The 72089-nt window shown below is 34.1% G+C and overlaps 3 protein-coding genes and 1 pseudogene across 8 annotated transcripts; 1 reads left to right on the top strand and 3 right to left on the bottom strand.

The window, feature by feature from the left end:
* Nucleotides 1-21236: 21236 nt before the first annotated feature.
* On the bottom strand, nt 21237-22938 carry LOC147392101 (transcription factor MYB15-like). Its single transcript, XM_086417413.1, has 3 exons — nt 22745-22938; nt 22367-22496; nt 21237-22240 (listed from the first exon to the last, which is right to left on the bottom strand). The coding sequence occupies exons 1-3, from the start codon at nt 22878-22880 to the stop codon at nt 21769-21771; spliced, it is 738 nt and encodes a 245-aa protein (XP_086273539.1). The 5' UTR covers nt 22881-22938; the 3' UTR covers nt 21237-21768.
* Nucleotides 22939-33628: 10690 nt separating this feature from the next.
* On the top strand, nt 33629-34961 carry LOC147392100 (transcription factor MYB4-like). 2 transcript variants are annotated; one of them, XM_086459217.1, is made up of 3 exons: nt 33629-33828; nt 34059-34188; nt 34343-34961. In XM_086459217.1, the coding sequence occupies exons 1-3, from the start codon at nt 33693-33695 to the stop codon at nt 34722-34724; spliced, it is 648 nt and encodes a 215-aa protein (XP_086315343.1). In that variant the 5' UTR covers nt 33629-33692; the 3' UTR covers nt 34725-34961. The 2 variants fall into 2 exon arrangements, with proteins under 2 accessions (XP_086315343.1, XP_086315344.1); XM_086459218.1 differs by having other exon boundaries at nt 34059-34181; nt 34343-34544.
* Nucleotides 34962-41772: 6811 nt separating this feature from the next.
* On the bottom strand, nt 41773-42770 carry LOC147392099 (transcription factor MYB15 pseudogene; annotated as a pseudogene).
* A 7860-nt stretch (nt 42771-50630) lies between these two features.
* LOC147392098 (ubiquitin carboxyl-terminal hydrolase 14-like) lies at nt 50631-70460 on the bottom strand. 5 transcript variants are annotated; one of them, XM_086458769.1, is made up of 19 exons: nt 70125-70459; nt 69825-69996; nt 68359-68471; nt 67956-68271; nt 66120-66214; nt 64114-64247; nt 62863-62917; nt 62736-62777; nt 58481-58679; nt 58340-58397; nt 58137-58262; nt 57562-57656; nt 57344-57433; nt 56579-56776; nt 52089-52124; nt 51920-51985; nt 51699-51814; nt 51433-51613; nt 50631-51034 (listed from the first exon to the last, which is right to left on the bottom strand). In XM_086458769.1, the coding sequence occupies exons 1-19, from the start codon at nt 70230-70232 to the stop codon at nt 50856-50858; spliced, it is 2379 nt and encodes a 792-aa protein (XP_086314895.1). In that variant the 5' UTR covers nt 70233-70459; the 3' UTR covers nt 50631-50855. The 5 variants fall into 5 exon arrangements, with proteins under 5 accessions (XP_086314895.1, XP_086314897.1, XP_086314896.1 ...); XM_086458771.1 differs by having other exon boundaries at nt 50632-51034; nt 56618-56776; XM_086458770.1 differs by having other exon boundaries at nt 50632-51034; nt 58137-58259.
* Nucleotides 70461-72089: the final 1629 nt, after the last annotated feature.

The raw sequence follows: 72089 nt of genomic DNA, 5'->3' as shown, positions 1-72089 counted from the left end.
CCTCTCATGCATTTTTAGTAATAAAAAATTGGAAAGAGAAAATTTTTTATCATTAAAGAGTCGAAATTTTCTCTCTCCAATCAAGATCACGATCATGATCTTAATCAAGATCGTGATCTTGATTAGAGAGAGAAAATTATTTTCGACGGTTAAAAGGTCGAAAATGGTTCCCATCTATAATTTTTTTTAAATTTGATTCTTTTTGCAAATTAATTATTATTTTTTATTTTTTTAATAAATTTCCCAATAAATAAAATAAAGAACACCGTTCAATTCTCTTGAGGAATTGAAGAAATCTCCTTAGTTACAAAAAATTCCCCTCTATATGAGTTCGAGACGAATAAAAAAATCTACAGTTCTATTAGTTTCTTGTTAATGAAACTCAAGCTCTATTAGCCTCTCGTTAAAGAAACTCAAAGGCACACAAGTGAAACTTTTCCGCCAATAATCCAATTTCTTTGATTATCTCCTCAAGTTTCCATGAAGTTGTAATCTCCCCCTTTATAATTCTAATGGAGTATAAAGAATCCGAACAAATGATACCTCGAGCAACACCTTTCATTCTAGCAAGCATTAGAATTTCAAAAATTGTTATTAAGTCAATCTTTATGATGTCTCATCCCAAAAAACCCTACCCTTCTCTTTTCGATGAAAATGATCCATCTGTATTTATATAGGTTCAAATTCAATCTAAAAGCAATGAGATTGAGTATGGATCAAATCAAATCTGATTTGATATACAAAATATATTTACTATAATATACATATTAATATATTATAAAGTCGGGCATGGTTGATAATAACCGATTGGATATAGGTTATCAAATTGAATCTTTGTTGAAACCCAAATCTTCAATCTAGATATAAATTTTTTGGATCGGATTTTGGAATTGATCTGATCCATTGACAGCCTTTCAGTCTATTGTTGGAGAAATTTAATAGACCATAATTACAATAAATATGGCTTGGGTACACATTTAAGATGTAAGTAGAAGTCTAGATGCTGCCTTGAAAAGCCCATTTCACATTCCATAATAGTAAAAAATGCTTATATTGCCACACCTACTCTTTCTTATAACACAGCAATTAATGAAATTATAATCAAGAAAAACAAGGTACACGCAATGGTAGAAGACATTAATGTATCTAAGGTGAGGTCAGAGATGAAGGACACAAGTATCATTTAATGAAAGCTAAGAAGACCCATTTAGAGAGGCAGTAGTAATAGAAGTTGTTTTACAAAGGGAGTGTGGGGAAGGAAGGAAGAAGAGGCTTGAGTTCAGAGCAGAGCAGTGACATTTAAGTTTGTAGGGTCCTTCCTTTGGAAGAGAGTCACAAGGATTTAGTGAGTGTGGAATAGGAAATGTGGTTATTTAATGAGTGTGGGCCTCATCTGTAAACCACTTTCTCAGCTCCGTACCTTGGTTGAGCTGTTAATGCTTAGTTTGCTCTTTAACTCTTCCCAACACACCAAGGAAGACTGTACAACCCCCCACACCCCACACCTTTATTATTTTTTGGATCCATATCATTGTGGTCTCGAGATCGAACTTTATTTCTAGTTCAATTCTTTCTCTACTTCCCTTGTATGATCCATATTTTAAAGCTTCTCAAGTCCGTTCAATATTGGGATGAGTTGACGCAACTCAATTAGATTTCGAGGTGACTCTACTCCATGAATCCTCAGGTAATTAACTTGTCAACTTAATCCAATCAACTTGAAATGCATCGAGCCTAGAGTTTATGTTGTTCACTCGTAAAATTGGGATAAATAACAAAGACGATGATAACGCATGACATCATCAGATGATACAAAGTCTTGGAGTGAATTTTTTCCTCATAGACTCTTCAATGCGTGCCACGTCAAGCATAACAAGAGTATACACACGGGTTCTTGTGATTAGTGGATCCCTAATGTCTGTGAGCAGCAATTTATTTTTCCAAGCCTTGAATTGCAACATACTAAGAATGTCATTATTGGCAATCTTTTTATTTTATTTTTAATGGGTTTAAAATACATTAATCACCAACATATGGTATCCGAGAAGGTATTATTTAAGAACTTATTTTGATATCTTAGATAGGGTAAATCCTCAATGTTCCTCCAATTGGTAAGATTACTGAAAATATTTGTGAATATGGTCAATGCTAACTATATATGTAGTGATTTCAAATCCAAAGATTAGGTCATTGGAGGTCGGGGAGGAGGGAAAGCAGTTTAATTATCCTTACCGTCACTCTATAGATAATCGTACATGAGATTTTCACCTCATACAGCTCCTCGATGATGGTCTTTATCTCCTTGCCTTTATGCCTCCTTTTGTCTTTTCAATCCAAAACATCTATAAATAATTTTGTTTTCTTTGCATTGCGTCAATGATGAGCTAATAAGAATTCGTCATCCATAGGGTTTCAAATAAGCCTAGTTGGGCCGGGTTGGGCGTTTTTACAAGTTAAGTTTGTTGTACAGAGTCCCATTGAGCTCTGAGGCCTATTATTTGCAAACAACCGACCCCCAAAACTGATATGGAGCTCTTTTGGACCCACTGAACTTAATGAACTGGCACTCCTAAAGAAAATCTATCTTCCTAAAATATCAGCCTGATTGGTGATTTATATATTGTTGGGTGAAAATGTGGAATAAATAAAACGAACAACGAGTAAGAAATTAAATACAAACGAAATGGAGAAAAAAAAAACCAGAAGATATGTTCGGCAAGATGCCTACGTCCACAAGAAGTGATGATTAATCCACTATCTTCAACAGGATTTTTGCAAAGTTTATCAGAAACCCTAGTTTCCTATTACACCCATTTACCACTCTCTCTATGGCGGGGCTCTTTCTTATACATTAAGAATGAACCTTAAAAACACCCTTTATATATTTAGGGTTACAAAGAGCAGAAAATGAGTCGGATCAAAACCCAAACCAAATGGGTCCAAATTTTTAGGGTCAAATGGGTCGTTAATGGATCATTAAGAATCCGGGTTGAATTCATGAAAATTCTCCAACATATATATGGGACGTGGGGGATATATTCCTAATGGATTTTTGAACATTCTCATAGGTGGGTTTCAAGGCCCATGATGAACAAGATGCTCAAAAACGACGATTAGAGATTAAAGAAGGTTACTTGGTGGTTACTAGCTAAGTGTGATTGTTAGCACTTATCACAAGAATGGATTCATTAATGCCATTACATCATATTACCTTTCACAACATGTTGCTACAACAATAACAAAGCAAGAAAACACAGAGTATTGTATAAAATCCTTTGTTATTTTGAGGTGATTCTATATTGATTTATAGTACAATAGTGAGAATGATTTGAGAGAGATTTTCTCTCAATTACAAAATATAGTTATATTCCAAGGCTAATTAATAATTTAATTATAGATGATTGGTATATTCTAAGGATTTTCTAGTGCCTAAAGAATTAGTTAACTAAGGTAACTTAGTCATCTTAACACAAAGCATTATCCCAAATATTTGAGGTCAACGAAATGAATCATGTTCGTCTATTCCACTCTATTCAAAGACAAATCTTTTGTTATTGAGAGTGAACCATTTACAAGTGATGCTCAAGTAATGGAATTTCCCTTTATTGAATGATGAAATCTTATTAAAAAAACAATAGGCCTTTATCTTTTTCCAGTTCCCCTGTATTTTTTCTTTTATCAGTTTTTTTACCATTTCATTATCAATACTTAACCCAACATTTTCCTCTAAGTCTTTGCCTAATGCCAAAATGCTAACTAGGAGCCCAACAAACTTGGGCCTACTCAGTGAGAAATACAAGCCCAACTGTTTCAGGTCAGGGTACACCTTGGACTCACTTAATAAATGGGCAGTGTTTGGGCTTGGCTGTAAAAAGAAAAAATAAAAATAAAAAATCTGAGGCATTAGCTCTTGTCCCTTGTGTTGGTTTCCAAACTTCTTACAGATGCTTGCTCTGTTTTTAGCATAGGTGAGCCCTAAACCCGAAAGAGTAAGGTTAACCTGCCTAACTTAGTAAGATTTCAAATGTTACTAAGGGTCATTGGGCCTACATCGTTTTCCACATGGGCAATCTAACAGCACAAACCTCTAGATTTCATGGAAAAACACAAATCTTATTATAAAATAAAATTTGGGTTCCATCCAAGGTTTTGATAATGGAAGGCCACGGAACTCCCAAATTTAAAATTAAAATTCAACAGTGAAAAATATGTTTTGTTATTATTATTATTATTATTATTATTATTATTATTATTTTTTGTAATGTTCTTAAAATTTTATGATATCTCCATCATGGATTTCAATCCTAAACCTTCGACCCTAAATGCTATTTAAGTTACGCAAACTCCACAAATATTCAATTCGTAGCCATAGTCTGATTGGAAAATTATACAGTTAGATTTGACCAATATTGGCTTAAAGCAGACCATTGGCCTATCTATAAATCCCACAATGAACAATAATCTTCCAACTAATTGCACCCTCAACATCTCTGTCTTATCCAAATATTGAGTTTATGGATCTAATTTCATAATTCAACTTCATTTATTGCCAGTTTCATCAGTCCATGTGTCCTTTATCAAGTTTTCTTTTCCCCAATTACACTACTGTTTCATCTGTGGCAGCATACATATTGGCCCCTGACCTGTCAAACATCTTTTATTCCCAAAATAATAGGTAGAGAAATCATACTAATGGCCTATGGATCTTAATGGACTACAAACCTTATTGAAGATCTACTTCACCCACTATTACGCAGCTAAGCATCACAGCTGGAGGACACAATACAGTTGGAGGACAGCTAGGAAGCTTCAAGAAGTTTTCTGTTAATTTGTTTAACTTGTAAACAGTTCTGTAATAACGTCTTTTTAGTTAGTTGGTTAGATCAAAACAGTTAGATTGTTAGAAGGTTAGTTATTCTGTTTTGACTCAACAAAACAGTGTGTGAATGTGTGTATATATAAAGGGTATGAAGGAAAGAAATAATATACTTTTGATTCTCACAAATCAATTCTCTCCAAAATCTGTTTCTCTCATTTCTTTTCCGCATTTTATTCAACTCTTGTCATGGTATCAGAGCAATTCTGATCTCATTTTTTTTTTCTTCATCATTCATCTACGAAATTCTTCAACATTCGTTTATGGCCACTGAAACACATCACATTCCATCTTCTTCAGCTTCATTGAATGAAGATTCCAATAATCCTTATTATCTTCACAATGGAGATAATCCAGGATTAGTTCTTGTCTCTCAGACTTTAGATGGAGACAATTACGCTACATGGAGCAGATCTATGCTTATGGCGATGACTGCTAAGAATAAGCTTGGTTTTCTGGATGGCACCTTCCTCAAACCAACTGATGAATCCAGTTCTGCCTATCGTGCATGGATTCGCTGCAACACCATGGTTATCTCATGGTTTCTAAATTCATTTTCGAAAGAAATTGCTTCAAGTGTAATATACATTGATACTGCTGCTGCGATTTGGACTGATCTGAAGGAAAGATTCTCACAGAAGAATGGTCCTCGCATTTTCCAACTTCAGAAATCGGTTTCCACATTATCTCAAGAGAATCTCTCTGTTGGTACGTATTTTACTAAACTCAAGGCGTTTTGGGATGAACTCTCTACCTACAGGCCTATTCCTCCATGTACTTGTGGTTCTATGAAAACAATTCATGAGTATTTTCAACATGAATATGTTTTTCAGTTCTTAATGGGTTTAAATGATACCTACTCTCATATTCGTGGCCAAATACTGTTGGTTGATCCTCTTCCAAGTATCAATCGTGCATTTTCTCTAGTTCTTCAAGAAGAAAGGCAGAGAGAAGCATCCTCATCCATTGGTTATTTTACTCACAATTCTGCTGCTCTTGTGAGTAAATCTGTGATCTCTCAACCAATCAATCGTTTTGGAAAGCCTCAATTTCCTAGGAAAGAAAACAAGATCTGTAGCCATTGTGGTTTAACTGGACACATGGTTGATAAGTGTTACAAACTCCATGGATATCCTCCTGGATACAGATTTACAAAGAACAAAAGAGTTTCTCCTTCTGCAAATCATGTGGATGCATCACCACATGTTGCTCATTTTCCTGAACTTTCAATTTCAAGGGAGCAATATCACCAACTTATGGCATTTGTCAAGTCTGATGGCACTGCTGATCCTCAGCCTTCTACCAATCAAGTTTGCAGTTCTGTTGATAATCAAGATCGCTTATTCTCTCAAATGACAGGTAAATGTCTTAAATACCTTCATTCGAATCAATCTCACTCTGTTTTCTTCTCTGCTCAAGCATTTAACATTGCTTCTCAATCAAAATTTCTCATCAATAATTCGTGGATTATTGATTCTGGTGCTACTGACCATATGGTTAGTTCCATTACTCTTCTTACTACAATTACAGCTTCCATTTCCAAACAAGTTGCCCTTCCAAATGGCAAATTTGCCTTAGCAACTCACATTGGCACTGTTAGAATTTCTGCAACTCTAATTCTTACAGATGTCTTGTGTGTACCTACTTTTTCTTTCAATCTTATATCTGCTAGCAAAATCATTAGAAAACTTCGTTGTTGCCTAATATTTCTTGATGATTTTTGTTTCATACAGAATCTGGCACGATGGCAGACGATTGGACTGGGTGAAGCTAAGAATGGTTTATATTACTTGAAACTTTCATCAACCAGTTCACACATTCCTTCTGCTTTAACTGCTTCTTCTTCAATAAAGACTGTCTCAAATGATCTCTGGCACTATCGACTAGGGCATTTATCATCTTCTAGACTTAGTCTATTGCATTCCTTGTTTCCTGAAATTTCTGTAAACTTCAATAATGTTTGTACAGTCTGTCCTTTAGCTAAGCAACGACGGTTGCCATTTCCTGTTAGCAAATCTGTTTACAATTCAGTGTTTGAATTGATTCACTGTGATATTTGGGGACCGTTCTCTGTAAATTCTAATAATGGTTCTAGGTATTTCCTTACCATTGTTGATACTCATAGTCGTTACACTTGGGTTTTCTTGATGAAAAATAAATCACAGACTCGTCCTCTTGTTCAGTTTTTCTTTAACTTTGTTGAAACTCAATTTCAATCTAAGATAAAAAACATTCGGACTGATAATGGAATTGAATTTTCTATGCCTGATTTTTATGCTTCTAAGGGGACCTTTCATCAATGTAGTTGTGTTGAGACACCTCAACAGAACTCCATTGTTGAAAGGAAGAACCAACATTTATTAACTGTGGCTCGTGCTTTACGTTTCCAAGCTAATCTTCCTTTACAATTTTGGGGTGAATGCATTTTGACTGCCACACATTTGATTAACCGCATTCCTACACCAATTCTTTCAAACAAATCTCCATATGAGATCTTGTTTTCTAAATCACCAGATTTTTCACACTTAAGAGTTTTTGGTAGCCTATGTTATGCATCTACTCTTAGTCATGCTCGTAGAAAGTTTGCTTCTAGAGCAAAACCATGTATTTTCTTAGGATATCCATCAGGTGTTAAAGGATATATTCTATATGACATGCATAGTAAATCTCTTTTTATTTCAAGAGATGTCATTTTTCATGAATCTATTTTTCCCTACAAATGTCATATAACAGAATCTAATTCTGATGGTTGCTTAGTTCTTCCTAATTCATGTTCAGATACACAATCTTCAGATTTACCTTCATTTACTGTTGAACCAGTTATTCCATCAATTGTTGAGTCTGTTCCTATTTCTCATCATGAGACTCCAAATATTCCACCCACCGATATTGATATAAGCTCATCAGATAACATTCCTTCTAATAATATCCTTCCTACTCGACAGTCTACACGATCTAAAAGACCTCCTAGTTATTTGAAAGATTTTCACTGTAATTTGATCAATTCATCTCACTCCAGTTCAACCTTGTCATCAGCCAATGCTGTTTCATCATCAGGTAATTCCTATCCTTTATCTTCTGTTTTGAATTATAATCGTTTGTCATCATCTCATAAGCATTTCAGTTTATCTGTTTCTGCCAATTTTGAGCCTCAATTCTATCATCAAGCCGTTGTTTATCCTCATTGGAGAGAAGCTATGCAAAATGAGATTGATGCACTTGAACAAAATCAAACTTGGAAAGTTGTTGATCTACCTCCTGGTAAAAAGCCTATAGGCTGCAAATGGGTATACAAGATCAAATATAGGGCTGATGGGGAGATTGAAAGATACAAGGCTAGGCTTGTAGCTAAGGGATTCACACAGTGTGAGGGACTAGATTACCATGAGACGTTTTCTCCAGTAGCAAAAATGACTACTGTTCGTATGTTGATTGCTATTGCTGCTGCTAAAGGTTGGTGTTTACAGCAATTAGATGTTAACAATGCCTTTTTACACGGTAATCTTGATGAGGAAGTGTTTATGTCATTACCACTTGGTTTTGGTTCCAAAGAGAAGAACAAAGTGTGTAGGTTAACCAAGTCACTATATGGTCTAAAGCAAGCTAGTAGACAATGGTTTTCACGTTTTTCTACTACACTTATTGCTCATGGTTTTGAACAATCAAAATCAGATTACTCACTTTTCATTAAGAGTGAAGGAGATATCTACATAGCTTTATTGGTATATGTAGATGATATTATTATTGCAAGTAATAATAATGCTGCTGTCACCAACTTATCATCCTTTTTGAATTCACAATTTCGCCTCAAGGATTTGGGTCAAGCAAAATTTTTTCTGGGTTTAGAAATTGCTAGAAATACAAATGGCATTTCTGTATCTCAACGAAAATATACATTGGAAATATTAGAAGACAGTGGTTTACTTGCTACCAAACCGGCTTCTTTTCCTATGGAATCCAATTTGAAGTTATCAAGAGAAGAAGGTAATCTACTCTCTGATCCAACTCAATACAGAAGACTAATTGGTCGTCTTATTTATTTAACAATTACAAGACCAGATATAGCTTATGCTATTCAGATATTGAGTCAATTCATGGATGCTCCAAGGCAACCACATTTAGATGCTGCCCACCGTGTTCTTCGGTATCTAAAGACTAATCCTGGTCAGGGACTTTTTTATCCATCTCAATCTGATTTTAGATTGAAAGCTTTTTGTGATAGTGATTGGGCGGGATGTCCTGATTCAAGAAGGTCTGTCACTGGTTTTTGTGTTTTCTTGGGGGAGTCCCTTATATCTTGGAAATCCAAGAAGCAGCATACAGTTTCAAGGTCTTCTGCCGAAGCTGAATACAGATCCATGGCTTCCACTTCTTGTGAATTAACATGGCTATTTGCTTTACTCAAAGATTTTAAGGTGTTTGATAATCAGCCAGCTCTTCTCTTTTGTGATAGCAAAGCAGCTTTGCATATAGCAGCTAATCCTGTCTTCCACGAACGAACCAAACACATCGAGATAGATTGTCATCTCATTCGAGATAAAATTTTGCAAGGATTAATTCGTACTATGCATATTGACACTGAGCATCAAATTGCTGATATTTTTACAAAACCACTTGGCAAAGCACCTTTTGAGTATCTCATTTCCAAGATGAATCTATTAAACATATATTCATCTTGAGGGGGGGTATTACGCAGCTAAGCATCACAGCTGGAGGACACAATACAGTTGGAGGACAGCTAGGAAGCTTCAAGAAGTTTTCTGTTAATTTGTTTAACTTGTAAACAGTTCTGTAATAACATCTTTTTAGTTAGTTGGTTAGATCAAAACAGTTAGATTGTTAGAAGGTTAGTTATTCTGTTTTGACTCAACAAAACAGTGTGTGAATGTGTGTATATATAAAGGGTATGAAGGAAAGAAATAATATATTTTTGATTCTCACAAATCAATTCTCTCCAAAATCTGTTTCTCTCATTTCTTTTCCGCATTTTATTCAACTCTTGTCACCCACTCCAAGCATAGTCTAAATTGACATAGTTTTGATGTCTCAAATGCAAAAGTATCCATTGAATCAGATTCGCTCCTTTTGATAAATTCCTTGAAAGGAGGTTCTTGCCCTTGGCACCTTCAGCCTTGTCTAAGGAAAATTAGAGGTTTTCTCTCTTGTATCACTTGGGAAGTCCACCACGTCTTGCGTGCATTAGCACAATTCAGCATCCAGAGTTGTACTACAACTGATTCTGCAAGTGTTTTATCTTTTCCTCTCATTGGAAAGAAGTGCTATTGGGGGGTGATCAATTGGGTCTGCCAGTTTTTCTCAAGTTGTAAATTAAGGGACTCGTCCCTGTTGTTCTTTTTAATACAATACTCTGCTTATTTAGGAAAAATAAAAATTGAAAAAGTTCTAGAGTCAGTGTTCTCATAAGCAATCAGACGTTTGGGTTGAAATTAACTCTCATTATCATATCAACTTTCAAGAATTGAACTTCAAAATTTTCATTCTTAAAAATACAATTTTGTGAAAAAAAAAAAATACCCTTTATTATTTGATTTGAGACTTTATGACCTACATATGCAGGGGTGCAAATTGGTATAGCTGGGCCGGGCTTGGTCAGGTCAACACACTAATGGGTCGGGCTTGCTTGCAAAATTAAAGCCCAAACTTGACCTGTGACTTGGTATGGGCTGGCAGGCTTGGTTGACGCTGATCAAAATTGACATTGATTTTCACATTGTTGATGTGGATGTATGTATGGAATCATAAATGATTTCATCAAGAAGATAGGAGTGAAAAGCATCTATGTCTATGTGTGCACCTCCACATCAGCATTGTGATAATTGATGTCAATTTTAATGTTACTCCGACGCCATGACTCATTTTTTTATAATTGAAAAATATTAGTGAATAGAATAGCATCACATTTTTATTTAGAATTTAAATTAAGTATAGCAATTTATGAGTACATCAAATAAATTGATTAATGATTAATAACTTTAGTACATCAAATATTTTATTAGGTGTGAAGAATTGCATCACAATAAACTGACTGTCAGAGATTTATCGATGTAGGGTTTGTCCTTAATTTCTCTCCTTTTTTTTTTTTCTTCTTTTGTTTGTATTTCTAATGAGTGGGGCCGATTGAGATTCATTTTTGAGTAGGTTGTAGGTCCAACTTCTTGCATTTCTCTTTGCATGAACCATTTCTAACTTAAGGGAATATAAGATCCATGTATTTAGCCGGTCAATCGATAAATCAATTTGGTCCTTGCGATTTTTCATTTTTGAAATTTTTTCCTTCCAACTATTTTCTATAGCTTAGTTGCTATTATTGTGGTATTGTACCGAAAACAATAAAAAAGAAGAGAAAGTGCAAATTATTCTCCTTATGCATTATTTCAAGATTTGTGAAAGTTTGTCTGTGGGATTAATAGAGTATTACTACAATGCATCTTATCTAATACACTTTTTTGGATTGCAATTTCACAGGCCAATACTACATTCATGCTTACTATTGTAAAGAGAGACAATCGTTGTAATCCACTTTCTCTTATAATGCCAAACCAACCTGATTTCAATCCCTCCATTCTTCCCCAACTGTGAAAATTGGGAATGAAGAGCAAAGCCTACGTTCCAGCAGAAAAGTGCAACTGTACTACAATTCCCACAGCTCTACTGGCATCCATTTGTTGAAACAATAGTCCATGCGGTCATCGTTGATGTAGGACAAGTAGCAGAAGAATTCATGGAGCTCTTGGATGGCCAAAAGTCCAAGTAGAAGGAGACACTAGTAGAAATCATCGACTCGTGTGGGTTCATGGAACTGGACGAGCCCAGGAGTTGAATCATCCAAGGAGTCAGAATCACGGTCCGTCAGTTCCACCACATTTCTACCGTTTAGTCTATCTATTTTCAAGCTTAGTTTGTTTTTGCTATTTTTAGTATTTTCTTATTTTTGGTCATGTTCGTGTTTTAGTAGGAATGAAACTTTTTTCCTATAAAAAGGACTGTAACTGCAATGCAAAGACATCTTCGACTTAATGAAATTTCTCTTTAAGAGTTCTCTTTTATGGTGTATTTCAAATTTTCTCATTTTTTTCAAATTGCGCCCATTGTTATAAAAATTATGGAGGATATTTTCCGTTGGGTACCGAGGGGTGACACATGGTATTTAGGGATTCAGATTAAACATAGATCCAAGCCAACTTGTCCAATGGTAAGTTAGGCAGCTCGGTCGTAAACCAAATATGGGTTTGGATTTCGATTAGTTGGGAGAATATTGGGTTAAAGACATATGGTAGGACAGTTCAATTAGTCGGAACTCCTAAAAATCAAAGATGTGGCAAAGCCAAATGTAGAAGTTTTCTAATATAGGAAAAATCCCCAAATAAAATGAATGAATAAAAACAAAATCTGAATTAGACACATTCTTAATCAAAACAAACTATTAGAATAAATAATGGCACAATTGGAAAGATGATCAAAAGGGATCCTAGAGTTTTACATTTATAAATACATGAATATAAACATTAAAAGGTATGCGATTCTCTCCCTCTAAACTTTAGATTACTTTTTGTATTAAGATTCTGATTTGGGTGTCGGAGAGGTGGTGTTGTAAACACACCCAAAGAAATGAGGAGTGGAAATCGAGGCACAACAAGTGGAGATCATGAGATATTATTGCAAATCTCTAGGCAATGCAAGTTTTTGCATTTACAAAAATCAAATGGATACAAGGTTTCTATAAAATTCTCTTGCGCGAATGAATCTCCCACTATAAATGGCGTGGTCCAAAAATTTGTATTGGGTTCTATAAGTGTTTATGTTGAAATACTATTCCAATTTGTGACCTTGTCTTCCAAGTTATAATTGATTTCATACAGGATGAGGAGGTTCTGAGCTTGAGCTTTCCAAATTTGGGTGTGTTGGGCCACTTGCAATAATCAATCTTAAGGCTGATTTATAAAAATTAGGATAAGAGTAATTTTTCATCAAACATTTTGGTGGACCCTTCGAGTGCAGATCTAAAGATAACCATGGCTAGAATTTATTAATTAATTTGATTTTCAATCAAAATGCTCAAGGTAAATACACCTGATATTCTGTATCAGTTTTCCAACCCTTAAGTTGTGGTGATTGAGTAATTCAGTCAATGTTTTTTCTTCTTCTAAGTAAAAAAAGATTTATTTATATAGATAAATAAAATATGAAATAGAGAGACTCATTGATATCTTTACATTACAATTTTGGGCTCCAAATTTGACTATCCAATGAATTAATTTTCTGACTAATTCAGCCGCGCTTCCATTTCTAATACGCTTACCAATAGAGTGGATCTAAACTGACTTCCCTCAACACTGCACTCAATACTAAGTTGACATGGCAGTACATATGAGAATCATAGATTTTTTATAGAAAGAAAAAAATCTATGATTTTCTATAAATTACCACGCCAGCATATTATCAAAGGAAGTCAGTTCAACATTTTCTTCAGTACTATTGTAAAGGACATTGAATTTTAAACATAATGAGCAAGGATCATGATATGTATGGACCTTTGTACATGATATTCACGTTGAGCCTTACAAATAAGACTCATTTTACTCATATCACATCACTCAGAAGATAAACTTCACCATATACTCACTAGCCATTGAAGTCAGAAAGTATACAGTAAGGGTATGTTTGATTGCACATGGAAAATATGGTGGAAAATGACATTTTTCAAGTGTTTAATTGCACATGAAAATGGAAATTCATTTTCCACCCCAATCAAAAAGTCCACCAAAACATAGATTTCACTTTCCCACCCATATTTTCTATCCCCAATTCTTCTCCACTCATATCTTCTTCTTTTTTACCACCACCACCACCATTACACTAACCTCGCCGTCGTCTCCGTCTTCGTCATCGTCATCTCTGGTCACCTTCTCTCTCTCTCTCTCTCACCTTCTTCGCCACCACCATCATCACCATGTTCTCCCCCCATTTTCCTCATCATCTTCTTCCTCCCTTACCTCCGTCGCCACCATCACTACCACGTTCTCCCATCTTTTTCCTCACTTACCTCCACCGTCGCTGTCGTTGCCACCATGGTCGTTGCCTCCACCGCCATCTCCTCCGTCGCCATCACCCTCACCGTCGCTACTACCACCGCCGCCACATCCTCCCCCCTCCCTCTTCCTCCTCATCTTTTTTTTTCTCATATTTTTTTTTATGATTTTATCCAAGTAAAATCAAACAATGGAATCTGATTTTCCAACCCTACCTATTTTCCACAACTATTTTTCCATTGATTTCAAATTTCATGGAAAGTCACTTTCCATGCAATCAAACATACCCTAAGACTGTTGACTCCTCTAAATTTGCATCATAAACTTCAAGATTTGTCTTGAGTTGTCATTTTCTCACACCCCCTCTGACACACGCCCCTGTACATTTCTTTCCGTGACATGAGTTAGAATTATACACCACTGTACATCCCAATAAATATGTGTGTAATTGTGTATCGCGAGAAAAAAAATCTACAATCTTAACACATGTCACGTTAGGGGTGGTAAGAAAATCATCATTCTTGTCTTCTGCTAGATTCTATAATTATTCAAGAGGAAAACACTAGCCCTATTCCTTGGTTGAGATTTTCTTATTAAACAAATCGATGAAATGGTAAACCAACTAGTGTTGGCCATTGTGATCAAGGCCTCTTTTAAAAAAGGGAGAGGTCTTGAAATACTAAGGATTTTCAAGATTAATGTAAATTTAAAATTTTTTGTATTAATTCATAAAAGACAAATATAAAATTATATTATTCATAGAAAGCAGCACAGATCTCTAGGAAATGTGTTTTGAAAACCTGACTGATGATCCGACCGCTTGTATTAACCAATTTTTGGCATAAAAGTTGCATATGAAATATAAATCACTAATTTTTTACCATGGATGCAGGAACACAAATTTTGGTCTGGTAGAACAACCAGTTTGTGCGGTTGAACCTTCAGTTTAAACAACCGTCGGTTCTACACCATTTATCGATTTCTCATGAATTGAATCAACATTTTTAAAATTTTCAGTCGAACCTGCTTCAGCCATTGATCCAGTCCAATTTTCAAAACACTGGTTTTTATCTTAACTTAACCATCTATTTGATGGAGAGCCTTAACTATGATTGGGAGTAGAAAAGTCCAACCCAAGCATATAGTAAAATCCCAGGAGTTGCTATTGGCAGCCCAAATTTTATTTATTACACCCTAAGTTCTTAAATTATTTATCAAAACCCAATTAAAGATTAAAAGTTAAAACACATTCTTTAAACATTACAAAGATTTGGCTCAAATTATACTCTCAACATTATAATACTCATTCAAACAATTTGAGTAGAGTTGTTTACAATTATGATTAGGCTCGTGTAAATTCCCAAACCTCAACAAAAATATATAAAAAAAAGAAATCTAGCAAAAAAAAAAAAATGCAAGAGATCTCAACCATTCACTTATTTTCTTTACTTTTAATTGGGTGTAATAAGTAAAAGTTGGAGTGCTAATAGCAACTCTCAAAATCACACCACATGTCCAAGGGATAGTGGGATGATTAAATGGATACACAATCTTGACTATGTAAACACAAAATCTGATAATCGAAAATTATTCTCGATAAATATTATTGAGATATGTGTTATTAGATGCTCGTAAAATCCCAATCTTTGGATGTTTTGCTTACATGATCAGGATCATTTGTTATTTCACGAGTCAAAGTAGCCTGATCCATACATACATACAGTCTTGTGTTAAATTATCAGCTTATAGTATAGTAGCCGTATTCTTTCGTTGGGTCTGCAAAAATATTTATTTTCAAATTAACGAGTCCCACCTCAAAATTTAGAGAGTGATGGCTCTTGATGTAAATTTTTTGGCTTTTCAACTACAGGGGTGGAATATGTTGTGAATCGCATACACATGTCAAATACAATCTAAACCGTGCATCACATGTACATATTTTATTCAACATTGGTCGACTATTAAGCATCCAGAAAGATAGAAAGATAGAAATATGAAGTCAACGTCAACGTCAAGTCAAAAATAAGACCCACACCTCAGAATTCACATTGTTCTTTGTGGTCACTACTTTCTATAGGGATTGTTTTGACAAAAGTGAATTAGAAGAAACAATTAAGGAAAGCAAAGTGGGAACTATGTTTCTCGTGCTTTTGACCGTCTTATCATATTCTACTCTCTCTCATCAAGTTGATCGAGGTCAACGTCAGTATACAACCCCTTCTTTCTAAAGAAGACTCAAATAAGTATTGTGGAGGACTGCACTGCGAGTTGGGACCCTCCCACAGTTCCACTAGATGGTTTTCGAGACACACCATGTACATATCACGAGAATTATTTATGAACTGTTGGAAGGTTGGGAAGTCCGTCCCATTTCCATGCATATTAGGGTCCAAGGGTGGGGCTAGGATTTTCTAATAGTGGGGGCAAACTATGGTTAGTTGTATAGTTGAAGAACTTGAAGATAGATGGTTTTAGGGAGCAATTCAAAGGTTTTTAGTTAGACGTTGAAGAATAACATATTTAGGTCATTTCCAATTAGTAGATGAGAAAATCTGATCAAGAGACAATGCATTGTCAAAAAATTGAGGGGGGGGGGGGGGGGGGGGGGGGGGGGGGGGCAAATGGGGAGAGTGGTGAGGGAGTGAGGACAAATGGGACATGTAATTAGTTTGATGGTTTGGAGCATTACATACATTGTTTTCCTCCCTGAAGACATGTTTGATATCCCATTCAATATATTTCAGCAATACCCAACTTCTTGCAATTAGATGCTTAAGAACCAAAGGGAAGTTCCACTAGTCAATCCCTTTTACCAATAGTTCGGAGTCTGTTTCAATTTGTATGTAATCACACAATTTTTAAACATTTATCCAATTGTATTAAAAAAGACTTGGTTTTTAATCACAGACTTTCTCAGCTTCCCCACAGGTGTTTCCAAGCTTAGGAGGTAAAAGGCTTCAATTCTATGGTTAAAATAACCTATTTAAAAGGTTCACCAAGGGATGAATCAAGAATTTATAGGATAAAAGAAATGCCATGTGGCATGCAAAGAACTCGTGACATTCACTTGCAATCTAACTATAGGGAGTGTAGGAGCAGCATTGTACTTATTTTAAGGGTCTTCAACAGATCTATGTAGTATGTACTTGTTGGCCATATATTACTATAATCAGCTGTATTATTATATCTTAGAGCATCTTCAATGATAATGTTATAATTGTCTCGTTTAATTTCAATTTTTTGAAATAATAAAGTGAAAAAAAATGCCATATTTGACACGTGACTCCTCAATACTTCACCTAAAAAAATGCTATTGGTTTATTTTTTATGATAATTTAGTAAAAAAAATTAAAAAATAATTATTTTTATATTTTGGATGACAATTTGACAAAAAGATTAATTCAAAATTTTGAGATTGTCTAAATATAACACTGCTTTTAGTATATTCCATTTTTGAGAGACAATATGACACTTGCCTTAAAGAGCTTTAATGGGAGACAATTCCAAATTCACCAAAATTTAAGACGTCATTGGGGATGCTCTTAGATTTTGATTAGATTAATAGTACTTAGGGTAGTTAGGATAACTATAAAACTACCTTATACTTATATATCCATATTTTTTTTATTTGATGTAACCTCCTGGAAATAGTTTATATAAAAAAGAAAAAAGAAATATAGGATAAAGGTGTTACAAGGGGCAAGCCCCTAATTTACATGATTCAAATCCCCAGAAGTCCATTTATCATCCACTAACTTTCTTCAGGCTACAAAGAGTAACTCATCCATTGATCAAGAAAAATTAAATTACAGGTAAATCTTGTATCAATCGAGTTAGAAGCTAGAGCACGGCAACTGAATTTCCTTTACAGAATTGATAGCAAGCAATCTCTCTAATACAGAAAAAGACTTGACTTGCACAACCTTTGAAATTGCCTTATTATGAGAAATTCAAATATAACCCATATTGCAATCGAAAGGAATTGATTTGAGGAGATTACCCAATAAAGAAGCCGCCTTAAACCTTTCCAATATAAAAGCGAAGGACGTTAAAATGTGGAGTTTTACGGGGGGATTGAAAGTATTCTCCTTGTAAAGTGGAGTTTTATGCGATTGTTCAAGATTAACAATGCTGATAGTATTAGCTCATTTAAAGGAAGACTATCTTGAATTCAACATGAAGCTCCCAAATACATCAATAATCAAGGTAATTGACACTGGTGACATGTAAAATAAGTGGCACTTTAATTTAAAAAAATTAGTTTTGTGCCGAAATATAAAACTGAGCAGTTAAGTCAATGATAGATGATTTGAGTTGTAGATGCACACTTCTAAACAATTTCATGGTTTGTTATATGATCATGATCTTGATCTTGCATGACTTTGGCATATAAAAACGTTGCAAAGATGGGGTCACATCATGATTTTCTAATCCATAATGATATTACTTTCATGGCTCTCGCTCGTGCATTCCTGAATATTCTATGCAAGAGGGAGTCATATTCAATGAGTTACATGGTAGAATCTTGTGCTGGTATTTAGGTCATTATTTTGATTCATCCCTCTTTTATTATTTTTTATTGGGTAGATTACCATTGACGAAATTCAGATTCCATCTCACTGTTCATTTTAATTCCCAAAACATGAAGTGCGAGATAGCAGGTTTTTCAAAGTGATGATCTTACTGATAATTTTTTTTTTCAAAGTGACAATCTCGCTGGTTTATATAGTGAAGATCTCGTTACTTTGTAGTGAACCTACAAGATCGTCACTTTTATAACCAACCAAATTGTCTCTTTGAAGGAAAAAAAATTATATATATATATATATACATGGATCAGGATCCGTATACATATAAAGCTACTCATAAAGCTACAACGTGTTTTGTCTTATATGGGTAAAAATGTTTGGAATGGGCTGATTTTTTGTGAGGATGATCTCTATGGTGAGTAGATCATCCTTGCCAAAAATCAGCCTATTATGAAACTTTTAGCCCCATGTTTACAAGTTGAAAAATTTTAAACCATCCAATTTTTGTAAATAACTTTTGATGGGGTTAGAAGTTTTGGAATGGAATGATTTTTTTCAAAGATGATCCTCTCACCACAGAGATCATCCTCACAAAAAATCAGTCCATTCCGAACCTTTTTAACCATATAAGACAAAAACGTTGTAGCTTTATGAGTAGCTTTATGTGCCTACGGAACCCCACCATATATATATAAAGTAGTGACATTGTAAAACCTGTGAACTTGCACTTCGTGTTTTGGAAATTAAAATGAACAGTGAGCCAGAATCAAAATTTCCTCAAAAGCTAATCACGTTTTGGTAAATTTTTCTTTTTTATTTGCTTATCAAGCAAGCCAGCCACACACACACAAAAAGAATTACGAGGCATACCTCAAAGAGTTCATTTGTCTCTTTGCTAATTTTCTTTGGAGGAACAGTGAAGGTAAAAATAAAATGCATCTTGCACAGTGGGCAAAAGTTGCTAAACCCAAGGTTTGCGTTTTCTACAGCTAGAAGAGATTCAGACTGTGGAGAAAGATAGAATCCAAAATTTCAGAGCATTACTAAGTTAATTCAAAAGAAACTTTACAAGTTGGAAATAGGACTTCCACTTATATAAGGTATGAAATTTGGAGTATTGATGGTATCTTACTCACTTTCTCTCTTCTCAAGGGCTATCAATGACTTAATTATAAATGTGACTTCCCATATATATAGGTGGTGGAGGAAGTTTCTAGCATGTTAGATTGTTTGTTCAAGAAGTTTTCTAAAGGATTCAAGATGGAAAGCGAAAATATATTAGAAATTAAGGTTGGTTGCATGGAAAATAGAGATAATTGATGGTAATGGGGTTCATCCATAAAGGTGGAGATTCTAGAAACGTACATGGGAAAAGGTAATGAGGTAGAGAAGAGAGAGAAAGTGACATGTGCTAACCACATATGTGAAGTGGGGTCAATACAAAATTACATAAGTACCTTCACTACAATCCTTAAAATAAAATAAGACTTCTAGAAAATTAACTTTAAAATATAACACATAAATTAGGCATGATTAAACTATGTTGAAAATTGTTAACAGAGAGTGAGCTTTGGTCGGAATTCATTAAAGGCAAGTACATGAAGGAGAAAAGCTTCTACAATCTAAGGACTGATAAAAAATCATCTCCAATTTGGAAATCAATGGTTAAGGTTATGCCCGCGTTATTGCAGAATTCCAAATTCATAGTGGGGACCGGATCTAAAATATTGTTTATATATCACAACTAGAGGGTTCAGGGTGCTTTGGTGGAAGTGTTTCCGAACGTACAAAATTTATCTATGTTGAGTGATGTGTGGAATAACCGTATTTGGAATTTTGAAAAAATTGAAGCTCTTCACGGCTTGGAGGTTGCTCAATTTTGCAAGAATATAGAGGTGGATCGGGGGAGAATAGATAAGGCGATTTGGATTCCAACCACAAACGACAGATTCACAAAACATATAGCATGGAATTGTATCAGATCTAAAGGTATAAACCATTCTAAATGGCAACTTGTTTAGAACTCTAAATGCCCAACAAAAATTCTGATTTTTAGTTGGAAAGTGATGCATTTAGCATGCCTAGTTGATTCATTAGGAGAAAATGGGGATTTTGTGGTCCTTCTCAATGCTTTTTTTGTAAAGTTCATGAAGAAGAAATCCACCATTTATTCTTCAACTGTGTTTTCACCAAAGATTTATGGACTAAAATCTATGAATTGCCAAACCCTAGAGGAGGGCTGGTTTCTTTTGTGATTCAAGCTTGCAAGAACTCTTCTAGTTGAATCTCTAAAATGGTTCCTTGGCTACAGCTATGGGAACTATGGTTGGCTCATAATGCTGCGACATTTGAGGGAAAAAAATGCTCCAAGGATGACATTCTAAAGAGACTACAGAAGTGGATTACTGAACTAAGTTTTCTTCATAATCACAAATCATCTCCATCATCTTTTGCAGCATTGAATTAGGTTAAGCCATCATTGGGTAGGTTAAAATTGAACAGTGATGATTCAAGCATACGGAATCCTGGAAAGGTGGGGGCAAAATGTATCTTAAGGGACAATGAAGGAGAGTTAGTTAAGACTGGTTATTGTTTTCTCGGTGAGGGAATAAATAATTTTGTGGAGTTTAACGCTCTACTTTTTGGGCTGAAATTATCTTTCATGCAATGGTCAAAAATTATTATCGAATCTGATTCGATGTTGTTAGTTGATGCAGCCAAGGGTGGAAATCTCCCATGGCATCTCGAGTTTATCTTCTTCAAGGTTTTGGAGATTTTGGATCAAATAGAATGGGGCATTAGACACGTTTACAGGGAAGCTAATAGTACAGCTGATGTATACGCTTATTTTTCATAATGTTTCTGATTTTCCTTTCTTCGCTCCTAAGGCGTTTGTGGGTGATCAATTGAATCTCCCAAACCCTAGGCTAATGTAATTTCTCTTATTTAGTACAAATACATGCTTGATTACCCACACACACACACACACACACACAAAAGAAAAACAAAAAGAGTATTCTGTATACCCTTGATATCCCCTGAAAAAAAATACATATATATCATTCTACCAGTGCTTGCCATACTCTGATGAGATACACCAGCAGCGATTGCCTTTTTTTTTTTTTAGTTGCTAAGTAAGCAAAAGATGTATTAATTGAGGTTTAGTGTAACCAAGTTTCTCTACTAATTTCAAACCAAAGCAACCTTAATTAATCCCTTCACTCTGCCTCGACTGTGAAAACTGGCGCTCTTCACGAAGAATGCAGTCTACATGATTCCACCAAGAAAGTGGGCTTAATGATCATTGCATCATTTAGTAGAATTCCCAGGTTTCTACTGGCATCAATTGGTTGAAACAATAATCTGTGCAGTACTCATTGTTGTAGAAATCAAATGGATACAAGGTTTCTATAAAATTCTCTTGGATGAATGAATCTCCTTCTATAAACGGTTCAGTCCAGAAACTTGTATCGAGTTGTACAAGTGTTTCCGTTGAATTGGTGTTTAAATCAGTAACCTTGTCCTTCCAAGTTATAGCTGAATCCATGCTAGATGAGGAGCATGAGCTTTCCAAATTTGGGTGTGTTTTATCTTTGAGGAGAAACATATTGGACTCTGATCCACTCTCCCATTCAGCTTCCCATTTGGTTACCTCGATCGAATTCGATTTTTCTTCCTCTAACGCAACCTGATTTTGTTTCAAGTGTTTCTTTAAGTAGGTGTGCCAGTGATTCTTTATATCATTATCCGTTCTTCCTGGTAATTTTGCTGCAATGGCAGACCATCTGCTCAAGAAACAACAAATCATGCAATTTTATAAGAAAATTTTATATAGGATTCCAAGTAGTTCTTCTTCGATAGCTTTGTAAAAGTTATTTCTAAGAAGCCTAGATCAATTAATTAATATATACCTATTACCGAGCGATTCATGTAAGTTGATGATGGTTCCTTCTTCTTCTTTACTAAAGTTCCCTCGCTTGATATCAGGCCGTAGGTAATTCTTCCATCGGAGTCTGCAACTCTTCCCACATCTTGATAAACCTGCATATAGAAATCAAGACTTAAACTGACTATTTTTCCAACTATTGTGATGAAAAATGTGGGGTAGTCTAAAAAAAAAAAAAAGACTGGCGTGATTATGTTCCAAGGAATACATAATACATCAAATTTATTTATCTAAGATAGAATTTACTCAAATTCAAGAATAATTAAAGAGTAGTCATAAGTGAAATTCTTGTTAAATATGTCTTCCTATTGATGAAGTTTAGGCTTGAAATATGTATTTGTACCAGCAAATTTGGGAAGCTCTCTCCAGTTCCAATGGCCATGTTTCATAATGTAAGCAGTCAACTTCGCATCTTCTTCAAGACTCCATGACCCTCTCTTCAAACCTGTTTTCTCAAAGCGGGCAGTTTTCCTCACCATCTCTAAGGAGAGACCCTTCTCTCTTGATTTCAAAAATTGTCAAAAGCTTTTGAGCTGCAGTAAAACCTCAGACTGATATTTATACTAGAAGCACATCCAGAAATGTCGTTAATATGTTTCTCGAAAGTGATATTTAATATTGGAAAATGGTACTTATACGCACATGGACTTGGAAAAGGGTTTATTTCTTTTTATTATTATTTTTGTTCTATTTTATTATTTGATTTACAACATCCACCATTCCACCGGCAATTTATGAGCTGTGCTAAGGAAACATCGTTTCACACTAGGAGGTGTGAGCTCATAACCATCACATCAAAGCATTGTGAAAGCGAATGACAAAGTCCCTCAAGGAATTTTCATTTGGCAGATTTACCAAAACATGCACAACATTTCGGTTGATTTCGAAAACGATACACTGTAGCAATTAATTTCAAAAATGGTAAATTTACCATTTTCGAAATTAATTTTTTTTATCAAAACGGTAAAAACAGTAAAATGTATTTTTTTTACCGAAAATACCCTTTTTTATTTTTTAACTGAAATTACGAAAATAAAATTGATTTCGGTAAAAAAAAAATTATAAATACATATTATTGTTAGATTACTGAAAGAGAGTGAATATTTTTAGTTAGATTTTCATTTTTTTAAGGTTAAAATTATAAATATATATGTAAAACAAAAAAAGGGTATTTTCGGTATAAAAAAATATTTTACTGTTTTTACCGTTTTGATAAAAAATATTAATTCCGAAAACGATAAATTTATCGTTTTCTGAATTAATTGCTACAGTGTACCATTTTCGAAATTAATTTCGAAAACTCTACCGTTTTGATAAATTATTCTTTTCATTTTGTATACAGTTCTCCTTGAAATTTGGACCTTGACCCTTATAATGAAAGCCAGGTAGGCCAAAACAATAATTAATTAGTCTTATGGGGAGGGTGTTTCTAAGAAGTTGCAATCTATATTTATTTAACTAAATAAAAAAAATTTCTCATTATCTAGGGAGGTATATAGAGATACGTCAAAAAAAAAAAAAAAAAAACCTCATTCCAAAACTTCTAATCCTATCAAAAATGGATGGTCCAGGATTCTTTAACTTGTAAACATGGGATTAGCAGTTTTAGAATAGATTGATTTTTTACAAGGATTATCTTCTCATCATAGACATCATCCTCACAAAAAATCAGTCCATTCCAAACATTTGTGTCCATATAAGATAAAAACACATTGTAATTTAATGAATACCTTTACGTGTCTAACCTATAATTTAATAAAGAAGATTAAAAAAATATCATTTTTTTATATTTTTATATTAAAGATTACTAAAAGGCTTCACACCTATTCAGTCCTATTTCTACTAGTCTACTTTGAATATCACGTGTAGCTTTATAACCCTTTCAGACCATCTAGTTCATGGAAGACATGGTAGACCATAAAGGCAGTCTACATAGACTTGACCCTGATCCAGATTTCTTAAGGTGAATGGGATCTATCATTTGATGAGTCCCATTTGAGATTTCCAACGGTCATGATGCACGCGATTTTGAATGATTGGTCGCTTTTGATGGTAAGTATAATTAATAGAATGTTAATTATGGGTGTGACTCGTTTGTTTTCTTACGAGTACATGCATGTGGATCACGTTGCTTTGACTATCATCCCAAACTCATTAATTTCCTTTCATTGACAGACACGTGGTTTCTGATAATACATAAGTACACAGAAGGACTCAGATAAAGAGGTAAAACAGAAGCTTCTATCATGATCAATCCTATCAGTTCTATTTTCACATTGCGTGTTAGTCGAAGGCAAGGCAAGCATTTTCCATCAGAAAAATGACTTTTGACAACCATATCTTCTGTAGCGTGCTTTTCTTGTAACATTTTTTCCAAGTCAAGAAAGCGCCACCTTGAGGAAAGACAATTGTAATAAGGATCTAGTAATGGGACAGCTAACTAACCGGTTTTCTACAGGATCACATACAGTGACATGTTCTTAAATAATAGGAACGGCTTCTGGCGCCTATGTGGCATGCGTTTGATTGCAGGACCCAAGATTTTCTTGTAAATGTTAAAAAAAAGGGTATTTATGTCATTTCTCATTAATATATATATATATATATATGGGTCCCGTTATTTGGCTAACAGTTTGGCAAACACTTTTTCAAAACATGGGTTAGAGGTCTTGGAATGGGCTGATTTTTGGTGAGGATGATCTCTATGGTGAGGAGATCATCCTCACCAAAAATCAGCTCATTCCAAAACTTCTAGCCCCAGTTTACAAGTTGAAAAATCGTGAACCGTCCATTTTTTGTAAATCATTTTTGATGGGATTAGAAGTTTTGGAATGGGCTGATTTTTTATGAGGATGATCTCCTCACCGTAGAGATCATCCTCACCAAAAATCTGCCCATTTCAATACCTCTAACCCATGTTTTGAAAAATGTGTTTGCCAAACTGTTGGCCAAATAACGCTACCCTATATATATATATATATATGAAAGAAGGCCCAAGTCAAAACAACATGACACATCCACAAACTGCCTCCATGCCCCTTACGACAATCTTATCTAATAGATATTTTATTTGAATTCCTTACCTCTACAATATGAAACAAAAAACCTTTCGAATTTAGTATCTTCCCAATATTAGTTTTCTTAATCTCTTGGGTGACATTTATAAGCTAGTTTTTAACCTTCTAATCTAAAGAACAAGATAGGATTTTTAAAATTAAAGATATTAGGATTTTTAATTGAAAATTCTTAATTTTTTATATAAGGGATTAAGATAACATATAATAAGATAGAATCAAATAAATTAAAATTAATTTTGTGTATGGGTTGAACTTCTTGAAGATGCTAATTTTACTTGGGAAGAGGGAGGGGGGGGGGGGGGGGCGGGGGGGTTGGTTCCAAGTTGAAAAGAGGATATTTAGATCCCTTTCTTTCTGCGTGGAAAAGAAAAATAGGCATCAATTTGATAGTAAAAGTGGGGGTATTTCGAATATTCACCAAAGTGTAAAAAGGTGTCTAATCATGTTAAAAATCCAAGGGGGCGGTGGTAAAAATTGGAGGGAGAAGAGGGAGTGGGGAGGCAACATGGTCAAATGGGGAATGTTATTAGTTGAAAAATAGAGGGTATCTCAAATTGAAACGTAAATGCAAGGGTATCTAAACTCACCCAAGAAAAAATTTCCTCACTGGCTCCACCTATATTTGGTTGGAGTTTAAAACACATTGGACTCCTAATCATGCCACTTTTCTAATCACATCCTACACAATGTGTTTAATCTCCATTAAACTCATGCCACGTAGACACCATAGGTTGTGACTCATATCTACTTACACGTAGTGTGATATATTTAATAACCAACCAAAACATGCCTTGTAAAAAAGACCATGTCGCTATTGGAATAGGACACCGACTTTGGATCACGACTCACAAATAATACATTAACCCTCTTTGGGTTAAACGACCTAAATCAGATTTTAAAATTTTTAAAAAAAAATCTCATCTTTTTTGAACTGGTAAAAACTTTGAAATTGGACAGGTACTAAACTCCTAAATTTAAAACTAAAAGTAAAATTGATTTTGCAGTCTTGTTGATTTCATGCCCCCAACCATCCAAAAATCCTAAAAGGTGGCATAAGGAAAAATAAAAAATTAAATATACAATGAAAGATATGCTCCCTACTTTTGACATGTTAATAAGCAAAATATTATTTAAAAGGTGCTTTTGAGTTTTCACATACTTGAGTTTTGGGGTGTCAATGTGTCGGATCCTAAGTGAAAACTAGCGAGCATCCCATCTTGTTTACATGCAAGTCTTATACTTCTGGTAACAGATCTAAAATAAGTGAAATTAGAATCACCGAAAACCATTGTGTTAATCGGCCATGAAGAAATGAACCAAACAAAAAAAATGTAGGTGACAATAGCATTCCATCTTGTTTACATGTAAATTTTTTTTCCACCACAAAAAATGAGAATTATGTGTCTCTTATCATAGTCGTTGGATTGACTTTAATCTAATGGTTAGGATAAGTTTCACTTTTGGAACCTGTTATGGGATTTTATTTTAGGATTGGGTTTTCTTGTGATAGTGGTTTTCCAATTATATTAGGATAGTGGTGACCAAACACTATCCCATTGGGTTGAGAACTCCATTCCACCTCTAATTTGAATCCTAGTTGATCTTTAATCTTCTCCTTATATATTTTGGTATTGGATTGTACTTTGTACTAAGTCAATTCTTCTAGAATATTTAGTTGATCTTATACAGCTAACTAATCGATAATGGTCTTATCCTTGATAGGGGGACATAGGTCATCGTTTCCAATTATGAAAGGCACCCCCCACTTCAATAAGGTTGCTTGGTTGGATGGTTACTGTGGAAGGCAATTCTCGGAGCTATCGACACATGGCTCCCAGTAGAATTAGTGCTAACCCACCGAGTCAAGTAAGATCTACCGTAGTATAGAGCTGGGACGGAACTAGCTTGGAACACGTGATGTTTACGTGATAGACACGACAACATCACCATTGATAGGACGAGACGTAACAACCCGTACTTTGACAGATCGTTTGTACCTACCTCAAACCTGTCAGGGCAATTGCAGCAACTCCTGCCGCTGACAAGCCAGAAAGTAGGTTAACCACTTCAGCTAGATCATTGAGAATATCTTGGTGAAACCCTCATTCAGGATTCTTATAAATACTCGGATGCAATTCATGACAAAGGTTATAAAAATTCAACTCTGAGAACCTTTTAATAACTCGGCATTAATTCTAACTTGATCGTCAGAGTGGTCCTATTACAGATCCCACCGAGATAAAAGACTTCAAGAGGTATCCTAACGTAGTGCAAGAAATTGCATCTATAGACAACAATTCCAGATCGAACATTTTCTTTAGGATAACCGAGTGAGATAACATAGTTTGAAGAAGTTTATTAGTTGCAAACACTACGTGAAAATTGGAAAATTCGACAGGCCAAGGCCTACAAAATATAGAAATTGAATTTCAATGGCCCAAGGCTGTCAAATTTGTTATATTCCTTAGATTTGACAGCTTTGACCTTCAAATGTCTTCAATCCTCCAATAATTTGATAGTCAATCCGTCGAAGAAAAAAAATTTGACGACGAAAAAAAAAAAAACTTAATCCGTCAAATTTTATGAAATTCAATAGCCTTGGACTGTCAAATATAGGTTTTTTCACATTGTAAAGCACCAATGCTAGATTATTTATGATTTATTTACAAGCAAGTTAGAAGTCTAGGAGAATTGAATCCGTCATAAGACAAGTTAATAGTTAGGTTCGTTTAAATTTTATGTTCTTGATTACTCAGATTAATACTGTATTAACGGATCTTAATCTGAAATATAGGTTTTAAGTCCAAAGTCCGATAGTCCAAGGTTCCCTTCCCTTAATATGTGATAATTTTCAAGGATTTTCCATTATATCAAGCATCTATCATAAGGGGACTTAATTTGATGATGGTGGATAATGAATTGTAATGAAAAATAAAGAAAATTATATTTAAATAAATTAACTATCAAGGTATACGAAGTGAAACCTATTAATCTTCAAGGCTTATTTTTGGAACATATATTTAATACTTGGCTAATTACTACATTTTCTAACGACTTGCTCAATTCCCTAGATGGGAAGAGTCTAACTGATTATTGTAACTTCAATGTAAAATTAAAAGAAAAGGAAAAAAAAAAAAAAATAGAATTGAAAAAAATAAAGCTTTGATTAATTCGTTCTTGTGCTATAACATTGTCGAGACCTTCATTTTTCTTGTTTACAAAATTAAACTAACTACCTAACCTATCTACCATTTACAAGAAGACAAACTCTCAAAAAATATAAAGAAGAAGAGGGAGGAGAGAAATGAAATTAAATGACTTAGTTAAGGTGTCATGGTGTAACTCCAAGGTAAGGAATTGGAGGCATGTATAGGATTTAGAGGTAGATAATTGATTAAAAACTTAAGCAAAGTGGAGAATGATAAGAAAATTTAGGTATGACTAAAGTAAAAGGGTTTTGAAAGTTAAATAAAACTTGGTTTTAAGCTTTAATTTAGACCTGGACTAAGTCATTGGTTTTTGGCTTAGGATCCATTTGAGTATTATTCATTACGAGGTCTTAAGACTTTACATTTAATTTAAAGAAACTCAAAGGCGCCAAGTCCAAGTTTCAAAGACCAAGCTCATAGTCATTGTGCCACAGTCCAATCCAACCACGCCATGATCGAAGAATAAATTTAAATTCAAATATCTCACATTAGCTTACATTTTATGATCTCGGTCTCCTCTTAAAACTTGTAAATGTATTTGTTAATTTTCAAATGAATCCGAATTTGCTCAATTTTGACATTGAAATAAAAAAGTTATGCTCATTTTATGAACGTTGTGTAGAAGTCCATATCACCTATATTACTCTCGAAGAAATTGATGATTTTTGTATTTTTTTATTTATTATTTCCTCACTGTGTTAATTATCATACAAAATAAACACATATAAATTAGTAAATTTTGAATTTGATTGTAATTGCATGCAAAAATCTATGATAATTCAATAAAAATGTGCAATGCAATTATTTAATGATGAGATGATTTCTTACGTGAAGAATCGAACTTTTATAGAGAAAAAACTGAATATATACCATGAAAATAAGTGACAAAATATGGATAATTTGACACTTGTCAACAATCATGAAGACAAATAACAAAATCTTCAAAGTCACGAGTATATTTTTTTTATATTCATCATTCGTTGTAACAAATCAATGGAATAGATTAAATGTTACATTTAAATCCTTGAAATTATTAACATGCCATTCTGCATTTGTCATTCGTTGTCGTAAATTGCTTGAATGGATTGCAACCACCATTGAATACTCAAGTAAGATAAAAGAGGTGAGAAAGGCTATCTTGAGTATATTACTACACTTTTCTTTTAAGTAAGAAGGTATTTAGAAAGAAAAGTTTTCTCGTTAGAATATTAATTTCCACCAAACAATTAGGGGAATTTATCAACAAAACCTGATATTAGGGTCCCTTAAATAATTTTCCCTACCTTTTTTTCCTATTATTTAGTATGGTGTGCCATGGTGGACTATTATTACAAGTTCTATCCAATTAGATAGTTATCAAGATTCACATTCTCCAGATCACGAAGATTCTTCGGTAGATCCTGACATTCACTATGTGAAGAAATGGAAAAATTCAACACCAAGGTCTGACGAATTTGACTAAAACTAAGAAGAATCGAAGGAATTTGGTGTTGATTTTACCCTTTATTTTTACATAGTGATTTGGACTGTCAAACTCATTTCCATTCATATAATAAATGTATTAACCAACGAGCATTGGGCGCAGTGGCCAAGGCATCCCCTAAAAAAGGGAAAGGTCTTGAGTTCCAACCCCCTTATCAACCACCCACATGGCCTAATTACTTGGTATGTGTGGTTTGTGGGGGTAATACATGTACTTGGGAGATTTGAGTGAGATATGGTACTCTAAGAAACCAATTGTCTCACCCCTATTAATCGGGCCTAAGAGTTTGAAATCCCGTCATAAAAAATAAAAAAAAAGTGTGTTAAAGACAAGTTATGAAGTATTGTAATACGATATTATATTTTTAGATATTCAAATAAGATTGTATTTGATTGTGTCAAAGATTGGGATTAAAGTTATTAGGGATAGAGTTTATATTTACTTATGATTTATTTACTACTCAATTGGAAAAAGCTCCAGATTGGGTCAATTTTCATTTCAAACTTCTTGGATTCAATAATGTCAGGGTAGTAAATTTCAACAAAAAATGACAAAATAGGGCCATTGATGCTATAACAATGCTTATATTTTTCAAGGTCCAGCATATCTTTCTCAAGTGCATAGGTTATTGTTATACCGGCCTCAATGCTTATTATTTTTAATTTTCACAAAAAAAATTATGTATTTTAGTGGATAATCCCCCATTATATTCTTTATTTTCTTGTATATTGTAGATGTTATAGTTATTAGATTGGACTTGACCAGTTTTTCTTTGAAAAATTAAATTATTACAAGAAAACGACTTAGTTTTTTTGGACTAACCACTCAACCTGAAAACTTTTGAAAGATTTCCACGATAGGTCATCCTCAACGATCCAATCCTAATCTTTTATGCCTATCCTAATGGATTGAGCAATCCAAACCAAAATGGGATCATTTTGGTTTGGTGTATAGGTCCAACAGTTACGGATATGTGGATCTTGATTTTTTTCTTAACCAAGATATTCGGGCCTCTTAGACCATTCCAGGGTGAAGCCAGGATTTTGCTAAAGTGTTTTTTTTTTTTTTTTTTTTTCTTTCTTTTAAGACCTTTAGAAAACTTTTTCTTCCTTCTCTACATATTATTAGAATTAAAAAACATTTCTTTTTAATTTTTCTAATCTTTTTTCAAGTTCTTTATAAATGGGTACAAAAAAGAAGGTCATTTTTTTTAGACCCGTGATTAAATGACTCATCAGGCAGCATACTCAATCAACTCATTGATGTGACAAGTTTGAAATTGTAAATATATATATATGTACACAATTGCACTTCCCCATGAAAAAGTATATCCTGAGGGAGCCATATACCCCGACACGGAAAGATCTACGGTTTCCAAACTTGTTCACATCAGTGAGTCGATTGAGTATGCCACCTGACAAATACATTTTTTTTATCAGGCAACTAAGAGTGATTTTTTTTTAAATCTACCCTGGACCACCCGATTTTTCCTCGGGGCACATGGGATCCCATCCCCCACCAAGTAATTTCTGAAATAAATCCGTGAAGAGTATAAGATCCACACCACAATATTCATGGAAATAAGACAGACAGTCTCAATTTCATTTGGCCCTTGAATAGTCCTCGTGATCTAAACTGTGAATCTCGTGGATCATCTATTGGGTTGGGCTCGGAATGCCAGGATCCGCATTTGAATTTTGAACCGTTGTATTAGTTGGAAAAAAAATATAGATCCACAAAAAAGTGGTTTTCTGTCCCCCGCAATGTTTGTTTCCATCTTCTTAGTTCTTTCCGAAAGAAGTGAGTCAACTTGACTAGACAGTCAAAATAGTTGGGACCGAGTTCCCACTTCGCCTTATCAGTTTGTAAAAAAACAGTACACTCGTAGAAAATGGTGGCAACACAACGATGTGCTTTCTCAGGGCGTAGTAGTGGGACTTGACGTTGACTTGACGTTAACTTCAATTTTTCTCTCTAGATGCTTCATAGATTAATGACGAATTAAAGAAAAAAAAAAGTATGGGCATCGACAAACATGACGTATGGGTTAGATTGTATTTGATCAGTAGTGAGTGCGGTTCACAGAACACATCAGCACTTGTGAATTTTGAGTGGATTTTATAAAGCTCACGTGAATCTCATGTTGCATGGTCCAACCATATCGTGTATCTTGCTCACCATATGTGGTCAAAAAATCAATCTGATACTACTCTGAAAAGTGGATGTCCCACTGAATTAGTAAGAAAATTACTTAATGGACTCTGATGGAGTAATTCTTTGTAAATATCCCTAAACTTTTGCGTGGAAATTTGATAGTTCAGTTAGTTAGCCTTTTCTTTCTTAATGCCCCCTCACCCTCTTTCAATTGGTCAAATTGACAATTTGTTGAGAAAAAGAGGAACAATCAAACCAAAAAATAAAACACAAATCACGCATAGAAACACAAAATTTTATGTGATTCTCTCAATATTGAGGTACGTCCACAGATTATATAGATTCCATTATGAAGAGAAAACTCATAGTTACAGATTAGAAACTTTCACCAAAAAGGTGAAATATAAATACGTTAGAAAATCTAACTAGGATTTTACATAATAGTAAAATTACAAAAATACCCTTGGATAATTATAAATTTCTTGTTGATTTACAATACCTCGTTGTTGACCAGTACTATCAGTCTTTACAAACTACAACACAATTTACATTGTTGAGATTGAAGTTTGAACATGAATTAGTGACTACGATTCTAATAGTTGAGATGGACAAATTGAATGGTCAGTCTCAATTATTTGAATCATCAATCTAGACAATTTAAGCTTTGTTTTCTATGGGGGTAAGGGGCATTAAGAAAGAAAGATTCTACTAACTGAATTATTAATTAAGCGACTATCCAAAAGTTTGGATGCATTTAGAAAGAAGTCGCTACGGTAGGGCCCATTAAGTAATTTTCCCAAATTAATTCATTGGGTAGTACATTAATTGGCCATGAATATTTGGACCACCCTGGGGCTAAACAACAAAATTCAAACTAATTGGTGAATTCTAGCCACTAGATTTGTATTTCTTTCCAGCATTATCTTAAGCTCACACAAAAGCCTTTAATTTCCACAAAATTTTTAATGAAAAATTGCTCCCATCTAATTATTATTGATAACCATTAAGATTGATTATCATTCTGCAGGTCCAGCTTTCACTGATTGGGTGAAGTTTTAACTTTCAAAGAGGCAACTCAATTTTTTTTGTTGGAGGAAAGCCAAAGTTTCATTATTACTTAATGTAGCAAGTCAAAAAAAAAAAAAAAAAAAACTTTTCAAGTCTATGGAATTAAACAACCAAAAATAAAGTGTATCACTATCTCTTTCTACAAACAATTAATCCATTTGATACACGTTATTGGATGGACTTCAATTATAAATACCACTCGTTTTGGGCTCATAGATTAAATGTAAGAGACTTAATTTACTGAAGAGTTTGAGCTTTTGGGAACTTTTGAATTTAAGAGAAAGGACTCTGTCCTTAGAGATGGTGAGGAAACCTGCCTGCAGTGAGAAATCAGGTTTGAAGAGAGGGTCATGGAGTCTTGAAGAAGATAAGAAGTTGACTGCTTACATTATGAGATATGGCCATTGGAACTGGAGAGAGCTTCCGAAATTTGCAGGTAGGAATGCATATATATATGTAATTAAAGTCTAATAATTTTCATTAATGGGAAGATATATTTATAAAGAACTTCAATTATAATTATTTTAGTAGTCTTGAATTTCATGAGTAAATATTTGTATCTAATAAATATGTAAAGAAAATTTGATGTATTATGTAGTGCTACCAAATTAATATTAGGACAGTTTTATGAATGAATTGGTTTTAATTCTTGATTTCCTTCTGCAGGTTTGTCAAGATGTGGGAAGAGTTGTAGGCTAAGATGGATGAATTACTTGCGTCCAGATATCAAAAGAGGGAACTTCAGTAAAGAGGAAGAAGAAATCATCATCAACTTACATAAATCGCTCGGTAATAAGTATGTATTAGTTAATCTCAGAATTTTTTTTTTTAACAAAGTTATGGAAGATCAACTTCAAATCTAATATAAAATTTTCCTGTAAAATTGTACGTTTTGTATCCTAACAATCACTGCAAACTAATATATATACTAGTACATAATTCTTGTGCAGATGGTCTACAATTGCAGCAAAATTACCGGGAAGGACAGATAATGAGATAAAAAACCACTGGCACACCCACTTAAAGAAATGCTTGAAACAAAATCAGACAGCAACAGAGGAAGCAAAACTGAATTCAATCAGAGTATCCGAAGGAAAAAATGAATTTGATCAAACCTCATGCTCCTCATCCAGCATGGATTCAACTGTTACTTGGAAAGACAATGTTAGAGATTCAAATAGCAATTTCCAGGAAACACTTGAAGAACTTGATACAAGTTTCTGGACTGAACCATTTATAGTAGAAGATTCATTCATGCAAGAAAGTTTTATGGAAACTTTGTATCCATTTGGTTTCTGCAATGATGACTTCACGGATTACTGTTTCAACTAATCGATGCTAGTAGAATTGTCGGAACTCTAGTAGCTAATTCGATGTTCATTAAGACCTCTTTCTTGCTGAAATTTGGACCATGTTCTTAGTGTCCCAGTTTTGACAGATGGGGATGAAGAGTGAAGGGATTTGATTAAGGTTGCTTTAGTTTGGAATTATTAGATAAATTGTATTACATTAATCTTCAATGTGTAATACTGTAGACACCCCATTTTTGTATTTGTCTGATTAATCAACTCATCAATTCGATTGCGACGATTCCCAATGATGGATGAATATTCTAAAGTTTATTAATTACTAAATGTGTTTTTAAAGCTCGGATAAAATATTTCAAACAAACAAACTTTGAAAACCATACTACTTTAAGAAAATATGATCCAAGACATAGAAATCATCATTTTGAGATAAAAAGAAGTTTTAGAAGAAAAATCAGTATAAAAAAATGATCAAATTATCAAAATACCCATGATATCAAAACACCCCTAAAAGCTATATTACGTTTAGGAAAACCATTTCGAACACTTAAAATAATAAACTAAATTCAAATAAACTGTTTCGTCAATTTTCACAAAATTCGATAAAATTACCAACATACCCCTCATAGGGTCTACGATCATTTCACATTAAAAACCCAGAAGTAATATAAATCAATACTCTCATTCAATTCCTTACAAAAAAATAATTTCAAAACATCGAAAAACAACCGTTCAACGCAAAAATCCTCTTTGAAGGTAAAACGATAATTTTTCAACCTTAAAATTTAAAATTTTGAAATTAATAATTAAAATATTAATTATTGTAAAGTGAAATCTTAATAAATTAAATTAAAATTTGTTGAACAAATAAATTCAATTAATCAAGCCCATGAGTCAAATTTTAAGTAATGGCCCATTTGTTCAAGTGGGGCCCACCTGACATTAATAAAACTCTTCACTAAAGGTCCCAAAGAGTTTATAATAATTTAATAAAGAACTCTCCATTAAGAGGTTCTTCAAAATTAAATAAATTCTCATTCTACATAAATTTAAAAATTCAAATAAAACCTAATTGAATCCTAATCTAAACAACTTAACAGATTAGTTAAATATAAACCTTATCTCTAAGAAACTTAATCAAATCATAATCTTATCACAAAACTCTTTAAAATGGAATCTCCACAACCTTATTTTGTAGGTTAGGAGAAACCTTAGAAAATCAAGGTCAAAAATCCTCTAGATACTTCTCAAAACCTTAAATCTGAAGTCCCAAGTCAATATGTAAACCTCAAGCCTTAGTTTTCAACCTAAAAAACACTTAGAAACTCGAAAAACATCCAAAAAATCAGTAAAACATCTAGACTTAGAAGAATGCAATCTCATCTCGAAGATCAAAAGCAGATCTAGCAACAAAGATAAAATGAGAAGATTCATATGAAGAACGCTAATCGCTAGTTTCTAAGGGAATCGATCATCGTAATCATTCAAGTAAAAGAAAAAGTAATTTTTATTTAATTTTTTTAAGACTATTTTGTAATGTAAATATTTGAGAAGAGTAAAGATCGATTTTTGACGAGTAGGATTGGTGCCTAACACCTTCCAATCCCGTAACCTCATCCCCGTACCCGTAATTCTTTCACAGTTTAGTATCTCTTATCCATTTAGAATCAATTTTTTATTCCTATACCATAAAAATAGGTGGCGAGTCCCAAAAAAAAGGAAAATCGAATCCGTACTCGTGGATCAAGGACTCTTTCAAATACTAATGTTACTAGTAAGCTAGAATGTAGTTTGACAGCAAGCGAGAATGCAATGAAAAAGAACTTTTATATATGTACCAACCATGCAAAAAGGAGAATCATGAGATGATATATTACGATTAAAATTTCTTACTTAAGGGAAATATTAATGTGTATGCCCTGACTTGCCTTATAAAATAATTGAGTCATGATAATATGACTCACCAGGTGGCCTACTCAATCGACTCCCTAAGGTGGACAAGTTCGAGAACCGTAGTTCTATATGACTCGGGATACATGGCACTCTCGGGATACCCTTTTTTTATGAGGAAGTGCAATCGTATATCCCTAGGTGTACAAATCTACCCACGTCAGGGAGTCAATTAAGTATGCCACCTAGCAAGTCATATTATCATGACTCAAAATAATTTTCTTTTATATAAGAGTCGTGATAATTTGACTGCCTCACCCCCACGTGGCATACTCAAAATACTCTCTTAAGGTGACATGTGTGATAATCATAGCTTTTTTTGTCTCGGGATACATATATGCACATCCCCATAAATATGTGCAAATGTGTATCCCGAGGAACAAAGATCTATGGTTCTAGCACATGCCATACCAAGCAAGTCTTTTGAGTATGCCATTGGGGAAGTAAAAAACTCATTACTCTTTATATAATTCTACTTCCTTACTTTTTAAGTAACACACACACACACATTACTCCTAAGAATGACTCATGAAAAAAAAACACATGATCCCCACTCTTTAAACACAAAATCTAATGGTTGAGATTTATCCTTGGGATAAGTATATCCGAGATTTGTGTTATCCAAATACTCATATATCTCAACCATTGGATTTTATATATAAAGGGTTGGGATCATGTGTTTAATTTCATGAGTCAGTTTAATTTCATGAGTCATTCTTAGGAGTCAATGGATCCCAACCCTATATATACATACACACATACGCTAGAGTTTGCCCCGAGCTTATCATCTTTGGGATGAAGGGGATGAAAGCGGAAAAATAATAATAAAGTTGGAGAGGTATACTTGGATATGAAGGTACAAGAAGAAAGACAATAAAATTAAAATTTTCCTTGAGATACATATTTTATTATAGAGTTTGACTAGCCTTATTAAGTTAATAAGATTTCAATTCTTACTAAAGGTCATTGATCTCACCTTGTGGCATCCGAAAATATGATCCAATCCCACACAATTGTAGAGGACAAAATTCCATTAACTTTGAAAAAAAAAATCACCATTGAATTCTAATTTTAAATTTTGGAGTTCTGTGAAAGTTCAATAGCAATCCATTTTCAAAACCTTTGATCAAGACCAATTTTTATTTTTATTTTTTGAATTTTTTTATATTTTAGTCTTTCCATGAAATCTAGAGGACTATAGTGTTCAATTGCCAATGTGGTAATCCATTTGTATTAAGGTTTCTATATTGAATCCCAACTTGCTTCCACCCTTGAATTATATAATTCAGGAAATAGGTTAAGTATCATTGTAACGTACACACTAAATCTATTCCCAAACAAAGGATAAAATGATTCAATACTTTATTGATCAATAAATCTATTTAAGAATCTTGCATGATTATTATGAGATGGTTAAGGCCCGTGTGGATACCCGGAGTCAAAAGCTCTCTGTCAAACAGCGGGAGTCAAACCTCTCCATGGAAGGACGTGTTTTTGGAATTTCTCAACAAAAAAAAAAAAAAAAACAAAAACCTCTTTACGCAAGAGACACGGGACATATGCTTTTGATATCTAACCACCGTCTACCTCCTAGCAAAAGCTAAAAGTACCTGAGGACCATATCCAAATGCAATGCAAGTTTCCTAACGGTATTGACTTATACATATGGATTTTACAAAAAGCTAAGCTTAACCATGTCTTAACATTGAATTCAAGTCATTTATAGTCAGTATTTCCATCTAAGAAAAGAATTTGTGGAAAACAAATGCCGTAGAGCAGGATCAATTTGATGCCACCAAAAACGTTTCCATTAGGGTACAAAAGTCCAAATTACAATATTCTCAACGTGAATGTACATTACATGGGACATCCCCTTTCCTTTCCTTTGATTAAGTAAAGAATTTGGTAATATGCAAATCACAAATCCGATGGGTAAAAGGAAAATTCTTCCCCAAGCAGTCTCAATTCCCATTCAAAAGGAGTAAATGATAATTATTAACCAAATGCGAGCTTCTACTCTCAAAAACTTTCCTTGGGAATGAAAAAAAATATATATATATAGAGGCATATTGGCTTGCCCACATGGGTGTAATTAGATGGTGAAGTGGGTCTCATTTCACAGACAACATTAGAGAGACAAGGTTGGGAGAAAAAAGAGTGATTTTTTGCTCACAATGCTTTGAACAGCCCAATGGCCGTTTCACATGTAGTGTGAATGACATCAACAATGAGAGAGAGAGTTTATCTTTCTTGCCCATGGTGAAAAGAAAAAAAAAATATTCTAATCAAATCACCTTGTGACATTCAAAAACACGATCCGATGAAATGGGGTTGTAGAGGAAAAAATTATATGAATTTTAAAATAATAGTTCTTTTTCACTATTGAATTTTATTTTTAAATTTGGGTGCTTAGTAGACGTTGATTTTCAACACATTGGATCAAGCTCAAAAAAAAATTTATATATTTTTTTAATATGAATATTTTCATGAAATCTAAAAGGCTATGTTGTTGGATTGTCAATGTGAAAATCAATGTAGACCTAACGACTCTTTTTAAGATTTCAAATTTTAAAAAATAAATATATGGGCAAAGGACGTGTAGGGGTGTCAATGGGTCGGTTCCGGTTCAGTTCTTATGAATATTGGAACCATAACCTTTATGTTTTATCAATTCTGGTTCTTGTCGGTTTCGGTTTCAATTTTAAAATAAGTGTAACCAGAACTGTAACCATAAAAAATCACAAGTACCCGTCAGTTCTGGTTCTCAAGAATCGAATGAGAAAAGTTATTTCAAAATCATTAACAATAATAAAAATTCCTTCTAAAAAATAACATATTATTTGTGAAGTTTCAACTTAATAATAATTTGTTCCACTAAAATGATGATTTAATGACTTTTATTTTCAAATATTAAAATTTATTTCCTTTACAAGCTATAAATTTAAAAAGAAATGACTCATCTTAACTTCAAATATTTAGTTTATATGAAATTTGAAGAACTTTATATCATATATGTTAATTTTAAAATATAGGATTACCTTGAATCATGTATAATGTAAAAATAAATGAAAAAAGTTAATCGGTTCCAAGTGCCCACGAGTACCCATCGGATAGAACCTAATGGTTTCGGTTACTATTGGTTCAGTTTCATATTAGACCTGACTCTAATCGGTTCCAATAAAAAGGAAACCGAAATCGAGGTTTTCAATTTCAATTCCGGCTCGATTTTGGGTAAATGGGTACCCATTAGCACCCCTAGATGTGCCGGCAAGTGAAAAACTTTTTCTCTATTGCTGATGTCATTTGCACCACATGTCAAATGGCAGTGAGCAAAATGTCACTCCAAGAACAGATCTGTCTATATGGCTTAAAGTTGGGTCCCGTTCAGCAACAAACATTTTGGCAAAACATTTTTCAAAACATGGGTTAGAGGTTTTGGAATGGGCTGATTTTTGGTGAGGATGATCTCTACGGTGAGGAGATGATTCTCACCAAAAATCAGCCCATTCCAAAACTTCTAGCCCCATGTTTACAAGTTGAAAAATCGTGGACCGTCCATTTTTTGTAAATCATTTTTGATGGGTTACAAGTTTTGGAGTGGACTGATTTTTGGTGATAATGATCTCCTCACTGTAGAGATCATCCTCACCAAAAATCAGCCCATTCCAAAACTTCTAACCCATATTTTGAAAAATGTTTTGCCAAAATGTTTGTTGCTGAACATTTCCTGTAAGTTTTAGATAGGGCTGTTTTTTTTATGAGGACGACCAATAAGGTGAGGAGATCATTAGCACGTAAAATCAGCCCAATCTGAAACTTTTAGGCGATATAGGACAAACTTTGTCTGCTGAACGCTACCCAGAAGAATTACCTTCCCTAATTGTCTGAACCAGTCGGATCAAGTCCAATTTTTGTTCCTTGGAAGCTCTCTTTTAAGAAAGCCTAAGCTTCATGGGATGTACAAAGGCCTACAACCACATTCTAAACCCTTGAGATGAGGTGTGCAGTAATGAAGCTATTCAAAAGCCTGTCTTCTGTTGTGTTAGGTGTATCTTATTCTGCAGATTAATGCGTGAACTATTTTTGTTACACCTTTCTCTCAAAGGAGGATAAGATCTCTCTTTAAATAGAAAAATGTAGCTGAGTTTTACGAAGAGTTGGTTTCCTTCCCTAATAGATTAGGAAATTAACTAATTCAAGAATAGAAATACATATGAATACAAAACTGAAACATAAACTACCAAAAATAATTGTAACATATCTAATCATATTTAGAAGATAAAGAAAGAATTAGAGATGCTTAGGACTCTTCTAGAGATTTCTTGAACCCATTATTGCACAATAGATAAACATTCTAGTTTCTCTAGATTATAGATTTTTACGACTTCCAGAAATTTTTTGAATAATGGGTTAAGTGATCACATTGCATGAACATACCTTTATTAGTGGCTTCATGTAATGGGATCTGATCATTAGTAATGTAATGACTTGATTAACATTCTTCTTATCTTTTCCTATAATTGATCAATATTAATAGAACTTAGTTTGATGTTGGCATTTTTATTTAAGTCATTTTATTGTCGGTTAGGGACTGGGTTTAGGTAGGGAAGAGAACACAATGCTACTTATTTCTTCCAAAGTCCGTGAATAGTTTGGTCGAGATGACACTTGTTATAACTTTGGTGTCTATGGTTTTCAAGTCCAATAGCTATATCAAAGGTAATGAGTAACACTGCTTGGGGATACCCCATAATTTATAATAATTGAAAGAGAGAGAGAGAGAGAGAGAGAGATCAAAGGTGCATAAATATTCCCTTAACACTTTATTTGAAGCATTGTAAGAGCATTTCATAATTCATAGTAATAGAGTATTTACTGCAATGTATCCTACTCCATACTCTCTTACATATCAACTTCTTTGTGGATTGCAATCTCAAAGGCAATACTACATTCATGGTTATTGGTATATATAATATTAGGAGAACACAGAGAAAGAAAATGGATGTAATATAGTCTCTTATAAATCCAGACCAAATCAACCTTATTTTAATCCCTCCATTCTTCCACAACTGTGAAAAGTGGGACACTTGAACACGGTTTACATTCCATTAGAAATGCACGCTTTAATAGAGGTCAAACAGTTCTACTGGAATCAATTGGTTGGAAAAATAATCTGTGCAGTCGTCGCTGTAAAAACCAAATGGATACAAGTTTTCTATAAAATTCTCTTGCGTGAATGAGTCTCCTACTATAAATGGTTCAGTCCAGAAACTTGTATCGAATTCTTCGAGTGTTTTCATTAAATTACTATTCGAATCTGTGACCTTGCCATTGCAAAATGTAATTGAATCCTTACTGGATAAGGAGCTTGAGCTTTCTGAATTTGGGTGTGTTGCGCAATTTAAATACATATTGGATTCTGATTCTCTCTCCTTATCAGCTTTGCATTCGGATACTTTGATCGAATTCACTTTTGCCTTCTTTGAGACAGTCCGATTTTTTTTGAAGCTTTTCTTTAAGTGGGTGTGCCAGTGGTTTTTTATTTCATTATCTGTTCTTCCTGGTAACTTCGCCGCAATTGCAGACCATCTGTACAATAATTATGTAATAATATTCTATTAGTTTCAAATGATTTTTAAGCTAAAAAAATTATATAGGATTTTAATTAATCCTCATAAGCTTTGCAAAATCTATTTCTAGGAACTATATATAGATTGTGATCGATCAGTCGATACCTATTACCGAATGATTCATGTAAGTTGATGATGATTTCTTCTTCTTCTTTAGTGAAGTTCCCTCTCTTAATATCTGGACGAAGGTAATTCATCCATCTGAGCCTACAACTCTTCCCACATCTTGATAAACCTATGGAAGGAAATCAAGAATCAAAAACCAATTCATCTCAAAAAACAAGACTAATATATCAAAGAATCATAAATGAAGTTCTTTTTAAACAAAAATTGGGCTCATAAATTTTAATCCTACCTGCGAATTTCGGAAGCTCTCTCCAATTCCAATGGCCATATCTCTTAATGTAAGCAGTTAACTTCATATCTTCTTCAAGACTCCATGACCCTCTTTTCAAACCTGTTTTCTCACTGAAGGCAGTTTTCCTCTCCATCTCTAAGTAGATATCCTTCTCTTGAATTCTAAAGTTTCCAAAAGATCAAATTAACACCTTAACAAAGCCTCTTACATGTAGTCTATGAGACCAAATTGACTGGTATATATATTTATACTTGAAGCCGATCCAAAAACTTGTATCAAATAGTTTGTCTATATGGTCCATCCAAGAAGTTACCATTTAATATATGAGTTGAAAAAGCTCCCAATAAAATAAAGATAATAATTAATTAATTGGGCTATCCTGTAATTTGTTGCCCATCACTTTCTCAGTGCATGATAATTGATCAGACAGTCAGATTTACAACAATTAGTTAATTTTTTTGTTGACCAGTAGTCCTCCAATGCAACATCAGTATCATAGTACCCTATCTATCCTCTTAAATAAAATTTTAAAATATATAATATATACAGACTAGAAGATGATGTCATGGTGCAACCATCAGCAGTCCCAAAGATTATTGGTAAATAAATACAAATTAGAACAAAAAATAATTGAGTAGTGTTTCTTTCTTATAAGAAAGAGTAAAAGGTTTCACACCTATTTTAGTCGTATTTCTATATTGTACTTTAATAACGTGAGACTCTCAGCCCATTTCACACTATCTCATGGAAGGCATGGTAGACCATAAAGACAGTCTACGAACAACTTGATGATAGGTATTTCTGGAAGGAAGTGGGATCCACCGTTCAATGGATCCCACTTGAAAGTTTTATACGGTCAAGATGCAACCTATCAATTTTGTTGACTAATTGCTTTGGATGGTTTATTGGAATCCACTGGATGTGATTCATAACATTTCAAATTAAGGAGTGCACGTGCTGCACGATGGTATGACCATCATTCTCAACTAATGGTTATGCTATATGTCCTTTCATTTGCAGACACGTGGTCAACTGTAGACAATAAGAAAGAAAGGAACCTTTTTAACTTCCAAAATTATTAGATGGGAGAAAAACACAGCCGGTGTGGTTGGGGCAATCCTTGGAATAACTTATCATTTCGAGGTACGCGAGGTTTCTTGTCAAAAGAAGGGCAATTAAGAATTTCCCAAAAGAAAATGACTTCTAGAAGAACTTTCTCACGCCTTTACACTACGTGTAAATTGAAAAATTCGACAGAAAAAATTAACGGGCTAAGGCTCACGAATTTTAGAAACTAAATTTTGACGATCTAGGACCATCGAAATTTTAGATATTCCTAAATTTGACAGCTTAGAGTTATTGAATTTCTCCCATCTTTCATTAATTTGATAGTTTCAGTTCGTTGAAAAAAGAAATTTGATAATGAAAATTTTGACGCCATTTCGACACCTTTGTCCGTCGAATTTATTAAATTTGACAGTCCAAGGCCATCAAATTTGGGCTTTTTTCACATTCTACTTGACCATGATACTATTATACTCGATTGGAATTCAATTAATGTATTGAGTCTAGGTGAGTCATTTTGAAAATGCATTAAGTCGCGAGTTGTTAGACTACTAGAAGTTTGTCAATGCCTACGGAAGGAGCATCCTTTTTGGGATAAAAGGAGAAAAAGATAAAAGATAGTAAAGTTAGATATATATTACTAAAAAAATGGAGAAAAAGATAAAAGACAATAAAATTGAGGGATATTATTGAACATAAGATTGTGTGAATTCCACTCATTTGTCTTAATCTTTATATCTCACAAAATCATGAACGGAACCAATTAAGATTGTGTCAATGTAAAAGTAATTAAGAGTGGGAAAAACTTTTGTAAGAACAATCAAGATTGAAAAAGTTTTTGAAGGGAGTAATAGTGATGAATTTTTTTTATCTGTCGTTATTATTTGTCGCAATAACTCATTAATCATAATAGACTTTGAAAATTCACTTGGGAGTAAGTGTTTCTACTGTAAATCTGTCTCTGCATAAAACTGTAGCAAAGTGGGGTCCATCATTGTAAAAAATCAAAGATGGTAAAATTGGAAAGATATTATAAAAGGGAGAGGAGAGAGGAAATACAATAAAGTTGAAGGAAGTAAAGAGGAAAATAGTAAAATGGGATAGTGTAGGTCTCATTCTACTGGAACTGAAGTGGGGCATTTCTACCTCACAACTGTAATTGGAGTTGGACCCACTGTTGTATTTTATTATATAACTATGTAATACTTTTGTTGAGAACAAAAAAATATTTTCTTATTTAAAAATATTTAAAAATAAATAAATATTTATATACTTTTAGTTGACTTAGTTAACCCAGATCGAAAGCTTCAATTTCACTCAATGGACATTCTATTCAAATTGGGTTTTCGAGTTTTAAAATTGACTTGAATGGTACTTCCTACATGTTTCGTATTTTAGTGTATATTTTAGCATAATTAATATTTTGGTATGCGACAAGAATTTATTACGAGATTAATTCAAATAAGATTTCAAACTGTATATTCAATTGGTCATCTGAAAATTCAGTTAAAAAGATGCAGAACAAAAAAAATGTAATGCAAAAAATAATTAATTTGGTATAATTCAAGTTCAACCATGTAATATTCCTCACTCTGTAAGTGTGAAATCTAGTGGTTGAAACTTTTTACGAGATACATATTACCAAGATACATGTAAAGCCTAGATCGAGTCCTCATTTGAGTCATGTGTACTACCACTTTAGGCCAAATTAATGACACCTCAGCCCTCTGGATTTCATCGTCTAAATTGGATTTGAAAGAAAAGAAAAAAAAAAAGATTTTTTGTTTATAAGATCTTGAGTTTGAAAATGGCCACTAGACTCCCAAATTTAAAATTTGAATCTAATGGGAAAAATATATTCTTTTTTATTTTAACTTTTTTTTTTAAAGTTCATAGAGTTAAGTTTATGTTCTATAATCATGTGGCACCCTAATACTGTGTTTGGATAGGGGTGTTGGCTTTTGTTTTATTGTTAGGAATCATAATGGCGAAATAATCACAATTGGTTTGGGCTGCTCTAACCATTCGGATATCATTGCATTCGAGATGGAAGCTATTCTTAAGGGATTGAATTTTCTTAGAACAAATGATTTTTGAAAAATCATTGTTAATTTAGATTCATTGGTTGCTATTCAAAGTATGTTAGATAAGTGGAATTCGTCTTGAAAGTTGACAAATCTTGTTCGAGATATTCAAAGAACTATACTGAGTTTTGACTCAATTGATATGGAATTTGCTTGGCGTGAATCTAATAGAACTACTGATTGGCTCGTTCAGAAGGGAGCTACAAATAGTGAGAATTTCAATTTCTTGATTTCTTCTAATATTCTTGTTGATTTGTATAATGTCCTCCTAGAGGATCAGACCTCTTGTGGCATTGGCCTCTTTTAATAAATCAGGGTGAGGCTCTTTATAGCCTCAACTTACCGATAAAATAAAATGAAAACACTTCGTTTAGGTTGAGAGAAGTGGAGAGAAGAGAACCCATTAAGATAAGATAAGAGAAGAGAAGATAAACCCAATTTCTCTCCACCATGTTTGGATTGATAAGAGAAAAATTATAACTACTTTGAAATTTTAAAAAGTCTTAAAAGAGATCTAGGGGTAGGGTTGAAATTATAAAATATTTTAAAAGGGATTTTCTCCATTTCTCTCAGCTTCTCTCCCCTTTTGGAAAGAAAGAAAATCCACATTGCTTTCTCTACTCTACTCTACTCTACCCTTCTCTTCTCTCCCAATTTAACAACCCAAACAAAATAAATGGAGAGAAACTCATTTATTTATTTCTTCTCTTCTCTCCATTTCTTGCAATCCAAACACAACATAAGGATCACCTATCTACATGGACTGCATGTTCATGTATCACCCATAAATACAAACGGGTATCATTTTGATATTTACAAAATGTTATTTTAGCTTTTATCCTTTTGTAAAAGAAGTTTTTTTAACATGCATAGTGTCAGTCTACTTCTCCTCTTTTATAGTGCAACTTCAAATGTTGTCCAACTCTTCCCACATGCAAATGAATTATATGATTAATTTGAGTATGATTAAAATATTTTGAACATAAGCTGAAGAAAATAATTGAAATCTGAAATTTTCATTGTTGTACTCTAAAATAATATAGAACCACTTTACAACTAAGAACAATATGAAGTTTTCAATGAGCACATCGCAATATCATCTTTTTGAAGATCATTCCTAAAGTTCACCGGCATCCACTGTTTTTTTTTTTTTTTTTTTTGGTTCTTTGTCAACCATCAAAGTAAGTTATGAGAATCGTTTTAATTTGAAAAGGTATTTTGAGCATCTGTAATCTTTTGTTAAGGTGATTAGTCGAGAAAAATTTACTAACTGGATTGTTAAGTTATTTATAAACAAAAAAACAAGAGCAATAACTTATGTTTAAAATAAAAAAACACAAAGTCATTAAAATCTATTAAGTAAATTTTTTTTATAAATCAAAATGTTGTTGCACCCTATGATTGGCAATACTGTTAGAGTGCTGATTTTCTGTCAATACTCGAATGATGTGGCATGAATGTGGAATCATAGATTGTTTTCCTCAAGATATACAATTGCACATATTTCTTTATGTGTGCAATTGTATATAGTGAGCAAAAAGATCTATGATTCCGCATCTGTGCCACGTCAGCCGAGTACCGAGCAGCAGTGAAGACTTTCGAGTTAGAAAATCATTATTCATATTATAAGATACCTGTACGTTTTGAATTTATCATTAATCTATTAAGCTCCTAGATTCTAGGGAGAAGCATTGAAGTCAAAGTCAGTCTTAAGCCAACACCCTCAGAGTTCACATTGACATAAAGCCAAGTGGGAACTGTGTCTCAACATTTCAAACAAACAATTTGACCGTGTGGACTGAGTTCAACCATAGAAAAAGCAAGTATTTGTGTGGAACCGCAAGCCAAAATCTTTTGACCCACTTTTTTGGCCTATTAAATTCAAGAGGGACCCAATAGTGGACTTCAATTCCGCGGACTAGTACATTATGATTCATGTACCAGATCACGAGGATTATTCAATATCCCTGAGCCATGGGGCTGTTAGTGTCATTTTCATTATACATTTCCATGCTACTACCAGGAATCATCATCATCATCATCATCAAATCATCATCATCAAAGCCTTAATTTAAAACACTAAACCGATGACTGGACCAAGTATTTGTTAAATTTGTCGAACCTTGATTCACTTTTGTTGGATCCATATATGTTTACTAAAACACTTGAAAATATGTAATGCATTTTTTTTCCGTAAAATACTTTTATTTACATATGTAAAAGAATAATTCTCAACTTAGAAATCGATGGTTCATTCGTCGAACCACTTGTTCAGTCTAGTTTTTAAAACACTGGTGAGAGTGGATGGCTGTACTCCCAAATTTAAAATTTAAATTCTACCGTGCAAAATTTTATTTCAAATATGTTTTTTTTTTTTTTTTTTAATTTATTTACTTTATTTTTGGAGAGAGAGAGAGAGGAGGGAAATTCGACAGCCATGTGGCAGTAGATAGTGTTTTTGAGTGCCACATGAACATGCAGTCCATATAGATCGGTAATCTTTTGATCCAAATAACCCCATTCCCTTATGTTAAAATTTAGGGTTGAAAGAAATCCTTTCTTTTCATTTTGTAAATCGATATTTAATTACATGATATTGTAATTAGAAGTGCAACTTGGTGCGGTTCAAACCAAGAACCGAACCAAACTGATAGTTTTGGATTGGTTTGGAACAAGTTGCTATTCTATTGTGAATTTAGAAAATGGAGAACCAATCAATTTGGTTCAATTTAAGGCTCGTATAGGACCAAACCTTATAAAATAAATAAATAAATAAATTTATTCCATAATATGAATTATTTTAGGAGTTAGGATATAGATTATGACTTCTTTGGGGATAAATTAATGGTTGTTTTTTTTTTTTTTTTATGAATAAATTAATGATTTATCATACAAATTTCTTTTGTTTATTATTTATTTATTTTACTGTCGTTTCCAACTAAGTTTATTGGATATTGGCAACCCTTGGAACCAAACTGACCTTAGTTTGGTTTGGGTTGGTTCAGTGCAGTTCTGGATGTTATTTAATGGAATCGGCCAATGTTGGTTTGGTTTCGATTTAGCCTCAAACCGATCCAATTTGCACCCCCAGTTGTAATATGTATTTGATTACATTATATTATATAAATCTTATTACATGATTTTGATTAACGAATTCAAGTGAGGGTTCAGGTAAAAATTTGGGTGATCCAAATTTCAGGTGAGAATCAGATTCCAATATTCACCTAAAATTTGGATAGCAAACTCATATTCAGGTGTGTAAATATGAATTTGGGTATGGGGTCGATGGAGGTCTAACCTGAACCATTGCCAGCCCTACTCTAAAGGTCCAAAATAAATAGAGTATTTTGGGACTAACTAGTTGCACACCACTCAGTACCAATTGCACTTCATTACAAAAACCCCTTGCACTCAAAAAGAAAGAAAAAAAAATGTTGCATTTCTTTTTCCCTTCCTCTTCTTTAGCCATCCACTCAAAAATCGTTGCTTGTTAAAAATTTGCACAAAAAAGACTTAGGCCAATATTTTGTCAAGTTTATGAAGGGATCAAGACACGTTTTCATTAAATAAAACTATTTTAACTCAATCAATTAATCAATAAAAAATTTAAATATCTTAAAACAAAAAGGACAAGTAGAACTACGAATATAAGCAATTAATTTATCCTGATCAAGTGCAACGTTTTGGTTAAGAGAGTTACATAAAATGAAAAAAAGTTATTTTAAAGATTGGTGTGCAATTGGTCGGTCAAAATAACTTTTGATGACAGAAACAATATGGCTGCAACCTGGGCAGGTTGGGGGGTCAACCCAGGCTCAACCCATGTTGTAGAACCCTTGACCTGAGCTCAATTCAACCCAGCCATCAAGTTAGAGCTCATTAACCCGAGCTCAACTCAAGAATGAGATTCTAAAATCGGGTTGAATTCGCGTTAGCCCAAGTTAGGTAATTTTGGGTGGGTTGGATGGGTCTAATTTCATTTTGATCAACATATACATTTTATTTTATATCTTAAAAAATAAATACAATAAAAAAAAAAATCACTAATAAATAAATTTACACACAACCTCGAAATCCATTAATTTTTATGTTATAATTTTTTTCTTAATTTTACAAATATATTTAGGAAGATAAAACTATTTTTTTTAAAATATATTTATATGTAAATATATAACATCGGGTTAGGGTTGAGATTTCCTAACCTAGACTCAATTCATTTTCCATATAATCCAACCCGGGCTCGCCCATCAATCGTGTTGAGCCCGGGTTGAGTTCGGGCTAGCCCACCCAAGTTGCAGCCCTAAGGAACAATAGGATGATGGACAATTAGTCCTATTCCATGTCTATATTTTCTTTGTTTGATGTGCAACCTCACGGAAATCACAAAGCTGCCTCAATTATTCACCTAACCTTAAAATGTAGATGAGGAGAGTAATGAGAAGAAATAAAGAGAAATCTTGTTGGCAGTCTATGCTGTTTAGGACAATGGACAACTTGTTAGAGGTCCAGGGCATAAAATGATCAGTCTGATCCAAGTGATTTTAATATGATTTGAATACGATCAGTCAAATGTGGTTGAGTCGGACCTGATTTAAAGGGCGAAATCGTGTCAGAAATATTGCCTTTTGACAGGTAAGAGATGGCCGTGGTATATGAAACAAAGCAATTAAAGAGTCACTGATGTGCTTTAGGAAAACCCCAAGTTCAAAAGTTAAATGAGTTCACATCCTCTGATGAAGTTTGTTATTCCCCAAAAAGCCAAGAATTCGAATTTGAATTCTTTAAGAAAATGAAAAATAAATAAATAAATAAAAATTGGTTTCAGGAGAAAATCAGTTTTCCACAAAATGCATTGCAAAACATCTTAGAAACCATCATAGATACAGAAAAAGAATGTAAATTTTATTTGATTTAAATGTGATTTTTCATGTGAACTCGTTCTTGCTTCATGGCATTTACAGTGAGATGAATTAAAGAATTCTGATTAAGGAAGCAGAACAATGAGGATGACCAATGGGTTTAGAAAGCCATTCCACAAAGGACCAACTGCAATCACTTACTGCGCTTTTTTAACCGATGTATCTTTCGAAGAAATATAAGTAGCCCATGTCCTTGGGGGGATTTGTGGAGACCCCGACCTTTCCATCATTGAAAATCAACCATCTCCCATCTTTATACATATAAGCCACATATTGTCCACATTGGGCAGATTTACCAATATGGCTCACCAGTCCCATAAGCTTGTACTCTGCAAAAAGGAGAAAATGAGAAATCTGTTAAGAGTTGTGATTGAACTAATTTATGAAAAAGTCTGCCAGCAAGGGAACACAATAAATAAACTCAAACAAAATGTATATTCAAATTGGTAATAAATCAACCAAGAAATCTAAATTCTAATCATGGAACTTGGTCTATTTGCTTCATTTCTTTTTAGCACTAGACGATGTCTTTTACGAATCCATAGAAGAACTATCAAGATCTAAGGCAATAGAATCTACAAAGGAAACTTTTATGGCCCCGAAAGCATGATATGATAGGGGCTTCGAATTCATGATCATGAAGAGTAATAATTGAAAAATGAAGACAATCAACTAAATATGGAACTCATACAATCTTTGTGACTATTACAAAGTGAAAGAAACTAACTTCCTCCACCGTCAGGTAATGGTATGTCAGGAGCACGATTCACATTGATTGGTGTAGCATCAGGTAATGGTTTTTCAGGAGCACGATTCACAGTGATTGGTGTAGTGACCATGTCCCATGGATCAGAAATGCCTGGCGGGTTGTTAAATATCCATTCTACTGCTGCCTCAACATTTCCTCGCTGTTATGAATTTAATAAGAATAAAGGAGTTCATTAAATTCAAGCATTGAGAATAAAAGAAGCTTTAAGGGTATAAAAATCTTACCGACTCAACCAATGCAGACCAAGCAAGCTCTTCTTGAAATCCAAAGGAAATCAAAGTGTCAAGATTTGATTGGTCAACAAATGATGTCTGGTCATCATTCCATCCCTCATCTGTATCTGAAAATACACATATAAAAAAATACATGTAATCCATCACTCTATTGGAACCAAAAATTGCCTTTCAAATGAAAGCAACACAGGATGCTCAAATGAATTAATTACCAACGTCATAGCTAGCTGCTATATCTTCCATGTGAGAGAACACCCAATTCGTTGCCTTGTCCACCCCTGTGCATTGGAAGTGTTAATAGCAGCTTTTTCTGACAATGAATATATTTAAATCCCATATTTTCAAGATGAGAAACAATATCCTGATTGGCTGAAGGCTTACTCGATTGAACCTTCTCCCTTCCAGCTGCTGTTGCCGCTGCATAATACAAACAATAAATGATTAGAAAACATGATATGCTTATCCTGTCAATCTCCATGCCCCGTCACCCTCTCCCACAAAGGCAATAACTAAGAATGCAGTACATGCAAATTGCTCACCCACACATGGTTTGAAATCTTGTTTTGACATCTCATCTCGTTCATGGATGAGACCGAGTTCAGACAAGATAAACCATTTAACTCGGTTTACAATTATTTAAAAATATATGAAAATAATAATAATATTTTTTTTCATAAAATAATATTAATTAGAAGATATTTAATCTTAAATTTATATTTTATTTTAGATAATATGTATTTACATAATTTGCTCCAGTAGTAGAGAAGGCCCAAAATCTCTAAAAATCACGTCTTGGGGAGAGTTTTCCTTTCCTTGGAACACCCTTTTGTTTCTCTCTTTCACTAAAGTTTCCAACATGTGGCAAATGGAAGAATAGCCGATAAGTATTTTTTGCTATTGGAGAAAAAATTGTGAGTCCAACCAAGGAAGAGGGGAAACAACTACATCAGGGAAGGACCCAATCCAACTGAAACAAAGAAAAAAAGTGAACCTAATACTAAAGGAGAATGGACAACGGATTAAAATGTGATCCACAGATGCACCCTTATTCTTACAAAGGAAGCAAAAGTCCGGAAAAATCATACCACGTTTGATCAAGGTGTCCAACGCTAGAATCCTCCCAAGAGAAGCAAGCCAAATGAAAAATGCAACTTTGGACGAGGCTAGAGGAGACCAAATGGCAGATTCCAGGAAAGTCAAGTCGAAGGATGGAAGCAATACTTTGTAGAAGGAGTGGACCGAGAATCTTTTATCCTTTTTCTCGCTCCACTCTTTTTTATCCTCCTCATTCTCCACAAAATGTTAGGAAGTAAGAAGATGAAGAAGAGATGCCACATCAGCTTTTTCCCTATCGTTGATATTTCTCCGAAAGCCCAAGTCCCAAGAACAGTTGCTCCCATTGTGAATCAGATGATCCTGCACTGTAGAATTCTTTATCAAGGAAATTGCATAAAGGAAAGAAAACTGTGCCGATAAAGCAAAACTGCCATACCAGGTATCTTCCCAAAATCTCACTTTGTCCTCTCTCCCCACCTTAAATCTAATTCTCTGATCAAACTGTTGCGCTGCCTTAAGCAACCCCTTCCACAAATTACAGCCATAAGAATTCTTCACCTTTCCACTTTGCCAACCAAAATTTTTCTCCCTATACTTTGCTTGAATAACCCTCCTCCACAAACTCCCTCTCTCTTCTCCAAAACACCATAACCACTTGCACAAAAGAGTCTTGTGTTCTCTTCAACCCTCTAATCCCTAAACCACCATTCTTCTTAAGTAAATAAATCAATTGCCATTTGACCAAGTGGAACTTTCTCTTCCCATCCTTATCACTCCATGAGAAGTCCCTTATTAGATTTTCTATTTTGACCTCCACTATCTTCGGGATTGTGAATAAAGAAAGAAAATAAATCAAAATGCTAGCTAGAGCTCTCTTAATCAAGGTTAGCTTCTCCCCTTTGGACAAGTATCTAGCTTTCCACGTACTTAACCTCTTCCCTAATATCTCTACAACCTCATCCCAAATTCTTTTATTATTGTAAAGCACGCCAAGAGGAAGGCCCAAATAGAAGGGAGGACATCCGAGCAACAACCCAACGTGCCTGCCAACATTGGAAGACCAAGATTTTGACCCACTCCAAACAACTTACTCTGTGAAGATTGATGTAAAACCCCGAGATCGCTTCGAAACAACATAACTGAGCTCTCAAAAACCTCAATTGAGAGCTAGAATTCTCTAAGAAGACTAAAGTGTCACTTGCAAATTGAAGGTGGGAGATCAAAGGACCCTGATTACTCACTCTAAAACCTGACAAAGCACCTATCTCTATCACTCTAGAAAAGAGTCTACCCAACACTTCTGCCACAATGAGAAACAAAAAGGGGGAAAGGGGATCGCCTTGTCTCAAGCTTCTAGAACCCCTAAAGAAAACCTATTGGACTCCCATTAACCAAAATAGAGAAGAAGTGTTTTTTTTTTTTTTTTTGAAGTATAATATATTGCAAAGAGGAAAAATGAAAACAAGGAGGTCGAGAAAGCCTCACAAAGAACAACAAGGAAAAGAAACAAACAACAACACTAGTTACAAAAAGAGTCCTATCTAAAAATAAAATCAGCAAAAGAAATCCCCGCGAACTCTATGTTTAGCTTAAACCATAGGTATAAGTAGCCCAAGATCTCTAAAAAACCTGCATGAGAGCTTCTGATCTTGTCATTGAACACCCTGTTATTTCTCTCATTCCAAATCCCCCAAGCAATTGCCGATAGAAGCATAGCCCACAGGTAACGTTTTCTGGTGTGAAAAACATTACTGGACCACTCGTTCAGCAAAGAAGAAAACTTACTAAGAAGGACCCAATTAAGACTGAGTAAACTAAGGAAATTTGACCAAATTTTATAGGAGAAAGAGCAATGAATAAAAATATGATCAATCGACTCCCCTTCCATCAAGCAAAGGGAGCAACAGTTTGGAGTGATCCAACCCCAAGCAATCAAGTTATCCATCGTAAGAATCCTTCCAAGGGAAGCCAACCAAACAAAGAAGGAGATTTTTTAGGGTACTGACCTTGACCAAACGTATTTCACAACCCCACCAATCCATCCCTCCCCAAACTACAATTTACCCAACATGTACTCCAAGAAAATCCCAATTCACGTGATCGTAAGATTTTGAAGATCAATTTTACGCACTAGACCTACGCTCCCATCTTTCAACCTTGAGTCAATGCATTCATTTGAAATGAACACCCCATCGAGAATCGGTTCACCCCTGATGAAAGCCCCTTGTATTAGATCAATCACATCTTTTGAAACTTCTCTCAATCTTGAGGCTAGAACTTTGGCAATAATTTTGTACGCTGAACCGACAAAACTAATCAGACTAAACTCCCAAATATCCTCAGCCCCCACTTTTTTTGGAATCAAAACCACAAAGGTGTTGTTCAGGCCATAATCTAGAAAATGCCTCTCCTGGAAATCCTTAATCACTTTCATAAAATCCTCCGAAATAATGTCCCAACTCTTTTGAAAGACCATTAGTCTAAGCTCATAATTTTTACTCAGGTTTTCCGAAGACTCACAAATCTCCAAGCTAACCTTCTTCCTCCCACCCTCCGGAGCACCTTTATCACACATATCCCCCACTGCAACTCTTAAATTAAGGGAGGACTCTCCTTCCTCAGTTTCAAGAATAACTCCTAGAACCTCATCTAGACCCACCATCTGACACATCAGCCATTCTAAAGTGTATCGCTCTCAATTCCTTTCTACCATTCCTCCTCTACCTCTAGACCTAGCATTTCAACCCCTTTTATCAGCACAAATCCCTTCTCCATGCAGTGCTTTAAAAACCGGATCTAAATGGCCGGTCCGACCAGGTTGGATTAGATCCATTAGCTTCTCTGGGTCGATTCAACCGAAAAAACCCAATTTTAAAAAATCCAAATGACCCACCTGATTCAACTGATCCAATCAGTTCAACTGGATGACCTGGCCGGATTTGTGAAAGGACCAATCCAACTTTTGGGTGATTTTTCACATACCCCTCCACAATTCAGTGAATATTTGAGATGCCTTGTTTTAAAATTGATGACATCCCCCCTTGTCCTTAGGTCTTCTCTTACAAGCTAATGGAAAATGATCAAACTTAGCAAGATTTTAATTATTGGGTCCACATGCTTAGTAAGACAACTCCTAAAATTCATGTCTAGACTGGATTTTTATAAAAATGGGCTTGATCCATGCTTTGAAAATGAACAGCCACTAAACTCTTAAATTTCAAATTCAAATTTAAATCCAACAGGCGAAATTTTTCTTTTTAATTTCTTTAAGTTTTTAAAATCTTGTAATCTACATCTTGTGACATTGGGTCATGTTTTTGAAGTTGAAGATACTTGATTTTGGGAAGAAACCAAAAATTTACTTAATATTTAATTTTTGGGTCCAACTGGTTAGACGCACTAGTCGGACCACTTTAGACCGGCGTAATTAGTCATACAGGTCATCGACCTGTCTGGTTTTTAAAACATTGATTTTCGTATGTCTGAAATACAAAAGGCAACTCTGAAGAGACTAGCTATGAGACGAGTCAGACGACAAGCTGGGAAATAACAGAGAGTCATCTTCCCTAGACTCCTCAGATCCTACCTCTTTTGTAGTGAGTTCTAGGAACTTCGAAGAGGTTGAAGCCGAGAAAGAGGGATTAAGATTCCTGCTCTCAAGCAAACATCAATTTTCCAAGAAAGGCAATGGATAGTCCCAAACAAATTGGAAAGAAGCTTTGATAGAAGACAACTGAAAGACAATAACAAAACTGAAATCAGGAGTGAGGGAACTTACAATGACAGGAAAGGAAGAGTAGAAAACAATGACTAACCTTCCCTATCAAAGATTCCACAAGATACCGTCCACTTACCCGCGTCGTTGGGAAACCCTGAATTGAGATTCCGTTTAGGGTCCTTCCATAGAACAGCTCTCAATCTTTCAAAAACCAAGGTAACCGGAATAGTACTCTGAATAGACAATAAGGATAGCGGCAAGTCCTTCTTCAGGAGCTTATTCTCCCTATTTTGTTCTGCAAGTCAACTAGATTGATAAGTTGGTTTGACTCAATAATTCAATCAGGTGGTAAGATTGGAGGACATTTTTTTCAGTTACTTTTTATCATATTGATGTAAAATGCTTGAAAAGATCTAAAGAACCTTTACATAAAGAAACAATATGAAGAAAGTTGACATTGAAGAGGAGAATGCTAAGGTGTAAGAGAAGTGAGTGAAGAAAGAGGAAAAAAATGATGGGAAACAGGGGAAATACATTACCATATCCTCATTCTGCCAACTTTGCTAGACTTCATGAAATAATATTCAATGTTGATGGAATGATCTACGCAAAACCTTGATTTCCCTTTTTATTAACAAAATTGAAGGAAGCATATGATTGAAAAAATCAAGGAAAGGGAGTGTGCTTAAGAGAAGAAAAAGGGTGAAATAAGAATGACATAAGATTACATGATAATTCATCTTTGTAAAAAGAATGGTTGGAAATAGCAACTTTACAGAAACAAAAAAGAGTAAGAAAGTTATAATTTCAGAATTAAATAAAAACTAAAAGACAAAGCTAACAATGCTACTCTATTACCTACCAGCTTCTGGTAGTAGCTCTTCCCCTGGCTGAAGGCCTCTGCTGCTCATATGACTAATATCTATGACATCAGGCACATCTATACAGACATCTGGAGGATCAAACAGATCAAACACCACAACAGTTTCCAATATGAAATCACATGTTCATGTGGGAAAGATAGTGCAGTACAAACACTATTAAAATTATGAAAAAACAAGTGAGCAACAGGAAAAATACCAAGCTTTTTTGGCACCCAGCCTTCACCTTCCTCCGCTACAAATCTCCGCATATGCAACACTAGATAATCTGGGAACGAAGTCAAGCCAGTGGTTCTGCAGGAAAGCAAAACAATGCAAAGCTCCAATCACTTTGTATCTGAAGATTTTGAGATCAATTGGGTTACTTTTATGATTTTGAATTCAGGGAATGACAAGTATGATAGTAATTTATGAAGGCCAAATATTCAAAATGTATCTCAACTGTCATTTCCAATAACGGGTAAATAACTAGGTAATTATTCTCATGTTTTTAAGTCATTCCCTGTGAATCTAGTGGCCCATCGATGGAGGTGATGAATCAATGAGTATGTGGTCCACGTGTATTATATTATTGCTTAATACATGATGGACTGATGAATCAATGAGTTTGTGGTCCATGTGTATTATATTATTGCTTAATACATGATGGACCTTGAGTCCTGCCATCTACTTTCTTTACAAATGACACTAAAACGTGTACTATAATTATTGTTTAATACAAGAAAATAACATAAATCAGTAACACACTCAATAGATTAACATAACAATGCTTACATGATTGCCGTTATCTTAGCATTCAATGCGGTGCTGTAAAAACCATCTACCTCCACTGGAGCTGAAAAGTTTGCCAAGCAAGCTTCTAAGGGCACCCTTGGTCTTACAATTTCATCACCTGACCTGCTAGAACAAGGTATCCTTAGTTCGATATCTGAAAATGACTGAATGGAAGTTTGCCAACAAGTTCAATTTATACTCACACTTCCTCGCCTTCTAAACTTTTATCTGCTTTCAACTTGTGAAAGGCTGCTAGTTGTTCTGAATTATTAAATCATGAGATCATTAGGTAAATATCTTCAAGAACAGGTTCAACTCAGAAAGTGAAAGTTGCAAAAACTGACCCTTATTAATAGCTTCATACAATGGGATATTTAGAGAAAGGATATGATCAACTCTTCTACTGTAAGAAACTTTCCCAGATGGGCACTGAAGTCGCTCTTCAATACCAAACTTGAAACTCCTTGTGGGATCTAACTCAAAATTCCCAGAATTATCTCTTACAACTTTGTCGATCAGATGTAGAAAGAATTCCAAAGCATCCTAGAAGTTAATCATAAGCAATTTGTGTAAGAAAGACATAAGATGATCACATTTTCCTAAAGTATGCTTACTTTGGAGGAAGTTGTGTGCCAGTGCACATGCTAACATAAAAGACAAAAGCATCTGCAGAGTTCTCCATGAAAAAGTAAAAGGACACAAATAGAAAGTTATTAACATATCCTTAGAGAAAGCAATATATATATATATATATATATATATATATATTGCAGACATGCAACATTAAACTATTTCAGTCACTTTCCCAACTTCCAATTGGAAGATAATTTGATGATCTTACATAATGAAAAGAAATTATCATCGTAATCAAGAAGGATGGCTTTGATGAATTTAAAGAAGTCTATGAGAAAGGTAAGTTCTATAAAGGATTAATGCCACATCCAGTGAACTAATTCCAAAGATGAAATAAAGAATATAAAATGTTTCCAGTCAACCAGTTTGGTCGGTAGCATTAACATGGTTGATAGGAATGGTCTGTTATCAAGGATCAAGCTATTGTTGAGCCATAGCCCCCCACCATTTCTGCAAGGGTTTTCATGAAGTGGAGGAGGCGATTCAAGATTTATGAGATGACTTTTGGTTTTGTACAAGGGTTAACAAGCATCTGCTTTGTGCACTCATGGAAACCAAAATAAACATTTATTTTTACACTCTACTCTCTACAAGTTCCACCTAAGACAAGAAATCTCACATGCTTCCTCAACCATCTAGGTTGTACGTTCACTGAAATCTATTTTGTAAAACTATGTTAGAGCTTGTTTGTTATAAAGAGTGAAATACATATTCACATGTATCTTAGTTTAGTGAGACACTACCTGTCATGCCCCAAAAACTCAACCCGAATCCCCATGATTCCCAAGTTGAATCCAGAGGCATGATATATAACTCATATCATGATAATCAATATATAGACATAAACGACAAATAAGTAACTATATGTCATACCTAATCATTGCCCAACAGAATAGATATGTATCCTCAAACATCAGTACACTTAACATATATACATAAAATAGTAACAACATAATTCTGTGTTCATAGTTATATAAGACAACGACAGTGGAAGACTTAAACCTAACTCTACTTCAAGACTCATTAGCAGTACCCATGCTCCTCTCTTGGAAGCTTGGACTTATCATCTATAAAGTTATGGTACTGAGCCTCTTTAGAAGGATCACCTAAACCAGGTGCGCCTGAAATTTGTGATGTCGTAGGGGTGAGTAATAGGGGAGCTACCCAGTAGGGGAATCTTACAATTATAAATATTAACACTCTACATGCAGTTTAAATATTCTAGGAATTCGTAAATCATGTTGTTTAATATTCAACGCATAATTGAAATTAATTGAACACCGATATCATAAATCCTAATAGAAAATTGAAACACAATTAAAAATCTGAAAAACAAATGCTCATAATATAACATCAAATAATAGAGTACTATAATAGAGAGTTGAGGGTCACAATTGATGCGAACAACTCAATCAAGATACGATTATTCCAATACTTCACCAGTGTGGAACCCCACCGTTAATTCCTGATTCTATGGTTAGACTCTGTCACAATTTGGGTAACTGTTTTCCAGCTCAGGTTGACTGTTAACCAAGGCCTTAAGAAACGGGCCAAATCAAATAGGTCAATCTTTCTCGACTACTCTAGACTATTAATGATCATTAACTAACCATCTTCATCTATATCAATCTGGCGTGCATGTGATCCTTATTGTACTCTATCATTTATATACTATCTTTACAACTTGTGCTCTATTAAAAATAAAAAGAAAATTCCCGGATTCCTATTGTGATGTTATGTTCTTATGCATCTCATAATGCATAAGAACTCAAACAACGCAAATGACTCATTCCGAAAATGTCACAATCCATTATTTTTTACAGATTTTCACAATCACTTTAATAAATCACTAAAATACTACATATAATTATTTGTTTTCTTTTCAAAATGTATTGAAAGTAAAACATACAAGTGTCTTAAATACTCAATCCACTCTTAAATATAAAGTCTTATCTCTTTTTTCCTTTTCTTTCTTTCGTGTCTTACACGACCATCAGCTGAAGCATCTCTCCTTCGTGCCTTATACGACATACGCCGAAGCATCTCTCCTTCGTGCCTTACACAGTTTATGACTAAAGCATCCCCTCTTCTCTCTCTTTCGTGTCTTATACGGCATACGTCGAAATATCTCACCAACTGGGTATTTGAAAAAACACGACAATCAATTGAGAACACGTTCTCATATTTTATTTAAATAAAATACTTTTTTTACCCAACTTTTTAATTAGAAACAATTCTTGAAAATTTATAACCAAAAAGATTAAAGTGAATTATTCTCTAGTTTAATTCATTCAAAATCATGCATGTCTTTAAATTTATGCACCTCATTTTATCATATACAAAGTAGGTAAAAAAAAAATAACAAGGTCTAATTCAAAATAAACTCAGTACTTGTATTTTTTTTACTACTAGAACATATATAAAATATGAACAAAATATTTGAATTGTATATAAAAACAGCAACTTATATAGTTGTTGTATTTTCCTTTTTGATAAGTACAAAATCTATAAATTGTATGTAAAAATAGCAACTTGTATAGTTGTTGTATTTTCCTTTTTTAACATGTACAAAATACATAGAAAACATGTATAAAGTACGTACACAGCAACAAACATTTTGATCATTCAATCTAGCATACATAAGCGTAAAAATAACATGATAGTCATACAAAAACAGCAATTTTGTAATTATGTCATAAGAGAAACAACAACTTATAATTCTGTAATAATTTTAATAAAACAACTTATAAATGTAATAACTTTAATAAATACAAAATACATGAATAAAACATGTAGGAAAAACATGTGTAAACATCCTCCTAACTAGTTATTCCTTTTACTATATCTATAAGCATTCATGTTGTGTAAATACTGTGCAAAAACAGTAACTTTCAAAGTTGTTGTATTTTATTTTTAGCATGTATAAAATATGTATATAACAACTACAAGGATGTAAAAAACTCTTTTTAAATAAAACAGTAACTATGTGCATGATGTTAAAAATAATTACAAAACAATTTTTGTTTTAAAAGTACCAAATCAGGAATGTTTTAAAATTACAAAACAAATTCTGTTTTACAATTACAAAATTAGAAATATTTTTCTTAAATTCTTACTAAGACTATCATAAAGAAATTATAAGGGTCTACCTCCTTATTCTTCTCTTTCCCTTTTCTTCTTTCTTTTGTCTTCCTTTTCCTTTTTTCAATGTGTGAAGTTGAAACAAAATTCAGCTAAAACACAACTATTGATAGTACCAAAATATCTAGATAATACTAAAAATTCTAATTCTATTAGAATTTTCTAGCAAAATGGACTTTGATCAGTTTGACTTAGTCAAAACTGGTTGACCAAAGTTTGACCATGTTGACTTGAGTCAACAATGGTTGCCTCGACTTGAGTCAACAATGGTTGACTCGGTCAACTTTAATTGACTTGGTCAATTTTTATTTTTATTTTTTTTGACATTACATTACCTGCTGCCCCATACTAGAAAATTTATGATGGCTAGCAGCAATAACCAAAAATAAGTGTTAAAAGAAGGAAAAAAAAAGGAGATGCTGGGACTAAGGTTTAAAATGCCGTTTCTAGGATGAAACTTTGAACCAAAGCTAGGAAAACCAACTAGATGAAGTTATATGCCATATCAACACTAGAGATACTCAAGAGTAAAATATGCCAAAAATAATTAGATAAATTTGTTAATATTTAAAAAAAAAAAAAAAAAAGGAGGGTGGTGGGGGTTTGCACATCAGTAACATGACCTATTCAGATAGAAATAATCGAAACAGTTTCAAATGGCAAATAAAGATATTTCCATCAGTAAACTCTGATCTCCTTAAAGACCCTCAATGAACTAAAGAAAGCACATCCAAACACTCATTTTGAAAGTATGAATTTATTAATGCCAAATATGTGCAGCAGCAGTCACACCAACAAGACAATAAGTTTACGCAGAGAACTTACAACACTCGAAGTCGGGGTTGTAGAAGTTGCAACTTCATCTTTCTGGAACACTAGTAAGAACACGTTATCCCCCAAGAAATGGAAACTAATGGCATTAAGTAGCACAAAGTTTATGTAATTTGCATACCTCCAGTGCAGGAACGGAATATTTACCAGACAGCAAACCATGCCCCAGTTTTTCCCTATCATACAACAGAAACATGGCTTACTAATCTGAATTAACCATGGTACAGATATGTAGAGAAGGGGAAACACGATCAAATGGGCAGTTTCTCTATGCAACACAGATCCGGGTAGAGAAACTGCCCAAGTTTATAATTTGCAACATTCTTTTATTCTCTAATCATTTGAACAATTCCCATATTCATAGGAAGTTGAACTAAGAATGCAAGGATCTGCAACAAGTTTATATAACAGAGAATAAAGAAATCCGATGGTGCAAAGTAAATGGACTTGTCTAAGAAGAAGAAACCTATAGAGTATTTAGGAGGGACCTTGCTTTTGTTGTTGAATGCTAGTTTGTTTTGTTTTTCTGTTTTTCTGTTTTTCTGTTTTTCTGTTTTTCTGTTTCCTGAGGCATTCTAGGTTGTACTTCTTGACAGGTGTTCTTGCTGCCTTCATTTTTTATATTTACAAAAAATAAAATAAAAAAATAGTGATGTAAGGATTACTTGCAATTGTGTTTTCAAGTCTAAAGTTGGATCGGCTGGGCTTGTATCAAAGGCCAACCTCAAACTCTGGTTCTTGTAATATCTGATAAAGACTCACACAGATAAAAATCAGTAAAAGATGTTGACAAACCATTTACCCCAAAAGACCGATATAATGGGGAAGGCGCAACTCTGAGAATATAAGAGGGTCACGGATCGAACTGGGGCATGATACGTGAACATGTGACACCTGGGAGCGGAGGCGAATAACACAATACTCAACAATCCCCCTCACCCATAAGGGTGGGAAATTCATTCGAGGAGACTCGAACCCGTGACCTAAACAAACCTAGCGCTTTGATACCATGTTGACAAACCATTTACCCCAAAAGACTGATCTGATGGGGAAGGTGCAACTATGAATATAAGAAGGTCACGGGTTGAACAGGGGCACGATACGTGAGCACGTGACACCCAGGAGCAGAGGCGGATAACACAACACTCAACAAAATAAAGATCAATACAGAGCAAGCTTAATTTCCAAATGGGATTGTAGACAACTATTCCACTTGCAGTAAAAAAGACACTGACCATGAATTAAAAAAATGAGTAGAGAATACTATTTGCATTGTCGATGCTAAATAGCAACTGTAACAAACATTAGAAAAATAAAATATTAAACAAACCAAAGAAGAGTAAATTAGGCATCCAAGGAGGACCAAAATTACCTGTTTCCAAGATTAATAAGTCCTGTATAACCTGGTCCAGATAGGGGTTCCAATTCCTGTCCACTCTCTTGTATGCGGTTCCAATCAAAATTAGTATTCCAGTCGAGTTCCATTTCAGCAGTAGTCATTTCAGTCTGAAAATAAGCAAGAATCACTTTCCTTGTGCTATGAGTCTCAGATGCTTTCAACAGCTTGAAAGCAAACACATTATTGGTCAAATACTTCAAATCATACAAACTGTTAGAAGTAACGCACATCCTTACTCCATAGAAAAGAATCTACATGCCATTGACATTTTCTAGAGAATACTACATTCAGTTGATAGAAAATGTTCAAAATGTATTATATGTAAATAAATGTGGCAAAGCACCTAGAAGTCATAAGTTGCAGATAAATATCTCATGAACTAAACTTTGCCATCTCCTAACCTGAATCCTGATCATTCATTCATTCATTCCAACCGAACCCCAATTTCAAAGATAAGGCTTTGGCAATGATGATGAGAAGTGGCTTCTAAGAAGGAACTCAAGTGTGCCTCAGTGAAAAACTGAAATGTTGTACACAGAATTTCATTGTTAGAAATGTATTATAATTAACTATCTATTCATAAGAGTAGTTTTGTAGTAAAATTATTCATAGATATTATTTTAGTTAAATTTATATAATTAAATGATAGACAAAAGAAATTGTTGCATTAAATGCATCCAAAAGCATATTAGCATGGTTATTAATCTTAAATGTTAGTATTTTACTTTAAAAAATTGGAGAACACACAAAGATTTGTGAACCAAATAGTTAATAGCAGGTACCGTTTAAGTATTTGTTTTACGTGTTTTTTTTAGGATAGTTTGCCTATTGCTTAATGAGGAGGTCAAAATCCTGTGAAGCACTTCTAACGTCCACATGGCACCTTGAGACTTGTGTCAATGCATCAGGAAAGCCGTACTACATTCTGTCCTCCAAGGTCATCATTAATACGAGGTCCCTTAGATCCTACAATGACTCGTCACCTCATATCGACTGTCGGAGGTCACCCTTCATCCGAGGTATATCCAAACCATCACCACCTCAGCTTGCCATTCAAGCCAAGGTGTAATAAGAGCCTCTCTCCTCATTGGCAAGCACAACTCTTATCATGGCCCAAGGTTTATTTCCCTATTAACCCAAGGGGCACCTTGGCTTGGGATACAGTACGAAACACTTGGTTAGATTGCGAACAAGTCAAACACAGGCACTTCACCAAAAGAGAACCTCAGCCCATCAATATAATAGATTGCCAAACAGCCAAGCTATAATTCCAGTTGATATGTTAGCTTGGCCTGATTGGTTGACTCTGCAGTCGGAACCATGCCCAATACAAGGTAGTATGAGGAAGCAAGTAAAATTATAAACTGAGCCATCACCTCAGCTTAGCCCAAACACCCTAAGATTTGACACTGAGGTACTCTCTCCATTTACAGTCCCAATGGGAGACTGTCAGTGTCGAGACCTCAAATATGTCTCCCCCATAAATAGATGATGGAGCAAAACCTCCACTGTCAGAAACCAACTTCCAATGTAAGAGTGCAATTTTTATGTCAGAGCTCAGTTTCTAACATCAAAGTTCACTACCAATACGTCTTAATAACAGATTTTATTTTATTTTTTCATCGGTGGCAATAACACAATTTACTACTATTGTTTATTCATTGTCTCCAACTTAGTGTCTGTGTACAAAGAAGCAAGGTAATGCCGGCACAATTTGGAATCACTTGGATTCCCAGGCACCTCCTTTGATGTTTGAGATGATGATGGTAGTACAATAGTACTTTTATAAGGGGAGAAAGATGGATATATAAGACATTCTAAACATCTAAAAATATGCTTGCCATTTTCAACTTGTACTTTATACAACATGTTAAACCATTTCATATAAACTGACAAATCTCTCAGACAATTTTGCTGAAGGACTTCTAGTTCAAGTAAGTTTAGGAATATAAATGCATTTCAAGGAAGTAATAACTAACCTTTTGCAAAGATGAAACATAAATGCCAAAAAATGCCAAATGGTCATCTAATAGTGGATCCTCAACAAGTTCATTCTCTGGGTAGGAGAAAACATCTGAGTTGCCACGATAGGTTTTCATGATTAATTCCCAATTCATGGAAAAATAGTTTGGAAGAAAAAATACAGAATTAACAATATAAACATAGAATGCTTTCTTATAACAATGGTAGATAATCACTGAACAAGATTGCATGTGTTCCTTGTTTGAACTATATTACATGAAAGGATCAACCAATTATGTGAAATATGCACTGAAATTTACCATCCTTTGCCTCCTCATTGCCGTTTCACATTTGAAATGCTTGATTCATGATCAAAAACTATTGAGTTAAAGGATTGAAGATAGTTTTAAATAGGGATAATATAAAACATGACTGAAGGCAAGGATTTTTTTTTTTTTTTTTGACCGATAACTTAAGGCAAGGATTCAATACGTGAATTCAGTCTACGACTTTGCCAACAGCGGAAGAGATATGAAGTGGTGCTTACTTGAAGAGTTACTTGCATAATAAATACATAAATATGAAGTGGTGCGATTTAAATGAAAGAACTCCCGTTGGAGAGACTTTTTTTTTAGAAGGAAAAAAAAATGAGATCATAAGAGATGAATGTATAGACGTGAGAGATTTGTAGAGAAATAGAAGGAGATGTGGTTTTATTGAAGAAAACTATAAAAAATGGATTTAGGTCGGCGATGGCGCCACCATCTCGCCGAAGAACTGCACACCAAGATCAATGTGCTCAATGGAGCGAAATCTGAATTTTATTGAGAAATTCTTGGATGAATATTATATGAATCCTGATAGAATATTTATAGGGATTACATCAACCAAGATAAGGAAACTAACCTAACATAAATATTCTAATTTACTAGAACTTCCTAATGTAGAATATCCTAATTGATATTGCTACATATATCATTCTCCAACATTCCCTTCCTTTTGAGATGAGATACAATGTATCTCATGTATCATAATATGTTGCATCCGGTTCTCTAATAGTAAACACCAAAACCAAGAATATTCTGCTAAGTCACAACTAATATTTACAGGAGTTAGTATCTCAAGCAAATAGTACCAACCAAGTGATGTTCTAATGAGATATATAGTGGTCTTGATAGAAGCATAAAAAACTGACATTGGTACTATATCTAGGGTAGAAACAGAGAATCCTCAATAGAAACATTGTAAGTGATTTCGGGCGTCTATCAAATATTTTTGTCTTGCTGAATTTGTGCTTCCTTCTCTGCAGTGAAAAGACATCTACATCGTTAAAGCAATTGGCTGCTTGGAAAAGTAGGTAATCTTCCAAACTACATCTTTCCTGCAATCTGAAGCATACCAACTCTTTGAAAAGCAATTTTCTAGCTTTTCAACAGTACCTCGATCCTATAAAGGTCAACCTTTCTAGTCTCCCTTAATCTTAAGTTTCCATTTCTTCATCAACCGACATAATGAAACAGAACCTTCAAACATGTCTATTATTCAGAGTCACTAAAACAGTTTCAACATATCCCAAAATTCTTTATAATGTTTCCCAATTTAATGAACCTGGCCAATGGACTCCACATAACTTCTACCACATGATAGCATCATACTGCTTTGAATTAAGCATGAAATAGTCAACCATTAAATTCAATTATTGTTTTTATTTCCTGAAAAATAGAAACTACTTAATTAAGAGAAACAACAAGAGGCAGGGTAGTATATACAAGTAATATTGAAAAACTCAGACATTGTGACACAAATTATTCCATGGAAGATATTTGACTGTAATAAATGTAAGATGGGATTACCTGCATTTTTCAAATCATCAAACGATCCAAGTTTTACAGCTAGAGGGTAGTGTGTTTCGTTATAGTGTTCAACAGCATGGTTATTGCCACCACTCCCACATAATATCATTCCGTCTGTTAGATTTAGCCAGAGATTATCAGTCTTGTCACACTTCCAACATTTCCAACCACATGGAGGCACAATAACAGCATTGTCAATCTGTTTCAAATCCAGTGAATATGTGCTAACTTTCTTCTTATCAGCTGTCCAAGATGCTAATTGCACTTTCTGCTCAGTACCATTGGCCATTAAAATAGCATTACCAGCCGATCGTACCTGCATTTTTGTAAAGTATATGCAACTTAAACAATTAGACCAAACAGTCATCTTTAAAATAATAAAGAGCAAAAAAGAATATAAAACCTGCTCTGGAAGATCCCCAGAAGGAAAAGGAAGGGATACAAAATCAGGCAATATGACAATGTTGTAAGTTTCTTCATAATCATGCTCATGATTGTCAAATCCCCCGTCAATACCTGCAAATCAAACCAAGTTTGGACATTTTTTTTTCTTCAAAGAGAACACAAACCAAATCCAAAGATAAAGTTGAGATAGACAACCAGATAATTATATTAACACTTACCATAACTTTACCCCATAAACTACAAAGTACCAAATGAATAACAATGTTGGACACAAATTGCCACATAAGTATCACATAGGTGATAAAGGCACTGAATTGATACGCTAATTTTATGTTCATTTCCCTCAAAATCAATAGGTAGTTAAATCTCAAAGGCTACAGTAGTTGGAGAAACTTGAGTAAATATGACATGGAAACATGGTTCACAGGTTCTTAATACCACCCACGTATAGGCAAGAATTGAGAGTGAAAAAAATTGAGGTGTGAGTGAGGTGAGAGCCGAGAAAATTCAGCACCCTGGGTTGCTCCCCAGAGACATGAGATTGAGTCCCCCCACCTCCCCCAAAAAAAATTTTGCTCATAGAAAAGTCAATCCGGGATTTCAAAGAATCCCAAATCGACCAATCACATTTACCCACGTGTATCGAGGGTGTGCTCATTAGGTTTCCTGTGATTGGTCATCCAGGATTACATGAAATCCCTGACTGACTTTTCTGTGAACAAACAACTCCAATCCCCTCCCCCCACCACCGCGAATATAAACATGGGTTCAGCGAGTTATTTTTTTCTCAAGTGCGCGTGACACGTCAAGCCTGTCAAGAGTAATTTTGTAAATTGGGGATTTTATTCAATACACGCGGGCACATGTGATTGGTGGACCTCATATTCTGTGAACAAAAAATAAAGTTCGGGTTCAGTGGTATTGTTGCTCCTCTTTTTTCGTCTCATTGACTATTCTTCTTTGTGTGTGTTTCCCACGTTTCCACACTGTAATTTGTGCTTGCCCTAATGTTGAATTTCTAACTTAGAGGTAAGAGGACACAGAGGATACAAATGAGAATTCGAACTTCCATTATTAGAGATTAACGAACCAAATCTTATTAAAAATTCCTACTTCCAAAATAAAGATAAAAAATCTATCTACAATAAGCTTGATTCTTGAATAATTCTGACAAAAGACGATCCGTTTGTAATAGAATTCAATATATGAAAGCACTTCAATTTATATAGACAGATTTCAAATAAAATACCTTTCCTTATACAAGTCATATTTGATCTTCCATTACTAGAAATAAATGAACCGAATCTTATTCAAAAAATTATTTCATAAAATAGAACAATATACAGTAAGCTAATAAGCTTGATTCTTGAATAATTCTGACAAAAGATGAAAGAAGTTCAATTTATATGTCCCAACTAATCAGAATATCGACAAGACAAGAACACCAAGAAACAATTAAAATACCTGTCACGAGAAGCGTTGGTTTCTTGACAGTTCTATCTTCCGGAACCGATTTTCTCGTCTGTTTTATATGAAAATAAACTGAATTTCCAGTCTTCTCGTAGTTCAAACTCACATAATCCTTTCCAAAAGCAAGAAAAGTATTCATATCGATGAACAATCCACCTTCAGATCGCTGAAACTCAGAAGAACATACTTCCATTAATGGCAAAATAGAACAATTGAGATAAGCATGCCTTCGAAGTTCGAACATAGAAAAAGAAATACTCATTCAAGAACACAAACGTAGAATCAAAGATTTACCGGAGTATCGCAAGAAATGCAGCATTCTTGCTTGTGAATTCGATTGGTTGGATTTGGAATTCGAATTTGAGAAACATTCGACATGAGAAGCTCAATTGGAGTAGACATTTTTAGGGTTCGGAGAGTGAAACAGAGAGATTTTGAGGTTTAAAAGAGAGTTTTGAAGGTTTATAAATGCAAAGCAAAGCAAGAGAAAAAGAAAAAGATTTACAGAGGAAGAAGAGAGGAATGTGTTTTAAGCTTCTAGAAGTTTTTTGCGCCAAAGAAACGGAAGTGGAAGCTTTCTTGGTCTCTGACGGTTTTTGTTGGTTATTCTACTTCCAACTTTCAAATGAGTCGTCTCGTCTCAAGATGACTTAAGAAGACTTAAGAGGAGATTTATTATTAATTAATAGGCCTTAATGGCTTAAAACTCGTCCGAAATTTTGGAAAATATCGGATGAGTTAATAAAATAAAAACTCAGCCGAGTCAAATGGGTTTTACAATGACAATTCGAAACCAGGTTGTAAAAGTAGAATTGCACACATTTGGTGTGGCAATAGCAGCTCTCTTTTAAAACCATAGAACTCATTTTAGGATGATATTTAAACTCAATATCGTCTTACATCTAATGGGTTAAATTATTTACTAATATGTATTTATAATTAAATAATTAGAATTTTCTTATTATGATAATTAACCAAGTCACAAAATCGTAATGGGGTGTTGTATTTGCACCCAATGTTTATTGTCAATGCACCCACTTACCTCTATTAACCCCATCCCAAAATATGGGTTTTAAGTGAGTGCAGTGAGCACAAATGGTGGGTGCAAAACTGGTTTGATATTAATAAAAAATATTTAAATCATTGAAAATTAAGTTATTTTTATTAAAGAATACAAATTCCAATTGACTCATTAGTTATCATAAATTTCACTGATCTTTCCAAAATAATAAAGAATTTGAGATTGGAACAACTTGCAGAATTCATCTTAATTTGTGATGAACTTTTAAATCATGCTTATATAGAAGTTTGTTAAATAGACTTACCACGCCAATGTATTATTTTAGTACCCCTAAAAAATGAAATTTACTATGCCATCTAGGCTTTTAATGATCATTCTATTTTTAAAATGATGACACTTAATTTACTCTTTGTCGTTTAAGAAATTATTTCATTTTGATTATGTTTCAATGTAAAAAGATTGTTATATTCTAAATGAATTGGTTAGATGAGTGATAGAGTAGGCACAAACTAACTTAGTTGGTAAAGTCTTTGTATGATGAACTCGTAGATTTGGGTTCACCCATAGATGATGATACCCAAGATCTGGGTTTGATTTCCACAAACATTGATTTATTTATTTATTTTGAGTAGTAGTTCACCAAACATTGAATTACGGATCTCATTAAAAATAAGTTTATCAAACCAGATAAAGAGATTAAATCAAAAAAGAAATCCAAGATCAAGATCATTTGTAGTCAAATTATTTTCCTTTGTTTCTCATAAATTGAATCATATTTTAAAGAATGTATAATATTTTGATAGGGTATTACTAGAAAAATAAATTAAATCGACTTCCCCACAATATCTAATTCCCATTTCTTCGTTTTTATGTCTGTCGGCATCCGTGATCACAATGACCCCAATCCTATTTCTAAGGTGCTTGAGAATTTCATCACACATTTCAACAACTACATCCCTTGGGATTCATTCAACACAAATCTCTAAGATCACACAATTGTATTTGGAACCATGATAATTGATAGGTGCTCGTAGGGTAAATCAGATTTAGTCATATTTGGACAAAAATTAAAAAACCTATAATATAAAATAGTATATGAGATTGAAAAATTAATAAGAACTTTACTGTCATGCATATTTTGCTTACAACCTCACAATAATGAAAGTAAAACACACCAAATAATGATAAGTACACCTAGGACCTCAAAGTTGCATTGCAAAATCTGTCAATTAATCAAC

This window comes from Akebia trifoliata, chromosome 11 (genome assembly GCF_017979445.1).
Source record: "Akebia trifoliata isolate Shusen 1 chromosome 11, ASM1797944v1, whole genome shotgun sequence".
In the NCBI taxonomy this organism is placed as follows: Eukaryota; Viridiplantae; Streptophyta; class Magnoliopsida; order Ranunculales; family Lardizabalaceae; genus Akebia; species Akebia trifoliata.
Note: the sequence above shows the minus strand (reverse complement) of the source record. Positions and strands in the feature narration are given on the sequence as shown.

Excerpts from the sequence above, each read along its gene's own strand:
- LOC147392101 (XM_086417413.1), bottom strand. The coding sequence starts at position 22,880 with ATGGTGAGGAAAACTGCCCGCTTTGAGAAAACAGGTTTGAAGAGAGGG. Across the intron at positions 22,497-22,744 it reads AGAGCTTCCCAAATTTGCTG|GTTTATCAAGATGTGGGAAG; the intron begins GTACAAATACAT and ends TTCTATATGCAG. Across the intron at positions 22,241-22,366 it reads CATGAATCGCTCGGTAATAG|ATGGTCTGCCATTGCAGCAA; the intron begins GTATATATTAAT and ends TTTCTTGAGCAG.
- LOC147392100 (XM_086459217.1), top strand. The coding sequence starts at position 33,693 with ATGGTGAGGAAACCTGCCTGCAGTGAGAAATCAGGTTTGAAGAGAGGG. Across the intron at positions 33,829-34,058 it reads AGAGCTTCCGAAATTTGCAG|GTTTGTCAAGATGTGGGAAG; the intron begins GTAGGAATGCAT and ends TTCCTTCTGCAG. Across the intron at positions 34,189-34,342 it reads CATAAATCGCTCGGTAATAA|ATGGTCTACAATTGCAGCAA; the intron begins GTATGTATTAGT and ends ATTCTTGTGCAG.
- LOC147392098 (XM_086458769.1), bottom strand. The coding sequence starts at position 70,232 with ATGTCTACTCCAATTGAGCTTCTCATGTCGAATGTTTCTCAAATTCGA. Across the intron at positions 68,472-69,824 it reads ACCAACGCTTCTCGTGACAG|GTATTGACGGGGGATTTGAC; the intron begins GTATTTTAATTG and ends TTTGATTTGCAG. Across the intron at positions 57,657-58,136 it reads GCTAAGATAACGGCAATCAT|AACCACTGGCTTGACTTCGT; the intron begins GTAAGCATTGTT and ends GCTTTCCTGCAG.